Below are 72,089 nucleotides of genomic sequence, written 5' to 3'. Positions count from 1 at the left end.
GGGGAAGGAAAAGGGGAGGGAAGCAGGAGTGGAGACTCCTGGTCCCCCATACGGCCTGTAAGAGTCATTTCTGTTGTACTTTATCAAATGCTTTTTCAACATCTATTAATATGATCATGTGATTTTTGTCTTTCATTTTATGTGATGTATTACATTTATTGATCTGTGAATATTAAATTATCCTTGCATCCCTGGGATGAATCCCACTTGATCATGGTGTATGAGCTTTCTAATGTGTTGCTGGGTCCGGTTTGCCAATATTTTGTTGAGGATTTTAGCATCTATGTTCATCAGCAATATTGGCCTGTAGTTTTCTTTCCTTGTTGTGTTGACCTGATTTTGGAATTAGGGAATTACAACTATGTTTTAATCTGCAATTTACATTGGACTTTCCAGCCTCCAGTACTGTAAGAAATAAATGTTTGCTGTTTAAGCTGATTATAGTATCCTGAACAGACTAAGTTAGTGACTATACTGTATGTGAGGGCATGTTCAATGTCATCCATCTTAGGCTCTGACATGCATTTATTCTTTCACTTATCTCTTACTCATTCAAAATGCACTTATTAAGTGCCTGCTAGTTATAGGAACTACTTTCAGTACTAAAATGCAATAATAGCTAAGGAACTATCTCTGCATTTGGTAAGCTTAGAGACTTACAGAGATATTAGTCTGTAAATAAACAGGTGCAATAAAATAGTATTTAAGAGAGAAGATTGTGGGTGGCACCGCACTGTAGGAAATGGGTTGAGTTTGTGTTTGTTGAGTAAAAAATGAATAAAAGGCTGTTGCTAAATACTTGACATTCATTATCAGTTTATTTTCATAACAAAAACGTATCTTAATTTCTTAATTTTACATATGAAAATGTATTGAGTAGCTGCATGTTAATCTTTAGATTTACTAATTCTAATTTCTCTTCAAGTATAGCACTATCATTTGGATATCTGTTTAACTCAGCAATAAAATAAAAATTAATAATTTAACATTTTTTGTCTTATTCTGTGTCCATGTAGTTGTATTGTTTTCTCTGCAGCCCTTGTCTTCATTTTACTTGAAAAAATTTCAAACCATATTTTAACAGAAAAAGTTCTAAAATGACAGGTATATTTAAGATTTTTACTTAATTTCAATCTATACAATCATTTACAATTCAGAATACCTTTGTACTAGATGCTTATTAGTGCTCTTCCAAGTCTGATATTCTATGACTCTAAGATACACAAAGAAACTTTTAGACTAGCTTGATATAGTAAGAATTAGTGTACATATTTTGTTCAGTATTTTTCTATTTCTCGGTTTCATAGTTACTTTGCCCCCTTGATATTGACCATGTTATAGTTAAAAATAAAAACTGCCTAATCAACATGATTCTATCAAAGTGTACATGTTACATATTTCTTATGACCTTAGGTGACCCCCTTTATGGTGCATGTGCTGCCAGTGCACTATAAATGCTTTATGAACCAGGCTGTGGTCACCTCTTTTGGGCTATCTCTCAAGAAGGTTAACAGCATTATCCCTACCTGGATCCACAGGAGTGTTATTTTTGATGGTGATTGCACAGGACTTTTTGAGCCTACTTTTGAATGAGTGAGGATGAGGAGAAGGATGAGAGGACTGTATGACATTATGGGGATGAGACTGAAACTCTACTGGGAAGCACTGCTAAAAGTAGTGGTTCTTGATCATCAGAAGCCAGTGGGATACTGTTATATAGCTATCCATTACCCAGGCTCAGAGTATGGCAGTTGTTAACTCTGGTTTCAGCCTGAGCAGTTCCAGAGTTGTTCCTCTCTATCTGCTGTGACATAGGTTTGGGATTTTTATTAAATCACCTGAGGTAAAATGAAGATTAGTTATAAACCATTGGGACCATCAGTCATTTCACTTTTTTAAAAAATATTTTATTTGTTTATTTTTAGAGAGAGGGGAGAAGAGGGAAAAAGGAAGAGAAACATCAAAGTGTGGTTGCCTCTCATGCAACCCCAACTGGGGACCTGGCCTGCAACCCAGGCATGTACCCTGACTGGGAATCAAACCAGCGACTCTTTGGTTTGCAGTTCGTGCTAAATCCACTGAGCCACACAAGCCCTGGCTCTCTCTCTCTCTCTCTCTCTCTCTCTCTCTCTCTCTCTCTCTCTCTCTTTTTTTTTTTTTTTACCATATCTAATCATCATTTTATATTTGCTTCTAATAGCTAGCTTTATAAATCTTAATTAAAGGCTTTCTTAAACACTGAATTTAAGCTGTCACCCACAATAGCTTTGTTAAAATGTCCGTTTCCATTAATACATTATCAAAATGCAGCATTTATTACCTTTGCAGCTCATGTTGTATGTATTGCTACAAGAATTGTTAACGTGGGGAGGGTGGATGTATACTGGCAGCAGGACCTTTCCTGACAGGTGGTGGTAAGTAGCCATGGTTGACTTTTCTCTCTCCATAGCTTTAGTTGTATCTTATAAAATCCCATGATTTGCTAGGTACAGGATATCTAGAATAGGCTAAAAAGAGAGAGAGAAAAAAGTCAACATTTGATTCACATTTCAAGTCATGAAGGGATAAAATACTCAAGACATTTTAAAGAAGCAGCCTAAACTAAGTTCATTTGGTTGGCATGATTCAATAGAGTATTTTCAAATTTAAGAAAAAATGCATATCCAATTTCATGAACAGAAGGCATGTGTGTTGACTCTAAATTATACTTCTGGTATTTCATTGTAGAATCAGATGTAACTTAAGTCTAGGATGTTTGCCTTGGCTTTACTGAATAGTGTTTTAGACATTTGCTTTCTATAACTGGGTTGACTAGGACATAAATTTAAGGTGAGAATTTCAGAAGATCTAAAAGTACTACTAAGTGAGGGATTTAAGAGTAAAGAGCTGAAAATAATGTAACACAGACCTTTGGGTTACTGCAGCATCAAATATTATTACTGTAGTGACAGCAATCAAAAATATCATCCAGTTCTTTAGTCATGGGGAATAAAAGAATCGAATAGGCTACTCATATGTAAGTCAGTGAGATGTTTCAGCAGGAAGCAATTTAGATACTATTAGTTTCACTGTTGCTGCCAGACAGGTCACAAAAAGGGTTACAGCATTTACCAGTTGTGACATTTTGTCCTGATAACCTATACTAATCCTTCAGAGGCACTAGAGGAAATAGCCAACAACTGAGAGCAGGTTATAACTAACGCAGATGTGTTTCATCCTATTGTAATCCCGTCTCAATTATTCAAGGGGCTTTGTCAACTAAAACGTTTCAGATACTTTTGTGTATCATCTGTAAGAGTGTTGGCAGTATTTCTGCTGATTCCAAAGGGGCAGCTGGTCAATCTCAATTTCTCCCCTCATGTTCTGTCCAACCATAATTGAAATCCCTTCCAGGGAAGGACTTTCTTGTTCACTTGCTTTACTTACTTCCCTAGTATCAGGCACAGGGCTCTACATAAAGGGTTTGTAAATGTACCTGATTATGTCGATGAAAATATCTCCAAGATACATTTTGTGAGTGAGGAATAAGAAAACTTACTTTTTCCATTCTTTGGAAAGACTATGATCCTAAAGCTTAAATACGCATTACTTAATGTAATCTGTCTATCTCTTAGCAATGTTTTTAACAGGAAGCAAGCCACCATATTTCTTGGTAATCATGTTGTTGATGTATGTAGGAAAGAACTAAACTATATCTTTTTCTCTTAAATTTTAGGACAATTACTGTGTTAATAGATATTTCACTGTTTTTGAAACATTTTTCAAGATGTCTTTACATAATGCTTGTAGAGATGTTATACAGAGACAGTAAACACATACAACATATCATCTTTATGTAGTAAAGCTTCATGACATTTATTTAAAGAATAATTACTGCATAAACATCACTACTGCCTTCTTCATCTGTCCATCCATTCATTCGATAGCATTCATTTGAAACTCTGGGTGTAGCATGGAATAAAAGTTCTCCTTGCCCTCATAGAGCTAATACACTGGTGAGTAGGAAACATATAGCCAAAATAAATAAAATATATAGAATATAAATATGATAACTTGGGGGGATATAAAAGAGGTAAAGATAATAGGGAGCTTCAGGTAGAGGTATTGTAATTTTAAATAAGGTGGTCAAAGGAGGCTTCATTGAGAAGGTGACCTTTATTTCAAGACCTGAAGGAGGTGAGGAAGCTCACCAATTCAGCTTTCTTGGGGAAGAGCATCCTGGACAGTAAAACAGAAAGTTTTCAGAGGTAGGAGCTGTTTGATAAACAATCAAGAGGCCCATGTGGCTAGAGGTGAGCATGAAGGGGGAGAGTAGATACAGGTGAGGTCAGAGGGGTGAGGAGGGTAATTGTATAAGGCTGTGCTGGTCATTTTAGACACTTCTTCTTTTACTCAAAGTGAGATGGGAAGCCGCTGGAAGGTTTTGAATTTAGGTTACATAAGCCAAAAACACAGTAAGTTTTAAAATTTTAGAATAACTAAATCTAATAGCTTATTAAATAAATCAGGGTTATTAAAGAAGGGGGAATATTTAGAATTATATCCTGAATTCTTTGGAATGGTGCTTTAGTATAAACTTCCTCTGTTATTACTATCAGAAAGTATATGAAATGTTGTAATAAAGTTTTAAGGGATTGTTATATTCAGAAATCTGGTAATATCATTGTTCTTTTTATTTTAACTGATATAATGTAGATCAAAATATAAATGTCTAGCCACTATGCTGTACACCTGAAACTAATATAAAATAATACTGAAAAAAAGAATCATATATATAATTTTAAGTCTTCCCCAAAAGTAAGAAGAAATAAGTGAAATTAATTTTGATAATACATTGTATTCAACACATTATAACCAAAATGCAATTATTTCAACATATAATAAATATTTTTAACAATTTCTAAAAAGAGATGGAGGGTCCTATATGGTTTGAGGCAGACAATATCACTAAAGCAATTGAGTCTCACAGTCTCAAGTAGAAATGTTACAGAAGCTCAGCCTATGGTATTCTCGAATAGCTGTGAGGTCCAATTGACCACAGTCAAGAAGCATGACTCCCAGTACAAAAGTTTGGTGGAAAAGGAAAGGGGATGTATTTGAAAGTTTTATAGATTCAGAATAATGGCAGGTTTCTACCATTATGTCCCAGTCCCTTTAAAATACCCCGAAATGCTTAGTACCACCTTCCCCTGCCAAACCAGGCCAGTTTCAGAATATGTGAGTCAGAGGGACCATCTTTCAGAAAAGCAGAAGTCCACAGCTCTGTATTCCCAGTCCCAGTTCAGCATTTCAGGCATCTCCCACTAATCTGTGCTTGGTTAGGCAGGTCCCCACAATTCTATCCTCACCGGCTATGCCACTGTGTTCTCCAGGCAGGTTTCCCAGTGGGTCTCCTCTTTCTTACTCCAAATTTCATGGTAGACTCTCACAAAACCACGTGGCTTCCCCCTTACACACCAGACCTCCTAGCTGGCTCCCGCTGACCCCCTTTCAGACCAAGTGGCTTCTCTCTATATCCTCATGGCTTTCCAGAATGTAAAATGCTGACCCAGAGCACCATACATCATTGTTATGAAAAGTATATTAAGCCTATGGTTTGCCCTTTTACCTCAGGGCATCATAGCTATTATCTAGCTATCATCTTGCCATCAGCACCTTAAAAGCTGTATTATCTCCTTTCCCCATCCCCCAAACCATGGGCTATGGGGACTTTGTGGGCCCCCTCCCTCTGTTACAGGAGCGCACTTTCTTCTTGGGTGGCTGCTAGATAGCAGCACCAACAGCTCCCTGTAGAATGGAGGACTAATGATTTGATAAATGCAACTGAAAATTATGGGCAATATTCAAACCAGAAGTTTTCCCTTTCTAGAAAAGAACTTTGAAATCATAGAACTCTATATTTTTCTATTTACTAAACTTGTGACAATGAATGACTTCCTTAACTTCCTTGAACGCAGTTTTCTCCTCTCTGAAATGAAAAAAAAAAAAAAAAATCTCATTATGTTATGGAGATTCAATAAAAAATGTTAATGGAAGCTCCCTACACAGTGCTGTGTAAATTATAAAATAGATTTAGTTTATTTCCTCTTCTCATTCTGACCAACATTTTTTCTTTAATTTTGTGATGAAGGCAACATTATCCCCCATTTTTCCTTTTAGTTTTTTAAAGGTATAATTGACATAAAATTATGTAAGTTTAAGGTGCATACTGTAGTGGTTTTACATTTGTATGCATTTTAAAATTATTACAATAGGGTTAGTTAACATCCATCACTTATTATAGTAACAATTCTTTTTTTGTGGTGAGAACTTTTAAAAAATCCCTCAGAAATGTTCATACAGTATTCTTTATTATACTCACAAACCATACTGTTTATTAAATTCCTAGAACTTATTCATCTTGTAACTAGGAGTTTGTACCCTTTGATAATCTCCATCCATTTTGCCTACTCTCCCACCCCTCCTACTCTTGGCAACCACAAATTCATTCTGTTTCTATTAGTTTAGTCTTAAAATATTCCACATGTAAGTGAGATTACACAGTATTTGTTCTTCTCTGTGTGACTCATTTCACTTAGTATAATGCCCTCAAAGTCTATGAATGTTGTCGAAAGTGACAGGATTTTCTTTTTATTTTCCCACTGAATAATATTCCACCTATCTATCTACCTATCTATCATCTATCTGTCAATAGATTCCTTTATCGTTTCACCTGTCAATGGGCACTTAGATTGTTTCCTTAGCTTGGCTATTGTAAATAATGCTGCAGTGAACATAAGGATGGAGATATCTCTCCCAGATGAGTTTATTTTCTTTAGATATATACCCAGAAGTGGGATTACTACATCATAAGGCAGTTCTATTTTTAATTTTTTTGAGAAACCTCCATATTGTTTTCCACCGTGGCTGTACCATATACAGGGTGGGGCAAAGCTAGGTTTACAGTTGTGAGTATGTAAAACATAGAGTTTATTCTTGTATTATTATTAATTAATTGTGTTTTTTATATAAAATCTATAAACCTACTTTTTCCCCATCCTGTGCATTTCTACCAATAGTACACGAGTTCTTTTCTCCACATCCTTACCAACACTTACCTTTTACCTTTTAAAATATTTTGAATGTTATTTTATTATTTAAAAACATTTATTGACTATATTGGGGTGACAATTAATAAAACCATACAGGTTTCAAGTGTACAACTCTAACACACCCTCTGCATACTGCATCATGTATTCATCACCCAAAGTCAAGTCTCCTTCCTTGCCTCTTTGATAGTAGCCATTCTAACAGGTGAGAAAGTGATATCTAATTGTGGTTTTGATTTTTATTTCCCTGATAATTAGTGATGCACACTGTTTCACATACTTGTTGACTATTCAAATTATCTTCTTTGAAAAAAATATTCAGGTCCTTCATAATTTTTAAATTGGATTATTTGTTATTGAGTTGTATGAGCTCCTTACATATTTTGGATATTAACTCCTTAGCATATATTTTCTCCCATTTTATTTATCCTGACTCAGTTGATTCTTCCCCTTGCATATCCTGTCATGCATTGTGGCATTTCTGTCTGGAAGGAACCATAACAGTCTTCTACTCCACCAGTCTATCCGGAGTTCGGCTAAAGTTTTTGTTTGTTTGTTTGTTTTTTAACAACACCAGAGATTGAAAACATAGCTATTTTTATGATATTGTCCATTTCACTTTTGGGCAATTGAGACAGTCCACTGTGGTATTAACTTTGCATTTATTAGGCTTAAATCCATCTTTGGGGGTGAGCCAGGAAAAAAAATTCTAATATCTTTTAGACATGATAGCTTTACAAATTTTGAAGGCATCAACAATGTTTGCAGAATTTTATCTTTTGACAAACATCTTTACTCCAGCTATTCTTTGTACAACATGACTTTGATTCTCTTCATCTTCTTGATGACTCTTTTGAATGTACTGCAGTTTACTTCTCTTCTTGAAGTATGTGGCTCAGATGTGGTTTGATATAGAGACATAATAGAATGGGATTATTATTTCCCTTCATCTAGACAAAATATTCTATTAAAGCAGCCAGGAGTTGCATTAGCTATTTGGCACCTACTACTCACTGTTGATTTACGTCAAGCCCCTGTCAATCAATCTTACCGGTACATTTTTTAGATTTACATTTGTTAAGCTGTGCCTCTTATACCCACATTAGTTTAGTTGCTGTTTGAAATAAATAAAAATATTTCATATATATATATATATTTTTTTGTAAAATGTCAGAAGTTATCCATGTTTTATATACCTGTTGAATATTAGAAAGTCCTACTTTAAAAAAATATTTATTTATTTTTAGAGAGAAGAGACAGGAGGGAGAAAGAGAGGGAAACATCAATGTGTGATTGCCTCTCATGTACCCCTAAATGGGGACCTGGCCCGCAACCCAGGCATGTGCCCTGACTGGGAATTGAACCAGCAACCCTTTGATTCACAGGCCAGTGCTCAATCCACTGAGCCACTCCAGCCAGGGCTATTTCATATACTTTTTGTAATTACATTTTTTATTGTAAGTTCATTGTTCCACCTTTTGGGATTTTTTTTGGGAGGGGGGTTCTGATTCTATCACCTTTCAGGAACTAGGCTAGTTCAAATAGGCTAGCAATGTTTCTTTAGGCACTATTCTTTTAAAGACTGACTTATAAAAAATTCAAGGAACTCTTAGTGACAGCTCATCAGAGAGATTAAAAGAGCAGATCTAGGTAGATCCAGATTTTAAGCCCTTGCTCTACCACTTTCTAGCTGAATGTATTCACTTAATTAACAGATTGAGTTATGGGAGAACATAAGCAAATGTAACAGCGAAAATACTCATCCTTAAGGAGCTATAATCTAGCTGGAGAAGAAGCTTTGGAATATATACTCTACAAACCTAAGTATTCTCAAAGAAAATGGAAAGGAAATGAACTATTTCATAATGTGGTGTATACATCAGTTTTCCAATGAAACAGAACCAATAAGATGTATATATATATATATATATATATATATATATATATATATATATATATATAGCCTTTACAGATAGTATAATACACACACATACATACACACATTATTTATTATAAGAAATTAGTTAATGTGATTATGGAGACTGAAAATTCCCAAGATATACTGTTAGCAAGCTGGAGGCCCAAGAGAGCTGATAACATAGTTCCAGACCAAAGGCTAACAGGCTCAAAATCTAGGAAAAACCAGTGTTTCAATTCAAATCCAAAATCAAGAAGACACTAATGTCCCAATTTGAAGGCAGTCAGGCAGAAGAAATTGTTTCTCACTTGGGGAAGGCTCATTTTTTTGTTCCATTTAAACCTTCAGGTGATTGGTTTGGGCCCACCCACATTAGGGATGCAATCTGCTTTACTCATCTACCAAGTTAAATGTTCGTGTCCCCCAAACACATCTTTGTTTTTGTTTTTAATTTTTGTTCTATTATAGTTGTACCAATTCCCCCCCCCCCCCATTGTTCTCCACTGTCTCACTTACCCCACCCCACACCCGCAGTTAATCCCCACCCTGTTGTCCATGTCCATGGGTAATATATACTAGTTCCTTGACTAGTCCCTTCTCCTTCTTTTCTCCTTTCTTCTCCTCCGCTCTCCCCCCTCATCACTGTCAGTTTGTTCCTTGTTTCCATGTACCTGGTTCTATTTTGCTCATTTTTTTTTGTTTTCTTTATTATGTTCCTCTTATAGGTGAGATCATATGGTATTTGTCTTTCACCACCTGGCTTATTTCACTTAGAATAACACTTTGCAGTCCCATCCATGCTGTTGAGAAAGGTAGGAGTTCTTTCTTTCGCTGCATAGTACTCCATTGTGTAAATGTACCAGTTTTCTGATCCACTCATCTACTGATGGGTACTTCGGCTGTTTCTAGCACTTGGCTACTATAAATAACACTGCTATGAACATAGGGGTGTATAGATTCTTTTGAATTGGTATTTCAGGATTCTTTGGGTATAATCCCAGCAGTGGAATTGCTGGATCAAAAGGCATTTCCATTTTTAGTTTTTTGAGGAAATGCATAATGTTTTCCACAGTTGCTGCACCAGACTCCATTCCACACATCTTCATAGAAACATCTAAAATAATCTCTGATGGTGACTTCTGGCCGAGATGGAGGCTTAGATAGACATGCTGCATCTTCCTCCACAGCTAAGAGGAATACAACTACCTCAAAACTAGAGACAACCAGAAGTTCCAGAAAACTGAGCTGTATGGAAGTCCAACAAACAAAGATATAAAGAAGAAATACTCATCCAGACAGGTAGGAGGGGTGGAGTCAGGGCAGAGAGGATGCAGTGTGGTGGCAGCAGTGGCAGGTCAGCGGAAAGTGCGGTCACACATTTTAAAAACTAGGGAGGGACACCTGGGGAGCACTTCCAGCACCAGACCAGACCACACAGCTCACAGTTTCAGTGCCAGGGAAAATAAAGCCTCATTGCTTTTGACTGTGCAACCAGTGGGGGTTGGGACAGAGGCAGAAACTGCTGGTCTCTTAGCAGAGTCTGCTTGTTTAAAGGGCCCCCATGGTCCTAGAAGGTCTGCAGACCCACCAACCCACCCTGGGAATGATGGTCAGGGCAACAACTAGAGGGGCATCCGTCCTATAGGGAAGTGAGAGAAGTTCTTGGAAAAGAGGTGAGTGTTGAGCAAGTGGCATTGTTCCCTCAGACCCCTCCCTCACACACAGCACTACAATGTGGTGAAACAGGTCACCCATACTGACGAATACCCAAGGCTCCGCCCCTTACAACAGAACAGGTGTGACAGCTCTACCAAAGACACAGAGGCAAACAAACACAGGAGCCTGTCAAGATTATGAAACAGAGAAGTATGGCCCAAAAGAGGGAATGGGTCAAGGTTCCAGTGGGAGAACTAAGTGATAAGGAGATAGCCAACCTAACAGACAAGGAGATAGCCAACTTAACAGACATACAGTTCAAAACACTGGTGATGAAGATGCTCACAGGCTTGACAGATATGCTTAAATATGGCAAATGCATAAAGGAAGAAGTGAAGGCTATGCTAAATGAAACGAAGGGAAATCCACACAAAACCAATGGTGAAGGGAAGGAAACCAAGGTTCAAATAAACAATTTGGAACATAAGGAAGAAAAAGACAGTCAACCAGTACAGAATGAGGAAACAGGACTTGAAAAAAAAAATGAGAGGCTTAGGAACCTCTGGGACAGCTTTAAACATTCCAACATCTGAATCATAGGGGTGCCAGAAGGAGAAGAGGAAGAGCAAGAAATTGAAAGCTTAAGTGAAAAAATAATGAAGGAAAACTTCCCAAATTTGGCAAAGGAAGTAGATATACAAGTTCAGGAAGTACAGAGTCCTAAAAAAGCTAGATTCAAGGAGGGCCACACCAAGACACATCATAATTAAAATGCCAAAGGTTCAAGATAAAGGGAGAATCTTAAAAGCAGCAAGAGAAAAGCAGAGAGTTACCTACAAAGGGGTGTGTATAAAACTGTCAGCTGATTTCTCAGAAGAAACTTTGCAGGCAAAAAAGGACTGGTAAGAAGTATTCAATGTGATGAGAAGCAATGACCTACAACCAAGATTACTGTATCAGCAAAGCAATCATTTAGAATGGAAGGGCAGATGAAGTGCATCCCAGACAAGGTAAAGTTAAGGAGTTTATCATCATCAAGCCATCATTATATGAAATGTTAAAGGGACTTATTTAAGAAAAAGAAGATCAAAACTATGAACACTAAAATGACAACAAACTCACCGCTATCAACAACTGAATCTAAAAAAATAAAAACAAAATCCTATGAAGCAAACCAGAACAGGAATAGAATCATAGGTATGGGGATCGTTTGGAGGGTTATCAGCAGGGGAGGGGAAGGGAGAGATTTGGGGAGATGGTGCAGGGATTAAGAAGTGTAATTGGTTGCTACAGAATAGGGGGAAGTTAAGAATAATATAGGAAAGGGTGAAGCCAAGGAACTTATATGCATGACCCATGGACATGAACTAAGGGGGGTGGGATTGCTAGAGGGAAGGGGGGTACTGGGCAGAGGGGAGCAAAGGGGAAAATTTGGGACTACTGTAATGTAATCAATAAAATATACTTAAACAACAACAACACAACAACAACTATGACAACAACCAAGGAATCCTGCTTGGGACAATGGAGTTGATAACTGATAACCAAAAGGAACCCTGCAGAGGGAGGTAGAACTGAGGACTATGAAGGATGAATTGCCCTGGACACTGAGATGGTGGGACAGGGTAGAAAGCTGGTTGGCTGACAGGAGTATGGGGGCTGGGCAGAGGAAAGAGGAGAATGAGCATTGCTTGAATGCCTTCTGTGTACCAGCAGCTTTACAATATTCACTTACTTAGTCCTAAAATAATAATAATAATAATAATAATAATAATAATAATAATAATAATAGTATTGTACATAAAGAATTAGCACTTTGGGCTCTCAAGAAATGATAATTATTATTTACATGAAGTATTTTTTCAAACCACCTCTTCAATATTGAGTGGAATAATACCTCCCTAATGCTGACTGGCACAGTAGTTTTGGCATTCTACTGGAGTGAGACTCCATTTGCTGTTTGGTCTTGGGAAGAAATCAAGTTCACATAGTGTATGACTGGATAGCAGTTATTTCTTTTCTAGTGCCTCCTTAAAGGTTCTGTGAAAACTTCCTCTGTTCCGTGTGTGAGGTAAAGGAGTCAGCTGCAGACACCTTGCTGCTATCTGCACAAGCCTGCAGTGATGAAATAGTTATGAAGGTACCTGGTTCTTCAATATTTTTTTCAGTGCTTGTGTTTAAAAGAAAACGTAAGATTTGGAAAGACTTAAGTAAGACTGAAAGATAAGACTTTTATTTTTATGTCTTATTTGAACTTACTGCAGGAGTAGTTCACTTCGCTTATATAGCTAACTCAGTAGTGAACTATCATTTCAGGGTAAGACTGGCTCATAATGCTGCCAAATAATTCATACATGTAAAAATGTCAGTTGTCTCATTTACTTGTTATGTCAACATTTGTCAGCCTCAGCAACAACTCTGAGCTCTGTTAAATGTTGAAATGTGAGGGATGTAACGTGAAATTGAAGCACTCTGAATTTGATAATAAATCAAACATAAATTTCATATTTTACTCAAAGTCAGCATGGTAAGTCTTGAAAGTAAAAATGACAGATTTTATGCTTTGACTGCAGTGAGAGTTTGATTGGGATTCTGATTATCTTTTAATGGTTGAGATCTAATGATTTTTAAGGATTAGATCCGATGAAACCTATTTTGGAGTAAATTATTTTGCATTAATAAATAATGGAAATATTTCAAAAGAAAATTATTTCTAGAGGAAAAGAACAGATTATCAAATCATAACTTTATATTTTTTACTCTATTATGAAAAATTCAACTACAATAAGGACAGAAAGAAGAATGTATTACCCGTATTTTTATCACCTATATGAAAAATGTATTAATATTTTGCACCATTAGCCTCATCTACTTTTTTGAACTTCAGTTGTAAACTTGTCTGTATTTTAAGGCATATTTTAATTACATATAAAAGAAATCCTACCTTTCCCTAGCGGATTGCTATAGGTGTTGAATATTTAAAGGCAGAAAAGATTTTACCTTTTTTTTTTCCCTACAAAGAGGTAAAAGCTCATCCAAGTTAAGCAATATATGGAATTTGGTAGCCTTTACCATCATTTTTTAATGATTAGTGATGAAGTAGACTGCTTTTATAGTTTTATCTCTATGTTCTTTAATCACCTACACATAAATGTACATTCTTCCCAAAGAGATGAATGTGATAAGAATATCAGTGAGCAAAACCAACACATACTGCTATTCTAGGCAAGAATTTGGCAAAGGAACTCCAAGGCACCCTTGAGTACAAAAGGGAAGTGAGGGCTAGCTGACTGAAGTCCGGCAGATTATGGCCTCCGATGGAAGGCAATGTGGTGGAGTTAGGGCTATGTGGCTTAGATATGAATCCTGGATCTGATTCTTAGTAGTCATGTCGCTAAGCCCCAGGTGTCTCTATAGCTGTAATATAAATGTAATAATGTCTACTTTGCAGAATTGCGAGGATTAGCTTCAAAGGTAAACATTTGTTGAAAGTATCAGTAATGGCAGCTAGTTGATGTGTTTTGAAACAGTATATTCACAAGGTTTTGATGAGGTAGGGAGGTGATATCAAACTCCTCCAAGCTATTCACTTGCTGCATGGCCTTGGGCAAGTCCCTCAGTCTCAAAGAAGTCTCAGTGTCCTTGGCTGGAATTGGATCTAATAGGATTTACTCCCAGAGCATTGTTTGGGGTACTCCCTAGTAGTATACCAAAACTAAATTTAGTAATAATGCTGCCATAGACTCCTAACAATGTATACTTAAAATTTGTTTCTAGGATTGTTGTTTAATTGACCTGTGTCAAATTCTCAAGGTACATTTGCAGTTTAATTATATGGGGCTTAGTCTTCTTGATATTTTTGTTAGCATTTTGATAAAGATATAACAAATTTGAAAATAGCTAAATATAGACTAGATGTTCTCAGTATGTAGAACTATAGGTTAAGACCAACAACATAACATTTATAAAGGGAAAATAATCAACAGAGTAGTTTGAACTAACTCTAATTTTCTTATGAACCAACTTTATGTCCAGCTATTATAATATAATGTATTCTATTTTAGAAGCTAATTGATTCAGGTAAGAAGCATGAACAAAGAAATATAAAGGTTCTTCTGTACTCAAATTGGTCAGACCTTGTCTAGAATTTTCTTTGTCCTCTGTTCTACATTTTATGAAGGACATTAAAAAATAAGGTAGGGTTTTTCAACTTGAACACTATTGGCCTTTTGGATCAGATAATTGTTTGCTATTGCCCTGTGCATTGTAAATGCTTGATGGCATCCCTTATCTCTGTGCACTAGATGACAATAGACTCCCCACCACTCTCAACCAAGCATGACAACAAAAAATATCTGCAGGCATTGCCAAATGTCCCCTGGGTGCCAAAATTGCCCCTGGTTGAGAATACTATGCTGGAGAATACTGAAAAGAAGGTCCTAAGGAAATGGAAAGGTTGAGAAAATATTGTATAACCACGAGGAACAATAAGGGCAGGTGCTTTAATTTGTAGGACTGGTACCAATTCCATAATTTTATTTTGATATATATATATATTTTTTCTTTTAAAATTAGTCTTTCTGTTAAATCAATCTTTTGGCATCAGTAATTGTATTTTATTCTTTTATTTATGTTTTTAGCATGCAGACTACCTCCTGATACACTGTAGATTCTCAATATTTTACAAAGTAAAGTGAACTAAATGAGGAGAAATGACTTGATGTTAACTGTTACTAAAGAAACTTTTTTAGGTAGCTGAAGAGCTGCCAGAAGGAAGATCGTATTAGATTATTTTATGGAAAAGAAATGGGATGCTTCTCTAGAGCACAGAACTAATAGCAATGGATACAAATCATAGAGGCATAGTTTTTTCTTCATTTTAAGGCCAAACATTTAAATAATATCGTACTTATTAAGCACCAAGTATTTTTGAAATTACCTTTATTGTTGACATTGAAATGGAGAGTATTGCATAGGAGAAATATAGCTACAATACTATTAGGATTCTACAATATGTTATATTCACTTGTTAGATAGCAAAATATTGATCAAATATAAAATGTCTGTTTTTCCCTATTTAAAATTGTCTAAATTTATACTAGCAACTATTAAATACTTGAAAATAAAGCATGCAGATAGAGGCATAAGCAAGGAGCAAAATTAAGAGAACAGCAAAAGTGAAAGGAATATCTCCTTTTTATATATATTTAGTAAATTTTTTGATTATGAAGATGATCATGAGGGAAAACATTTATTGGGTACTTATTGTATCACAGTCATTATGTTATATCTTACATACATTCTCATCTAATCCCTACCATACCCCCAACAAAATAGGTACTTTTCCTTTTCCTATTTACATATGAAGAAAAATCATTTACAATTGGAAAAGATAAGCCTTTAAAAAATGTAGTATAATTTATAAATAAACTGTATAATTGCTTTCAAAGTCGTCACTGCTGTAAGTATGTAATGATTTTGTGTTTATTTCACTAATACTCTCAGTCTCATAATAATTTTAGAATTGTCCTTTATTGTTACTTTTTCAGTTAAATGTTCACATTCTATATATCTGAATATATATCCAGCCAGATTATTAGGCATGACTCATCCATGAAGAATTTAATTCTTAAGTTACTATACAGTTTATAAAACTACTCTCTCTCCCCCATTTATCTGACAAATGTTTTCATTTTCTGGTCCGTATGAAAAAAATTCAAATTGCACTTGCAGTTTTTCAAAACATCTTCCAAAATAACAGAGAAACTCAGATTTATAGGACTATTCTTCAAATTATATTTGATATTAACTCTAGGTCTTCCCTAGAATCTTACCTGCAGTCAGACTTCAAAACTAAAGTATCTTGAGATGTAGGGAAGGGGTTTTGTTTGTGGCCTAGAGTTAGATCTATCCAGGTGTTGGGAGATATTTCCTGGAGCAAACGCTAAAGAAATGGAGATTATTTTACTTGGACAAAAGTAGCCTGAGAAGAAGGACTTAATAGTATTCAAGTCTAGAAAGCCATATGTTAATGAGTAATTATTTCCCACTCAATTAAGGAAAGGACAGGAGGGTTAAATCTAAGTAGGAGGGTTTGGGTAACAAATTATGAAGGGCATCTTGACTGTAAAGGTTGTGAGAGTGTAGAATATATTACTCAGGTACTTTGAGTGTGACAAGGTTATTTTTCTTCAATGTGACAATCTGTTGGCATTTATTTCAACTCATCACAGTCTCTGCTACTAAAGTTATCTTTGAATGAGAAACATCCATTCATGCCATGTCTATTCCATATAGAATTTTTAAAATGGGGAGATTAATTTGAAATCCATACTATTTAACAAGAAATGAATGAAAACTCAATTTAAAAATATTTATTAATACAAGAATCATGGGATTAATTATCTAGGGAAGTGAGAGAAGGCCTAAGCAGGTTCACACATTTATTTATGGATTCATTTTGGGGCTTGGGCATATGGCTTTACTCTCCATTCTTTTAAGTTGAGTTGCTCAGCTCAGTAAATAAAAGTACAGGAAGCCCAGTGAAATTGAATTTCATATAAACAAAGAATAATTTGTAGTATAAATGTATCCCAAATACTGTACACATATAATGAAAGTTATTCATTTATCTGAAATACAAATTTGACTGGGTATTTTATATTTTATCTGGCAGCCCTGTTTATAAGGGGAGCACAGGTGGATTAATCCTGGAGTTAATCTAGGTTCAGTTTTCAGGGCCCCTCACTTGCAGGATATTTTTTTGCTGTTGCATTTGCAATTTGTAGTCTTTTCTTTAAAGAGCCTTCTCCCCAGTTATACAAAGCTAAGGCTCCATGAAACTTGGATCTGCCCCTGCAGGGGAGTAATACAAGGAGACAGAATAGACAAAGTGAAGGAAGAAGTACACTTAGCAGACTTGAGAACATTGTTGATGCCCTTGTCACATTCAGAAATTATTTTTCAGGAGATAATTAAATAATCACTGGGCCTTGAGGCATCTTTGTATTTGAAACTTCACTGTCATTTTGTAGTCAAAAGACAGAGGAATAAGTTTTACACTGTGTGATATAGCCTCAGAGTAAGTAATATAAATGCCCTAAGAAATTCAGTGAAACTTGTTTTTCCATGGATACAGTCAGAAGAATCAACAGTTTCTTTTCCACTCACCAAACTAATTCAGTTCTTCATATATTACAGACTTGATTGCCTAAAGGAAACTTTAAAATAAAAATTAAAGAGCAAAAGAGAATATCCCCTAGAGAAGCATATCAGGCTTGGTGTTAAGGTCCATCCACAGAAAAGACAGGCTAAATTTTTGTCTCTTCTTTATGTCATGCACAGCCTTTTATAATAAACCACAGAAGAAGTGGCTAAATTCTGATGCATTTAATAGAGACTATGAGTGTGATGGTCCTCTTTTTAATCACTCCATACACTACCTGGTTCTCAGAGCCAGCCATTTTTGGACATTGAAGTGCCATTAACTCCGCTTTCAGGTTAGATCCTATGTGGCTTTAGGATGGATACAGACTGTGTGGAGAAGTTCCCACTCAGTGTCTAATATGCATTAAGGGATCATATAAGGTTGTTTGAACTCCTCTCCATTGAAGAAAATAATTCAGCAATATTGGTTAGGTGCCTGCATGCTGGACAGTGCTAGAAATGGGGTTGCTTTGAGTTTCTAGTGTTCAACTGTGAATTGACTGAGTAAGCATATGCTTTAAAAGCACTTACTTAGGCTTTTAGACTATATACATGAACAACACATATTTGGTAAAATAGAGTTTGCCTTATAGTGTGCATAATATAGTAATGGATAATTGTTCCCAATTTTTTTACTCTTTCTGCACTGTGCCATTGTCATGCTTCTCACTACTATATGTGAAATACACACAACTCCTCCATTGACTAGGCTTGACCTTGTGACACACTTTGTCCATTGGAATGTTAGTAGGCATAAAGCAGCAAAGGCTTCAAAAGCATTTGCATGGTTTGTCTTACCTTCTTGTACTTCAGTGATCCACCATAAGAAAAGCATCTACCTGATAGCCACTGCTCATAGGACAATGATGAAAGCACAAAGTGTACCAGATAAACCTTATAACTGGAATTGAGAGTCTGGAAGCAGGGGTCTTTTATAGATAGTCTAGAAGGTTAATAATGATAGTTGAAACTACACAGCCTTCCTATTATTATACTAATCAACAAAACTACTGAAAGTCCATTTCATTTTGTTCACAATTGTTTTTATTCTTATTTATTTTTTTAAATTATGATTTACATTCAATATTATTTTTATTAATTTTAAGTGTACAGCATAGTAGTTAGACAAGTGTATACTTTACAAAGTGTTCCCCCCATTATTTCTAGTACCCACCTGGCATCATAGATAGTTATTACAGTATTATTGACTATATTTCCTATGCTGTACTTTACATCTCTGTGTCTCTTTTGTAATTACCCATCTATATTTCTCAATCCCTTCACCTTTTCCCCTAGCCCCCCAATTCCTTTCCCTCTGTAATCAGTGGTCTGTTATCTGTATCTATGATTCTGTTCCTGTTTTGTTTGTTCATATATATTGCTCTTTTGATCCCACATATAAGTGAAGTCATATGGTATTTGTCTTTCTCTGACTGACTTATTTCACTAAGCCGAATACCCTTCAGGTCCATCCATGCTGTCACAAATGGTAAGATTTCAATCTTTTTTATGGCCAAGTAATATTCTACTGTATAATGTACCACTTCCTTTTTTATTCACTTGTCCAATAATTGGTATCTGGGTTGATTCTATAGTTTGGCTATTGTAAATAATGCTGCAATGAACATAGGAGTGCATATATTCTTTTGAATTAGTGTTTTGGGTTTCTTCAGATGTATAAGGCCTATCCAGAAGGTATCCATCCAGCCATGTAATGTGAAAAATAAAGACATTTATTGAAGAAGATACAAAATGCAAGAAATATTGTACATAGGACAATGACACTTCAGTCCCCTTTGAAGTAGGCACCTCGGGACCTCACACAATTCTCTCAATTGCCATCTGCTGCCCCATCATATTTTTCTGGACCTCATTGATAATCTCAAATATCTTCCCTTTCAAAGATTATTTTAGTTTTAGGAAAAGCCAGAAGTTACAGAGTGCCAAATCTGGGCTGTAGTGGGGTTGAGTCACCTGAGTAAATTAATATTTTTCCCCAAAACTGCACGAGACGTGATGTATGAGTGGGCATGTTGTCATGATGAAGCTGCCAATCACCAGTTTCCAATAGCTGTGGCCTTCTGAATCATCTGAATAGTTTTGATGGAGGAATATTTAAGCTTAATGCAAATTTGTTGCTCTACTTGCTTAGTCATTTTGAGTGCAGTGGCCACACAGTACACATATCACCCCCACTGACTAGTACAGTGAAGTCATCATTGTTCATGCATGCACATTCCAGTTCACTCTCCTTGGCTGCCAGGTTACATTGCTGTTGTGGAAACTGTTCTTATTATATTAATAATGGCTGGACTTTTTCTGGACAGACCTTATACCCAGAATGGAATCATTGGGTCATAAGACAGTTTCATTTTTTAATTTTTGAGGTGTCTCCATACTACTTTCCACAGTGACTGAACCAATTTGCATTCCCACTAACAGTGCACAAGGATTCCCTTTTCTTCACATCTTTACCAATACTTGTTTGTTGATTTATTGATGATAGCCATTCTGACAGGTGTGAGGTGATATCTCATTGTGGTTTTAATTTGCATTTCTCTGATGATTAGTGACATTGCGCATCTTTTCATATGCTTATTGGCCATCTGTATGTCCTCTTTGGAGAATTGTCTATTTAGGTTCTCTGTCCATTTTTAACTGGATTATTTGTTTTCTTGGTGTTAACTTGTATGAGTTCTTCATAAATTTTAGATATTAACTCATTATCAGATGTATCATTGGCAAATATGTTCTCCCATATGGTGGGTTGTCTTTTCATATGTTGATAGTTTCCTTTGCTGTGTAAAAACTTTTTAGTTTGATACAGTCCCACTTGTTTATCTTTTTCTTTTGTTTCCCTTGTCCAAGGAGATATATCAGAAAAATATTACTAAAATGAATGTCAGAGAGTTTCTTGGCTATGTTTTCTTCTAGGATTTTTATGGTTTCTAGTCTTACACTTAAGCCTTTAATTCATTTTGAGTTTATTTTTGCATGTGATGTGAAAAGGTGATCTAGTTTTATTTTTGTGCATGTATTTGTTCAATTTTTCCAACACTTTATCGAGTAGACTGTGTTTACCTCATTGTATGTCCTTGCCTACTTTGTTAATATTAATTGACCATATAGATATTGGTTTATTTCTGGGCTATTACTTCAGGTTCATTTTAAAAACGAACCCTCTTCTCCATTAAAAAAAAAAAAAAACCCTCAATTTTACCACTCAAATTAGTCATCTTGAGGATGAATCATAATAAATTCTCATTTGAAGATTAATGATTAATATATAGCTATTATTGTCTTCTTAAAGTTCTTTTTCTTTATAGATAAGTTATAGCCACTTACAAATTGGCAGCTTTTTAGTTAAAGTGTCTTGGGTGCCCCAGGCTTGCATTTAATGTTAGAGAAACAACAGGCAATATTCAAAGGCAATAGAATTGAATATCTCCGGTTCAACAATGTTGAACTGATGGTTATTAACAGATTGAAAAATTACAAAATAAAGTTTATAAAGATAGTTGGAACATTGAGCATTCTGCATAATAATCCATAATAGGACTAGTCAGTGTTCCATAGAATATCTGCTTTGAAATTAACCAGTGGAACTTTATTTTTAGGACCTGATTCAGTGTGGTTTGGGACAGGCCAGATGTTAGTCCAATTTCTAGTTCTCTATCATTAAAGTTATAGATGCAATAAAAAGAGAATGTCTTAGCCTGAAAATATGAACTCATTAAAATGGTCCTATATACATTATAAGAAATAAGGAAAGCTGCTGAGGTAAATAAACTTCACTAGAAGCCACTGCTCTAATGCTACTAGCTCAACTTTGTGGTATTTTAGATGACCAGGAGAGATCCCAGAACTTGTACTTGTTATTACTATATGGCTAAACTCAGGTCTGAAATTACTCTTTTTTTTTGTTTCTGGAATATGGCTGTTATAGAAACTTAAATATAAGTACTTAAATGTAAAAAATAACAATTATATGCCTTCATCTCCACCTGAATGATTGGAGAAGCAGAAGAAGCTAGTTTGCAGGAAGAGAAGGGGAAGAAGTCAGCTGATGAGAAAATGGAACAAAGTCAAGAGATGGGGACCTACTTGAAGTCTTTGGTTCTATTTTTTCTTGGGATCCAGATGTGTTCTATCCTTAGGTTATTTAATAAAATCCTGTACCATTACACCAAATTTTCACTTTTGCTTTTAAGCTAGCTTGAGTGAGGTTCTAATCAAAGAGCGTTGGGGAAGACATAGAGTCGAGTCGACAAGTTAGAGTACTGGAGATTGAAGCAGTTCACTCACTCTGGGCCCTGACCTGGTGAAGAGGGGAAATTTAACAAGCACAGAAGTGACCCTACTCTATAAAGCCCATAGTCAATAATTTTAGTTCTTCAGTTCTGTAAGTAAAGAATTGGTTATACCTTGACTTCACATATATAAGATATTTTGAATTTCTCTTCTAAAAGGGGAGATTCAGTTTGATAAAAGGTTTTCTGGAAGCAGAATCATCTGAACATAATTTTAATTGTCATAATGGCTCTTTTGAGTCTCCTCTGGAAAAACCTTAAGATGTTCTTGCTTATTATAGCACTAGCTGCCTTGTAAGTGGCCTTCCTCCCCATTTCCACCTGGCAGTGGTTGTTTTAGGGATACAACTCAACAGACTCACACAGCTTTTTTATTAGTCCTAATTTATTTGATTAGATTCAGAGGTAGAATAAACATTTTATATAATTACTATTTGAGTTGATTCTCAGGCTTTTTCATTTCCAGCCCAAAGCCTCCCTTTCGAGGCAAGAGATGAGCAGAAATGGCAGTGGTCACAATGGTCAGGCTTCTTCTGTTCCCACTCTGCCCACCACTGCAGGTAGATGGTCCATGGTGGGTATTCTGGCCAAAGGCAGCTTCCAGACTACTCCCGAAGCCCCATCTGTTGTCCTCTGCACTGAGAGAAAACAGTGTCAGTGGCACCTTCGCTGCCTAGCAGACATAGAGAAGAAGTCACCTGATATCTTGCCTAGATGCCCCTGTCCCCTCACATTTTCCCTGGCCCAGCACTAGCATAGGAACCTTAACCTTTCAGATGAGTGAGATCAGCCTTGAACAGCTCCATTAGAGAATAAGAGGAAAAAGTAAACTCACGGCAAAACTGAAAGGGTTTTTAAGGACAGAACAATCAGTTTTCCCGGCTAAGCCATTTTCAGCACATTTCAGAAAGACAGCTTAAATGTTCTTACTTACATGACAAGAAAGAGAAGGAGAAATAAGGGGAATTTCATGCTATTTTATGATGAAGACTGAGCCCCCATCTTGGTGCAAGGTCTTACTCTAAATTACCTGCCGTAGTTCTCTCAGAAAAAATTGTCACTTTTAGATGGTTATGTGTCAGGGGTCATAGTTTTAGTTTTTGGTTTTATGATTTCTTCTGAGCCTTGGAAATATTTTGGAATTAAGATAACAGCCTTTGAGCTACTTTAGGGACATATATATATATATATATATATATATATATATATATATATATATATATATTGTCTTGAGGATTCACTTTTAAAAATTCATTTATTAAGTGTTTATCAGGAAAGCATGCATATTTTGGCGTGGGTATGCGAGGTCACCTGTCTCACAGATCTCTCGGTGCAGGTGAAAAAACTGACTCAGAAACGAATTGTCTGAGGAAAGAGAAGGGTGAGTATCTCTCATAGGAGATCACTGATCACTCCTTTCTCAGTCAGGGTTTTTAGTGAGTTTGCTACGTGCAGAAATGCAACAGGGTAAGCATGCAGATCTTCACCAAATGGTTGTGGGTAATAACAAAGGGAAGCATAAACCAGCATAGGGAGATAGGTAGCAAGATTGTGAGGCGCCAAGGCATATCATAAAACTCTAGATGTGTATTTTTATTTAAACATTTTGTTTTCACATTATACCGATAAGAATTTGGGCTACACAGAGCAAGCAGGCTTCATTAGCTTCAAAGAGTACACTGCATTCCTATTCTACTTCTAAAACTCCCCGGAGTGTGGGACCAGCAGTATGGTATGTGGGACACATTTGCCAGCCAGTTAAGGCTTATGGGCCCGTGTTTTGGTTCCAGCTCCTCACAGTGGCTACAACCCTCTGTACCATACATACTGGTCTCCCACATGGGTATAGTTAGGAGAAGAACAAAGATAATTTCTGGACTCTGAGCCCGAGCAATTGGGAGACTGGTGGCACTACTTAAAAAATAGTGGAAGAAACAGGCTTAGTGGAGGCAGGTGGTAAGAAATCACACTCTTCATTGGAGACATGACTATTACATGTCTAATAATAATTTTTAAATGAAAATGGAATTAAAAGAGAAAAATGGGACTCAACAGGATAGAGATGATATTACACACCATGAGACTAGAAAAGGTAACTTAAGGACAAAAGCCAACCAACAGATAAACAAATAAAGGGTCCAGGAAAGAGCAGTTGTGCACTCTGGCATCTGGAACTCAAGCAGAGGTGAACTGAGTCAGCAAAGTAGATGGAGAAGACATGGTTTAGTGAGCAGAACACTAGGAGAGATGGGCATCAGAGCATAAAAAAAGTGAATCTAAAAAGGGAGCCAAATATGGCCCAAACTATGAGGTCCAAAAAACAAAAAGAGAAATTAATATTGGATAACGATGGATGATATCACTGTAGACCTTGACATAAAAAAGAAAAAAAGAAGTCTTCAAGGAATGTTGGAATGAATACACTTCCCCTCTTCCTTGTTTTTCTTGTAGGATGTAGTTAAAGCCAAGCTTAGATAGAATTTGTAGACTTAAAAGCATATATTAGAAAAAGAGAAGTAGCTAACAGTAATTAACTAAGAGTTCATTTAAAGAATTTTTAAAAAATAACAAAACAAGTCCAAAGAAAGCAGAGCAAGGGAATGATAGAAAAGCAGAAATCAAATCAAAAGTCAATCTGGAGAAACAAGATGGCAGAAGAGTAACTGGAAGCTACACTAACCTCCTCCCAGAACTAGTCTGGATTTACAACTTAATTTTAGAGAAATCATCTGGAATAATCAACCGAACAAGCTGGAGAGAAGTCTTATAACCACAGAGAGACAAAAAAGGCTGCTACATCACAACGTGACTGGTAGGGAGTGCGGAGATGCGGAAGGACTGGCTGGGCTCACACGGGTAGAAGCTGAAGGGACTGAGAAACAGCTCAGCAGCCAGGGATCCCCCCTGAGAAGGGCAGGGTCTAAACCCCCAGCTGAGCTTCCCAACCTACAGCAACAGAGTGGAAAGTAAAATAGTATCCAGCTGAGAAAAGCGAAAAGCCACAGGGTTTCTTGCTAGCCAGAGAGAAACAGCAGGAGAAAAAGAGCTATTAAGTCGATCACATACGAAAATATTTTGGCCCCCACTTACCCTGGGCTCAAGCAGAGGGAAGGCAGAGAGGACTAGAGACGCTTGGGGAGAGTTTGGTGTGGTGGCTTTGAGGGGAGAACTGGGGAAGCAGCCGACCGGGTCTCAGTGCTGACTCATCCCCAGTACTGCAGGTAGACCATTCCCTTCCAAGTGGCGTCAGCCTGAGGGGAAGCAAAAAACCTGCCTACAGGAATTAAGCTGCCACACTCATGGTCCTTAAACCTGACTGCTAATCACAGATTGAATAGATTAACAACTAGAGAAGTCAGACAAAGGCAGCAGATCCCTGGAAGTCTCCAACAGGCTGCCTAGACCCAGACTGGTACAGGATCTGATGCCACCAGGGGCAGATCCATGAAGTGCAGATCATTCTAAAAGCACCAACAAACAATAGGAGTCACAAAAATGGGGAGACAGAGAAACAACCCCCCATCGAAAGGAAAGGTAGAATCCCCAGAAAGAGTGCTAAATGAAATAGAGGGGAGTCAACTATCAGATACGGAATTGAAAGCATGGATTATGGAAAAGCTCAATGAGCTCAGCGGAAACTACAAATAAATCCAGGGAAACTACAAGGAACTCCAGAAAAACTACAAGGAACTTACTGAGAATTACACCAGCATGAAAAAGGACATAGGAACTATCAATAAGAGCCAGGAGGAAATGAAGAATACGATCTCTGAATTGAACACAATAGAAGGAATTAAAAGCAGGCTAGTGGAAGCAGAAGATTGGATCAGTGAGCTGGAAGACAATGTAGACAAAAACTCCCAGACAATGCAACAAAATGAAAAAAGACTGAACAAGACTGAAGGGACTCTAAGACAGCTGCAGGACAACATGAAATGTAATAATATCCATATCATAGGAATTCCAGAAGGAGAAGAAGAAGAGCAAGGGATAGAAAACCTCTTTGAAAAACTAATGACAGAAAACTTCCCTCACATGAGGAGAGAAAGAGTCACACAAGTCCAGGAAGCACAAAGGGTCCAAAAGAAGATGAACCCCAACAAGCCCACTTCAAGACACATCATAATTAAAATGGAAACATTGAAAGACAAAGACAGAATCCTAAAAGCAGCAAGAGAGAAACAACTAATAACATACAAGGGAGCTCCAATAAGGCTATCACCAGATTTCTCAGCAGAAACACTACAAGCCAGAAGGGAATGGCAAAAAATATTCCAAGCAATGAAAAACAAAGGACTACAACCAAGAATACTCTACCCAGCAAGCCTCTCATTCAAAATGGAAGGTGAAGTAAGGAGTTTCCAAGACAAAAGAAGGCTAAAAGAATACATCTCCACCACACCAGCATTGCAAGAGATGCTAAAGGGTCTGCTTTAAGAAGATGAAGAAACAGACAGAAACAGAGAGGAACACAAGTACAAAAGAGAAAAATGACAATGAATAAGTACTGAAAGAAAGAAGGAACTTCTACCATTTGCAACAACATGGACGGAACTAGAGAGAATTATGCTTAGCAAAATAAGCCAGGCAACAAAAGAAAAATACCTTATGCTATCACCTATTACAGGAGACTAATGAACAACACAAACAAATGAGCAAAATAGAACCAGAGGTGTGTAAACAAGGAATAAACTAACAGTAACAAAGGGGGAGATGGGAGGGAGAGAAGGGGGTAAGAAGGGGAAAGGTCTAGTCAAAGAACATGTATAAGTGACCCATGGACATGGACAACTGGGTGGGGACTGAATGTGGGAGAAGGGGGGCAGGGTGCAGGGAAGCAAGAGGGGGAAAAAGGTGGGACAACTGTAATGGAAAAACAAACAAAAAATTTTTTACTGGGTGAAAAATGAAAATATAAAGAATGGAAATGCCAGTTCAGTGAATATTAGAAGGACAAGGATTTTCCTTCACACTGTATATTTTTCTCCCTATCTGATCCCTCCAGAATTTGGCATTCTAAAGAAGTAAGTAATGACATAAGTTTCTTTGCATAAAACTAATAAGACCAGTTGTTAATAGAGGTTTTTTTGACTAAGACTTTGACTGGAATGTCATGCCTAAAGGAGACATACTTGGGCTCTGGTTGTTACCAAAAAGCACTGAGGAACTGGGATTGACTTTCGAAGGTAATAAAAGCCAACGAGATAAAAGGTTTGGTACCGTGGTTGGTTTTGCAGTCCACAGCAATCTTTCCAGGAAAGGAATGAAGGTTGTTTTCCTGAAAGATGGCTAGAAAGGACCTTAAGAAATATTACAAAACCAGAAGGACTTGGAAAAGACAGGTGTGTACAGGCAAGGCTGAATGCCAGGTATGTGGTTCTGCTTCTGTGCCCTGAAGGGCAGACTGAAGGTCACCCTAAATGTTCCTTGTGTAAGTTCCAGCAAAGCATAACTAAAGATCATAAGTGATCATTTGCTGCTCTTGTTGTGTGTATGCAAATGAACAGGATAAATTAAAAATGGACTTAATGCAGTCCCTTTAATGACAAGGAGGGTAATCTTAGGGAGAAAAATCACGATTCAAGGAAAATCACAATGTTCAGTGGTAGACTATAAAGTAGTGCAACTAACCATCTTTAAAGTTTCTTTTCATTTAAAATTTGTTTTCATTTGAAAGTTAAACTATGTCTGTGGTATTATCAAAGATGTTTAATTTACAGGCAAGAAGAATGTCAAATGCCTTGCAACTGGGTGTCTTTCCGATAAGACAGTCCTACAGATTTAGAGACTCATATGTGGGTTATGTTACATAAATTAACATGTGTTTTCTGTTTTCAAAGGGCATAAGCCTATGGTCTCATTATGTGAATGATTGTCTGTACGTATAGGCCTCACTTAATCCTGTCTGCATTGCTTCTTCCTGAGACTCAATGGTTTGGCTGAACTAAGTGGCTGGGTTGGTGAAGAATGGGGTGGTCTGTGGGCTTCACTTTAAAACTGGTTTCTTGGGACTTCCAGCCAAGGTGGAGGCTTAGATGGACACGCTCTGTCTCCCTCTACAACTAGAGAGGAATACAACTACTTCAAAACAAAAGATAACTAGAAATTCCAGAAAATAAAACTACATGTAAGCCCAACATACAAAGTTACAAACCAGTGGCACTCTTTTGGCAATTGGGCGGTGCTGTTTGCCGTAGCACCAGTTTACGGTAGCACTAGGGACACCAGCAGGGAGCGCAATCCTGGCTGCAGTCGAACCCTGGCAGCTCGCAACCCCAACACTGGGGAAAGCAGCCACCACATCACCCCAAATGGTGAGGCCCAGGGGGCAGGAGGATGGGTCCCAGTCTCCTAGCGGAATAACTGCAGGAATCCATCTTGGAACCCCGTCCCCACACAAAGCACCACAGCGTGGCGAAAAAGGTTGCGGATCGCCGCCGGTCGCTGGGTTGTGATGAGTACACAGGCACTGCCCCCTATAGCCGGCCCAAGAAAGCAAAACGCATCTGTCAAAATGAGGCAGACAACTATAGAAATCCCGGTGGTGCAGCTCACCAGGCAACAGATGAAGAATCTGACAGATGAACAAATAAGAAACCTGTCAGAGGCTCAGTTCAGGGCCATTGTTATCAGGTGGCTTACAGAATGAACAAAAGATCTGGAAAAAGATGAGAAAGAATTTAAAAAACACTCATACTGAAAGGAACAAAACCACATACGAGACAGATGGTGAGGAAATAAAATCCAGAGTTCAAATCAACAAACCAGAACATAGAGAAGGAATGAACAGTCAACCAGTGCAGAGAGAGGAAACAGTAAGCAAGGAAAATGAGGAGAGGATCAGAAACATCTGGGACAGCTATAAAAGACCCAACATAAGAATAATTGGTTTGCCAGAGGGCCAAGAAGATGAAGTAGAAATTGAAAAATTAAGTGAAAATATAATAAAGCAGAACTTCCCAAATTTAGGGAAGGAAAAAGATGTACAGGTCCAGGAAGCATAGAGAGTTCCAGAAAAACTGGACCCAGGGAGAACCACTCCAAGACACATTACAATCAAAATGTCAAAAGTTAAAGATAAAGAGAGAATCTTAAAAGCAGCAAGAGAGAAGAAAAGAATCATGTACAAAGAGGTCTCAATTAGACTATCAGCTGACTTCTCAAGGGATACCCAGCAGGCAGAAGGGACTGGCAAGAAATATTCAAAGTAATGAAAAGCAAAAACCTACAACCACGAATACTCTATTTAGCGAAATTGTCATTCAGAATAGAAGGGCAGAGAAGGTGTTTCCAGGACAAAATAAAACCAAAGGAGTTCATTAGATCCAAACCACTATTATATGAGATGTTAAAGGGACTGGTTTAGAAAAAGGAGGATCAAAGCTATGAATACTAAAATGAAAACTGTATCACAAGAAACAACAACAGAAGCTAGGGAATTGAAACAAAGGCAAACTAAATAGGCAACGAGAGTGGAAAAAGAACTATAGGTGTTACAGAAACAGAGGAGTCCAAAAATCCCTGGAGTTTGAGGCTGTGGGATGGGGAGAAGGAAGGAGCTTTCAGAATGCCTCCACATGCCTGAGGCTGGTGGCTGGTGTCTGTCATTATGTAAAATTGCTTGGATGCTTCCAAGGCCTCAGGTGGATGGGAGGAGTCTTGAACCAGGTGATGGTATGGAAAGCACACAGAGCCTATGTGGGGTTCTGTTAATGGTCAGAACTATTGGCAACACCCACTGCGTCAGAGGACGCAGTCAGGGATATATAGGCAGCTGCAAACACTTTAGGGGGGGCACGCTCTGGGGCTGTCTCCCTTGCTGGTGGGTGTTCGCAGAGGTGCTCTGGAGAAGGAGAGGAGATCCACATGGTTTACAGAAAGAAGACAGTTTGCAAGGAGGCTGAGAATCCAGGTGGTCCTGCATTGAGAGCTGAGGAGCACCACAGCACAGAAAGGACCTCCCTAATCAGATTGAGTGATTGGCAGCTGCTGGTGAAGCTGAACTGTGCCTAGGAAGTAGGGAAACAGTGTTTCTGACCTCCCTAAAACTGGCTAGGTTTGGTAGAGGGGAGGCAAGGATATGTATAACTTAAATAAACAATTTTCTTTTCACTCAACTATAAAATTCAGAGTTATAATTTTGGCGGCGGGCATCGGACCCCTAACTAAAGAGCCTGTGGGTTTGTTTTCAATTGGAGCAGCCCAGGGGTTCTGTAACGTAGGTATGGGGAGCATATTGGGGGGAGGTCAGCAGGGAGGGGGAAGGAGGAGAGGGAGGGAGATGGTATAGGAATTAAGAAGCATAGTAGGAGGGAATGGAATAGACAGAGAGGTTGAGAAGAACTATATGCACAACCAATGGACATGGACTAAAAGGGGGGGACAACTGGAGGGAGGGCGGCCACCGGGTGGAGGGGAGCAGGGGGAAGGGAAATTGGGACGAATGTAACACTATAATCAATAAAACACATTAAAAAAAATTAAACTGGTTTCTCTTTTCTGTCCTAATGGCTTGGACAGAAAGAGCCCAGAGGTCTGAGAGGGGGGGAAACCTAAACTATTTCCCTCAGCCCAAACTAAATATAATGGGCGAAAGGGTTTTGGACAGGTGAGATGTGTCTGGCACACCTTCCTCCAAAGAAGCCCTTCTTTTCCCTAATGTGGGACATTAAAAAATTAATACCTGTCTTTAGTCATCTAGTGGTTATGGATTGAATGATGTCTTTTAACCCTGTTGCCAAATCTGTTGCCTCCAAAATACAACAAGGATGCCAGCCTCTTGAATCAAGCATGTCGTTGTCCGGAGACAGCCAACTGACCTGGAGTCTGCACAATCATTCCCCTTGTGGGAAGGCCACCCTCCCCTCCACACCCCCACTCTTATTAGGGATTTCTGGACCGAAGGGTAGATAGGACGATGACCATATCCAGCCTGAAGCAACTAGAAGAGCTCGAGAACTTTGCCCACTGTTCTTTATAAGATTATAAAGGGTCTTAAGTCTGAGAGGGAGGGATTGTTCTTTTTTATTGTTAAAATAATTAATTAATTATTTAAAGAAAGAAGAAGAATATATGAAAGGGTGAGTCAGGAGAGCTTGTATGTACGACACATGGGCATGGACTTGAGGGGGGATTGTTGGGGAAGGGGGATGCTGGGCAGAGGGGAGCAAAGGGGAAAAATTGGAACTATTCTAACAATATAATCAATAAAATATACTTAAAAAAAAAGTCAACCTGTACCAGAAAGATTAAACAAGTTAAAGCTTTTTTCTTGAAAAGACTAAAACAAATTGACAAACTTACAGAGAAAATGGAAAAAAGGAATACATTTTCAACATTAGGAATCAAAAGAGTGATATTGCTACAGATACTATAGACACTAAGAAGCTAATGAGGAGACTTTGGATATCTTTATGCCATAAACTAGAAAATTTAAATGAAATAAATAAATTTGTAGACACAGTAAATATAGAAAACTGTTTCAGTAACTATTAAAGAAATCAAATAATTGAAAACTACATACAAATACAACTTTAGAGGTGATAAAGTAATAAAAACTGTCTCTGAATTTAGGAACAAGGCAGTGTTAACCATTTTCACTACTTTTAATCATAATTGAGCTTAGTCTTATTTAGTATAGTTATGAAAGAAGCTTCTTTACATTTGGAGGCCAGCTCTCTTATATCACTTCAACTCAGCAGTATCCTTAGTATTTTTGCACATGGCATTATAATCTGGGCCTTTAAAGAGCATTGTAGCATTTCTTGAAAGCACTTTGAATTTTTCTTCCAAGTTATTAACTTACAACTTTTGGAGCTGATGTTTTGTATTTGTCAAATTTATAGCTTTATTTTATCTTCACTGAGTCATGCATCACTAGATGTTAAATAGGTTCTGTTCAATATCAGTATTAAGTTTCTGACAAACCAATATTTTCTGTTGTAGTGATAGTTATATATGATTGATATATATATCAGTCATACTAGCCCCTTGTTGTTTTGAAATGTCTTTTATTAATTTTGAGGAATTTGGCACTTTGTCTTGCCTTCAGTTGTATGCCTGGTGTACAGTGCCAACAGCACACAGTTCATTGAACGCATAACAATATATGCTGCTATAAGCAAGTTTGTATATGCATGGACAGTAGCAGTTTGTAATGCCAACATAATTACAGACTCCACTGTTTTCAGGAATGTTAAAATGTAAAATAACTGCATCTTTCAATCAGTATTACATGTATTTGCTGCTCTTTGTCTCACTTTATGTGGGTAAAATTCCACATGAAACAACATATTTATTGCAGTATAATGGCATTATTGCAATGTTAAAGCACCATATGTTGGCTAATTTTTGCTACAGAAACACACATAAGGTGAGCTAACTTTCTTATTTGTTTTATAGCTAGGGAGTGGCCACATGACAGTTCTGTCCAATGAGATATAAATGGATTTCTGCTAGGATTTTCTGGGGAAGTTTTTGTATTCCAAAGTGATAGATGAAGCTCACACAACTCTTACCTGATTTATTTGGCTTTGAATGTAGACATGTTGTCTGAAGTTGCAGTGCAACAATTGGGCAACATGTATGTAAATGAGAGTCAACATAAGATGGTAGAACAGAATAACTCCTCACTGGAATAAAGGCAGTTTCAATGAATAGACAAAGTAATTCCAGCAACTGTTCATCTCTAGACTTTTATGTGAGGGAAAAAAAGATTTTATTTATTTAAGCTTCTGTTATTTGAACTATATGTTATCTGCAGCTAAAAATTTTGCTAATACAACTTGTCAAGTTAGCATGTTCAAAGGGCCAGGTTTCTGACTTGGTTTCTCCTCTTAATATAACTATGTGTTGTACCTTGTTTCTCCTTCTTCCTGGGATCTGTTCTCTTATCAATCCTCTTATTTGGGAGGTTTTCCCATATCAACTTACTGTTCTTAGATTCCCTAGGTCTTGCCTGACACCATTTCCCACTTCCTGAGAATTGACTGCCAGTTCAATTTCTTGTCACCCTGATCCATTCGCCTGATTGGAAGCATTAGGATTAACAATTTCTAGAGATGTTCTATGCCTTTTAAATTCATTTCCCATTGTTCGCTTACTTGCAAGGAATAATTTCTCATGAAATTTATCTCAACTGATCAATATAAATAATTCAAGAATCTTAAATCAATCCTTTTTTGTCTTTGCTTGTATACTGAGAGACTAAAATGTCCTCAAACAAGATTTTAATGGGGAGTCTGAGATTCAATACAGAAAGGAATTTCTTCAGGCAGGGTTGAGAAGAAGGTCTCCAAGCGAGCACTTAGGTGGCTATTCCCAGGGGAAGAACCAGAAAGCAGAGGAGATTGAGATTATGGTGCAGGCAAAATAAATGTCAAAGTCTTTAGGTCAGAGCAGATCAATATTCATAGTGGCCTTTATCTGACCTTCAGACAGATTCTTGGTGTATATCTCTTCCAATCAAAGCTCTCAAGCAATAGGTAAAGGCACAATAACTGCTTAAGTTTGCTGATTGAAATTGGAATTTTGGAGGTTTAAATTTAATTTCACACAGCTTTTGCTGAAATATTTAACCAAGTTTCTTTAAAAAAATCAAAATTTCTTTGACGTTTTTCTAATTTTTTTCTATTTTTAAGTATATTTTATTGAGCACATTGTTACAATAGTTCCAATTTTTTCCCCTTTGCTCCCCTCCGCCCAGCACACACCCTCCCCAACAATCCTCTCTCCAAGACCATGCCCATGGGTCGTACATACAAGCTCTCCCGCCTCACCCTTTCATATATTCTTCTTCTTTTTTAAAAAATAATTAATTAATTAGTTAAATATTTTAACAATAAAAAATAACAATCCCTCCCTCTCAGACTTAAGACACTTTACAATCTTATAAAGGACAATGGACGAAGGTCTCGAGCTCCTCTAGCTGCTTCAAGCTGGACATGGTCGTTGTCCTACCTACCTGTGGGTCAAGAAATCCCTAATAAGAGTAGGGGTGTGGAAGGGAGGGTGGCCTTCCCACAAGGAGAAGGATCGTGCAGACTCCAGGTTGGTTGGCTGTCTCTGGACAATGGCATGCTTGGTTTAACAGGCTGGCATCCTTGTTGTATTCTGGGGGCAACAGGGTTAAAGGACATCATTCGATCCGTAACCACTAGATGACAAAAGACCGGTATTAAGTTTTCAATGTCCCACATTAGGGAAAAGAAGGGCTTCTTTGGAGGAAGGTATGCCAGGTACATCTCACCTGTCCAAAACCCTTTTGCCCATTATACTTAGTTTGGACTGAGGGAAATATTTTAGGTTTCCCCCCTCTCAGGCCTCTGGGCTCTTTCTGTCCAAGACATTAGGATAGAAAAGAGAAACCAGTTTTAAAGTGAAGCCCACAGACCACCCCATTCTTCACCAACCCAGCCACTTAGTTCAGCCAAACCATTGAGTCTCAGGAGGCAGCAATGCAGACAGGATTAAATGAGGCCTATACGTACAGACAATCACTCAGGTAATGAGATCGAAGGCTTATGCCCTTTGAAAACAGAAAACACATGTTAATTTATGTAACATAACCCACATACAAGTCTCTAAATCTGTAGGACTGTCTTATCGGAAAGATATCCAGTTGCAAGGCATTTGACATTCTTCTTGCCTGTAAATTAAACATCTTTGATAATACCACAGACATAGTTTAACTTTCAAATGAAAACAAATTTTAAATGAAAAGAAACTTTAAAGATGGTTAGTTGCACTACTTTATAGTCTACCACTGGGCATTGTGATCTTCCTTGAATCGTGATTTTTCTCCCTAAGATTACCCTCCTTGTCATTAAAGGGACTGCATTAAGTCCATTTTTAATTTATCTTGTTCATTTGCATAAACACAACAAGAGCAGCAAATGATCACCTATGATCTTTAGTTCTGCTTTGCTGGAACTTACGCAAGGAACATTTAGGGTGACCTTCAGTCTCCCCTTCAAGGCACAGAAGCAGATCCACATACCTGGCATTCAGCCTTGCCTATAAACACCTGTCTTTTCCAGGTCCTCCTGGTTTTCCATTGTGCCTTAAGGTCCCTTCTAGCCATCTTTCAGGAAAACAACCTTCATTCCTTCCCTGGAAAGATTGCTATGGACCGCTCATCCATCCAAGGTACCAGGCCTTTTATATTGTGGACTTTTGTTACCTTTGAAAGTCAGTCCCAGTTGCTCAGGGCTTTTTGGTAACAACCAAAGCCCAAGCATGTCTCCTTTAGGCATGACATTCCAGTCAAAGTCTTAGTTAAAAAAGAAAAAAAAAAAAACAAAACCTCTATTAACAACTGGTCTTATTAGTTTTATGCAAAGAAAGTTAGGTCATTACTTACTTCTTTAGAATGCCAAATTCTGGAGGGATCAGATAGGGAGAAAAATATACAGCGTGAAGGAAAATCCTTGTCCTTCTAATATTCACTGAACTGGCATTTCTATTCTATATATTTTTATTTTTCCCCCCACTAAAAAATTTTCTGTTTGTTTGTTTTTCCATTACAGTTGTCTCACTTTTTTCCCCCTCTTGCTTCCCTGAACCCTGCCCCCCCTTCTTCCACATTCAGTCTCCACCCAGTTGTCCATGTCCATGGGTCATTTATACATGTTCTTTGACTAGACCCTTCCCCTTCTTACCACTTCTCTCCCTCCCATCTCCCCCTTTGTTACTGTTAGTTTATTCCTTGTTTACATACCTCTGGTTCAATTTTGCTCATTTGTTTGTGTTGTTCATTAGTTTCCTGTAACAGGTGATAGCATAAGGTAATTTTCTTTTGTTGTTTGGCTTATTTCGCTAAGCATAATTCTCTCTAGTTCCAATCATGTTGCAAATGGTAGAAGTTCCTTCTTTCTTTCAGTACTTATTCATTGTCCTTTCCCCCCTTGGTACTCGTGTTCCTCTCTGTCTCTCTTTGTTTCTTCATTTTCTTAAAGCAGACCCTTTAGCATCTCTTGCAATGCTGGTTTGGTGGAATGCTGGTTTGGTGGAGATGTATTCTTTCAGCCTTCTTTCGTCTTGGAAACTCCTTATTTCACCTTCCATTTTGAATGAGAGCCTTGCTGGGTAGAGTATTCTTGGTTGTAGTCCTTTGTTTTTCATTGCTTGGAATATTTTTTGCCATTCCCTTCTGGCTTGTAGTGTTTCTGCTGAGAAATCTGATGATAGCCTTATTGGAGCTCCCTTGTATGTTATTAGTTGTTTCTGTCTTGCTTCTTTTAGGATTCTCTCTTTGTCTTTGAATGTTGGCATTTTAATTATGATGTGTCTTGAAGTGGGCCGGTTGGGGTTCATCTTCATTGGGACCCTCTGTGCTTCCTGGACTTGCATGATTCTTTCTCTCTTCATGTTAGGGAAGTTTTCTGCCATTAGTTTTTCAAAGAGGTTTTCTATCCCTTGCTCTTCTTCTCCTTCTGGAATTCCTATGATATGGATATTATTACGTTTCATGTTGTTCTGCAGCTGTCTTAGAGCCTCTTCAGTCTTGTTCAGTCTTTTTTCATTTTGTTGCACTGTCTGTGAGTTTCTGTCTACATTGTCCTCCAGCTCGCTGATCCGATCTTCTGCTTCCACTAGCCTGTTTTTAATTCCTTCTACTGTGTTCTTCAATTCAGAGATCGTTTTCTTCATTTCCTCCTGGCTCTTATTGATAGCTTCCATGTCCTTTTTGATGCTGGTATAATTCTCAGTAAGTTCCTTATAGTTCTTCTGGAGTTCACTGTAGTTTTTCTGGAGTTCTTTGTAGTTTCCGCTGAGCTCATTGAGCTTCTCCATAATCCATGCTTTCAATTCCATATCTGATAGTTGGCTCCCCTCTATTTCATTTAGCACTCTGTCTGGGGACTCTACCTTTCCTTTCGATGGGGGGTTGTTTCTCTGTCTACCCATTTTTGTGTCTCCTATTGTTTGTTGGTGCTTCTTAGAATGATCTGCACTTTCTGGATCTGCCCCTGGTGGCATCAGATCCTGCACCAGTCTGGGCCTAGGCAGCCTGTTGGAGATTTCCAGGGATCTGCTGCCTTTGTCTGTCTTCTTTAGTTGTTAATCTATTCCATCTGTCATTAGCTGTCAGGCTTAAGGACCGTGGGTGTGGCAGCTTAATTCCTGTAGGCAGGGCCTTTGCTTCCCCTCAGGCTGACGCCATTTGGCCGGGAATGGTCTGCCTGCAGTGTGGGGATGTGTCAGCACTGGGACCAGGCCGGCCGCTTCCCCAGCTCTCCCCTCAAAGCCACCACACCAAACTCTCCCCAAGCATTTCCAGTCCTCTCTGTCTTCCCTCTGCTTGTGCCCAGGGTAAGTGGGGCAGAATATTTTCATATGTGATCCACTTAAGAGCTCTTTTTCTCCAGCTGTTTCTCTCTGGCTAGCAAGAAACCCTGTGGCTTTTCGCTTTTCTCAGCTGGATACTATTTTACTTTCCACCCTGTTGCTGTAGGTTGGGAAGCTCGGCTGGGGGTTTAGACCCTGCCTTTCTCAAGGGGAATCCCCAGCTGCTGAGCTGTTTCTCAGTCCCTTTAGCTGCCACCCGTGTGAGCCCAGCCAGCCCTTCCACGTCTCCGCACTCCCTACCGGTCACGTTGTGATGTAGCGGCCTTTTCTGTCTCTCCGTGGTTATAAGACTTCTCTCCAGCTGGTGTTCGGTTGGTTATTCCAGATGATTTCTCCAAAATTACATTGTAAATCCAGACTAGTTCTGGGAGGAAGTTAGTGTAGCTTCCACTTACTCCTCCGCCATCTTGTTTCTACTAATTTTTTTCTATTAAGAGGAAAATTTGAGAAAAGTCTTACCTGAGAATTATTTTATTATTTGCATTTATATCTAAATAGATCTAGATGATAGTAGTAATAATGATAATATTCTAATAAATTCCTCTACAAATTTTTAAAGGCCAGAAGTACAATGGAGAAATAGTGCTAAATCTGAACATTAGCTAAACTTGCCAGTTTCAAAAAGCTCTGACTCCTTGAATACATGAGAAATGCATATATATTTAAGATATTAAAAGTCCTGGGGTTTCTTCAGTTTCATGACTACTGGGAAAATTCTGGAATTTTGGAAGAACCAGTGGGATTCATCTTTGATCAGAGATACCTGAGGGACAAGAGACAGAAGAAAACTTTGGGTTTCTTCAGTGGGTTTCGGGACACAGGAATTAAAATACTTCAGTCCCAAGGAGGAATTATGGCTGTCTGACACTGCAGAGAGAAGGCCTCACTGTGCCTGTCCTGAGTTGAAATATCTAGGCTCCATTCAGATAACCAAGTTTCTAATGAGCAGAGTGGGCCACTGAGAAGATCCAGTCAGTTCTTCTCTAACCCAGCTCCAGGCAATCTGTGATGAATTATTTAACGTAAGTGGCGGTAAAACAACTGGAAGAGGAAGACTATTAGGGAATGAACTCTTTTCAATCTTAGTAGAAAGAAGTCAGTGTTAGCAATGACGAAAGGAGCAGGTGAAAAAGTTGCCAAGAGTACAGTATAAAGCTGATAGGCCTCCTCCCAGAGAAAGGAAGTGCACATGTGAAGCTTGAAAGAATTCATTTGGATTGGAATAATAAATTAAACATAATTGAAATTAAGGACATTCTGGTTTCTCCTCCACATTGCCTGGGAAATAATAAATAGCTTATAACTCTTGACTACAGTGAACTGTATTTATAAAAGAATGTTTATCACTTTAAAAAAATCTTTTGCTTATGTTATATATAATATATATATTATGTTGCTATTTTAGTGAATAACTATTTTAATAATGTTGGCTAATAATTTATTAACTTTTCTTTTTAAAGAGAAAAACAATTCCCAGGTTAGGGGAGGCAGTCCAAGTTGGAACCTGCTTTCAAAGGCAACTTTTGCCCCAGAAGTCAGACCCTTTTAGCGTCTGAAGCACATTACCTGCATTAGTATTAGATTTCCCCAATAGAAAAACCAAAGGGGGGGGGGGGTTCTTTTGAGGATCAAGCACAAAAATCTTCCAACTCAATTTCATTCTTAGAATTACTGACATTTGAATGAAAGGAGTTGAGATTTAAGAAAAAATGCCCCATTTTCTAGAGCGCTACATGCTTTTTTATTCAGTTTTTTTTTTTTTTTTTTTTTTTTTTTTTTTTTACTGTGTGGTTGCCTCTCACTTGCGCCCCCAACTGGGGACCTGACTGACGTGCAACCTAGTCATGTGCCCTGACTAGGAATCGAACCAGCGACACTTGGCTCGCAGGCTGACGCTCCATCCACTGAGCCACAGTTATTCAGTTTTCTAGTAAAGCAATTTTGATAATGACAAATGTAGTAACCTCATTAATATCAATATCAAAGGATCAACTTCTGATCTACTTTATATGCATAATGAAAATGTATGTCTGTTAATACTTGGCTTCTCAACAATGTAAATTAGGTATCATATATTTATGTACATATATACTTTTTTTTAACATACATATATATCTTATAAAAGGTAATTTTGGTCCTTCAAGCCAATAGCACCAATTTGAAAATATTGAGCAGTTTTTGTTTTATCTGAGTAAGAGTTGACTTAATAATTTAGGGGATTTCAATATTTATAGTACACTTCTTACAAAGTTTATTCATAGAAAATGTAGGCCTAAATTCTTTCCACCTGCATTTTTTCTCTGGAACACTATCTGAACTAAAGAAAAAATCCCTACTCTTTTACTTTATCATAACAGCATAATAATGTTAAATAAAAAGATGGGTAAAAACTTATGGAAATTATACCAAAATAACCAAGTATGAACTCAAAAGATAAATAGCTTTGACTAAGTGTAAAGGTCTGTTCCACTCTTCCATTTTATTTGCTCCTGAATATGAATTTGCCATGGTTTGATTATGCATCTAAGTAAAAAAAATGAAATTTTATTAATATTAAGTTAAAATAGAGGGCATATCTCTTCAATTCTGTAAGTAGCTTTTATTATATGTACATTTTATTGTACTCCAATTACCACATTTTTTCCTGGAAAATGTTACAGTAGAACATTAACTGTTTAGTAACCTGGCTTTACCTTCTCTCTACCTAAGGAGACTAAACAGCTTACTATTCCCTCTCTTGATCATGTTTTCATAAATATGATCAGAAAAGTAAAGCAATGGCAAATTATTAAGACAGTATAAAAGCAGGAATTCTAATGAATCCATTGAGAGGTTGGAGAGGTAGTGATCATACTCAATGGTGAATAGAGGTGTGGAGACATTTTTCTTTGTACAAAAGACATTTGGTTTGTACAAAAGACATCAAATTAATCTATACTGATGACTGAAAAGGTGCTTACACATCTTTGTAAGTCTTTTAAAGATTTCTATACTTTGCTATCAAAGTTTTCTTTCCCTAGTTTTTAAATGCTGTGATGCTATTTTTAAGCACTTGAAAAATTATGCCTGACTTAAAAATGCTATAAAATTTTCTTAATATTGATTTGAATTGTGAGCATAAATACTTATAAACTCTCATAGTTAATTCCACAGAGTTTCTGTGAATACACTCTAACAACTGAATATCCCATATTTAAAAAAGAAAATCAGTCTCTCCAAATTTCATCCTACCACTTTTTGGGCCAATGATTCTCAATTTTCTTTGTGCATCTCTTTTAAGAATTTTGAGAATATTCTATATATTCACCGACATGATACTGTCACTTAAGAGGTAATTTTCAGCATATTACAAATGTTGACATTTTAAAACAAATCTGTTACATTACCTTTTTAAAAGTATCTAATGGGAAATAAATATGATAGCAATTTGATGATTGTGTTTAAAAAATAAGTATGAGTAACTCTTTAAGTCAGAAATTTTTATTTATCTTTTCCTGTGGTCTTATTTTTATTTTTCTTATAAAACTTTACCTTAATGTAAAATATTTGTTTATAGCTCACATTAATATATTTTATGCTGTAACACTATGTATTTAAGTTAAAATTTTATTTGTTATGATCAGTAAGGTTCTAAGTGGTTAATATTTTGAATAAATTATTATAATTATTACTAGTTCAAAATAGTAAAAAAACGTAAATTTTTAAAAATTTGGTAATCAAAATAAATTTAAGTTGGACATTTTTCAATTAATTTATGTATCCATAGGTATTAATTTATTGTTAGAATAAGGTAGTTTAGCCCCAGTTCTCTTCTGTTTATCTTATTTATTAATGTAAATGCTGAAACACCATATAGAAATTGAAGTGAGTAATAAAGCTATTTTGAACTCTTCCTTCCTTAGCTGCTAAATATCACAGTGACCTGTCATCAAAAATTAGTTTTAATGATCTACCAGTTGATTGCTTTAGGCCTTTTTTCCCCATATGTTTTTAAAGAAAATAATAAGTAACTACCTGTCTTAGATATAAATTTGTATCTGTTAATACCTTTTACTTTCTCTGCATCATTTTTGGAACTGTCCTTTGTTTTGGTACTTCTTAGAAGTACCATTCCACATAGCAGGGTTCTGGATGCATGAAATGTATTTTTTTCTTTTATAAAGTGGGAGAAGGGCAATTGGGAAAGGAAAATTGACATGATAAAATCTTAGGCTTATCAAATGTTCAAAAAAAATCAAAGAAAAGTTGAAATTCTCAAAATTGATATAATTTTTCATTATTACAGGCCCCTTCAAAGGCCTTCCAATATAGGCTGAAGATCACCATTTAATAATCACTACTTTGGAAACACTCTTAAAGCTCTAAGCCATCACTTTTAAAATGAACATATTAAACTATATTAACATGTTAATTACATTATATTATATTATAATAATTGATATGACCATATATTAATATGATGTAATTATTAATGTAATTATATATGAACATATATTAATGGGCACTAAGGTTGCTTCCATGTCTTGACTACTATAAATAACACTGCAATGAACATAGAAGTGCATATAGTCTTTTGAATTAGTGATTTGGGTTTCTTTGGATAAAGAAGTTTGATATTTTCTCATAAGTAGATTTAGATACTTATTTTTTAGCCAAAATATCAGTAAAAAGATATTGTTATTCTTATTGTGTATCAGGAGGTGCATGGTGTTGTTTTTTTCTGGTATTAGTGATGTTTACTTTGGTCACATAATTAAGGTGGAGTTAGCCAGGTTCTCCACTGCAAAGCTAGTAATTTTCTCTTTCTAATTTAGGAAAATACTTTGAGACCTTCTAAATATGCTCTTCCTTAACTACCTTTTACCTATTAGTGTTGACTACCATAGAAGACTTTCTAACTTCATCCATTTTTTTACATTTATTAGTTAGCATTTTACTGTAAAAAAGCACTTTTCCATGAATGAATGAATGAATGAATGAATGAATATCTCTATGGACTACTCAATCCTTATTTTTCCATAAATTGGAATTCTGATAGTTATTATTTATCTTGATGGTCAAATTTATCTAATTTGTCCTATATGTAAAAATAACAAAAGGAGTGAATAGTTGCTTTTCCCAGGGATGAGATAAAGACAAATGAAAAAAAAAAAAAGAAAAGGAATTACCATTAAAGAAGTAGGCTTCCTTACTACCATAGAACTTCTAATTTTCTTAAGGCCATTAGCAACCCATTAAGACATTTTAGCATGTAAGGCAAATTTCATGCAGATTTATCCTTATTTAGAGCTCAGTAATTTGCATATTCATAGTCATTAGTCTTACTTAAGGCAGAACTTAAGATGTTTTCTTTTACATTTTTTCTTCATTAAAATATTCTAAGTTTCTTTATATTAGATCTTTTTTTTTTTTTAATGGATTATAGGAGACATAATCCTGCAGGAGTTGCAGGTCCTTAGTAAAATCCTCATGGATGATTTTGTGCATAAAGGCTGACACTCATATTGATAAATATAATATTAGGAGATTTACACAATTATTTTCACAACTGTACTTGAGTGTATTTTAAAATACAAGCAAGTTATTAATATCCCCTCCTACACTGTGTATGTAGAGAGATCATATTTGTTTTATGATTGCAGATGCTTTTAGTGGAAGAATCAACCTTTGATAGATAAGTTTTTAAAAAAAAGATAGTTTCACTAGCTAATATTGCAATGGCTCTGAAATGTAAAAAAAAAAAAAAAAATTCATCCTCCACCAATGGAAGGAGATTTCACTTGGAGTGGAGAACATACACCACAATATATATAGATGATGTATGGTAAAATTGTACACCTGAAACCTATATAAGTTTATCGCCTGTATAAGTTTACTAACCAATGTCACCCCAATAAATTAAAAAATAAAATAAAAATAAAATAAAAGACACATCATTCTGAGTGAAATAATTTTTAATTTCCCCCAGCTATTAGTATTTTAGATGGAATATAATATAAAACTGCTTGATAGGTAGATCATTAAAATTAAATAATTTAAGGGGTTAGGAGATATTTCTGATGGGAGTTAGGAGATAATTTTGATATACCTTAAATTTTCCAGGTAGAAAACTTGAAGTAGAATGAGGGTGAGTTGTACCTGGGGATATTAGAGAAAACCAGATGCACATTTTAGGATTGATTGTCTAGGACATAAATAAGGTTGGGGCAAAACATCAGGAGAAACAAGTGAGATATAGAAGGATGAAACTGTTGAAAATTTTATCTACTCTAAACTTCTGCAGAGTATGGATCTTACCCCTTTTATATTTGCTCCTTGACTTCATAATCTGTTTAGAGCCTTTACTCCGATAGAGAAACTCTGATTGCTGTTTCCAAGAGCTATTGCTTCTGCTTTGTTGGCTGGAGCTATTGTTTCTGATTTGTCTACTGCCTTGATAAATTGCCCAAGTTGTGTTTAACTGGGTCCTTAAATCATTCCTTTACCAGTTGTTCCACGACAGATACTGGTGTATCCCTTACTGAATCATGCATTCATGATGCATGTCCTGTGTAAAGAAAATGTATTGTTAAAAATACTCTATTTTATATTTGAAAATTGCTGAGAGTAGGTCTTAAAAGTTCCCATCAAAAGAAAAAAAAAATTGTAACTGTATAGTGATGGATGTTAAGTAAAATTAGTGTGATCATCATGCACATATACAAATATCAAATCATTATGTTGTACACCTAAAACTAATAGAATATCAATTATATCTCAATTGAAAATGTATTATCAGGGACATTAGGTTGGTTATCTTTTATGGCCTCCATCATCATCTTCAATTTAAAAAGAAATTTAACATGACTTACCAATATAGTAAGAATGGGTGAATTAATAACTATCCAAGCTGAAAAATCCATTAAAGAGAATTACAAGTAGATTATTATTTGATCTTTATCAATTATGATGTGATATTATCTTAACTAATGTAATAAATTTGGGGGAAGGTAGATGTTTACAATCAGAAGATGGCTTGCAATCTAAAATTATTGTTTAATAAATATGATCCTTTGGTGACCTTATTTTGTAACCACTTTCTTAGGTCATTGCTTAGTACTCACCAATTTTTTTTGATGAGGAGAAAAATAAAAGAATTAATACAAGAGTTGAGCAGTTTCCAGCTTTAGTTACTATAAAGAAAAATGATTGCTATTTTAAAAACATGCTGAACTTCCAAAAGCACAATTAAGGAATATAAGTTAAGTAGAAATCAAAATGCTAGCATTTTAATAAAAGAAAGTGATAAAACTTTTGTTTGAAATGAATAATGCTTTGCGATAACTACAAAAGTAGTTATTTTTCAATTATGTACATTAAAATATTTTTATTTTTTTATGAATTCAGAAGGGAACATTGAATAATATGCAATTAGATTTTAGTCTATGGAGATATCAATTTTTTGCTTAAAAGATAAATAAGTAATCAAAGAACTTTTTAGAGGTTAGACAAACTATCACACAGTTATTAGGATTTTAATATTTCTTAGAACAAGGCTATGTTCATATTTTTCTCTCTTTTAATGCTTACCATAAATAAAATTAAGTAAGCCAGCTATTCCTTTCACTTATATATCCAATTGACATTTTGGCAAATTTACTTGAACTTAATTAGACCAAAATATTATGTTTTTTGTGTAAATCATACAGCATTAATAAAGATGACATTTATAATATGCTATTGTAGTACAAGATATTATTATTTTTATTGGGTTGTATATGACTGAATTATTAAATTTGGATTTCTGAGCTATTTGCATAATGTAACTTAGAGATAAAATATGCGATCTATAGAGAACAAAATTTCCTTCAACTCTATCTTATTTCTCTCATTTATATATAGCTAGAATCACAGGACTTTAAAAAACAATTTTAAAGCATTTATTCAATTATAAACATTTGTTGAAAGCCTCTCAAACGCCAGGCATCTTAGTTTTATTTAACTGTGTTGATCTCGTTTATACCTCAGGTGAACCACAGGGTATTACAATTTTTAATCTGAGTGTTGTAGTTCTCTAACCCCACCTCAGGGGTGCAATATTGAGTCAGGAAAGTTAGCAGAGAGAACAGAGGCCCCAGGCTCTCCCTCTTTCTTCCCTCCCGTTCTAAGTTAGAACACTGTGGATGTGACTTGGTGACTTGTGGCTAGACACCTGCTCCCCAGCCCATTGCCCCTGCCTCCCAATTTCCTAGGGTAAGAAATAGTTCAGACAAATGAAAACCAGTGTCAACCAGAGTTGGCAGCCATGTTGACTTACAGCGCAGTTTTGAAGCTGCTCCGTCTGCGAGATAATCATGCCACCCTCCGGAGAGGAGGGACTGAGATGAGCTGTGCTGCTGTCCACCCCCTCCCCCAGCTTTAGAGACCACGAACCACCCTCATTCCCTCCCCTTGCACCGTGGCTGATAGAAACCTCCATGAGACATGCTCTCTGAGTTTGCCAGCACCCCCTCCCTTCTTGAGTGCTACTATCACTTCAATAAGTTGGCTGTACTTTGCTGAATCTTTCTGTCCCAAACTCAAATAGTTTCTTGTGTGGTGACAAGAACCTTGACACTGTCGCTAGTTTGAGGTCTCCCTTTGCCTTCCCATGAGCCTCCAGTATCAGTATGATTTTGGTGGTCAGAATATTCCAGTCTTGATGGTGGATAGACTATCCACAATGTATAGGACTATGTATTTGAGTCCTATATCCTTTGTGTCGTAATATATCAAATTCTGGGTTCACATGGGTAATTTAGACAAAACTTTTTCTTCCTGTGCTTAATCCTCCTCTGCATGTATGTATGCCCTGCTTCTCCCTCCTTTCAGAGCCTGTAGCAATGATGAATGAAGCATAAGCATTCACTAATTGGCCACTGCATTCAGATCTATGAATAATTCCAAAGGATGCACTGACTAAAGAGGCGGAATAAACACAAGTGATGGACAGACAAACACATCTCTGTATACTGAATGCATGCATGTAACAATTGCAGCAGTTACAGACATGATATTCCTGAATTCCAAGTGATTTTTGGAGTGATTAGTATGAGTAACCATGAGGTTTATTGGGGTATGCTAAGAAAACTTTCAAAAAGAGAATAGTATTTTAATAGAGTTGTGAATTCAAGGGACTGAGAATAATAATGGATGGACTCAGCATATAAGTGAACACATATTGTTAAATCAATTAATGATGCAGATTTGCTTGACAGTAGTGGAGACTGCAAAATCCACATAAATGCACTTAAGAGCAGAACAATTTGAGGAAAGCATAATTTAAGGGTAAACGAAAATTAAAAACTGATCTGAATTTCTGCTGTGGGAAATTATCATACCAAGAGCACTTAGAGACTATTTTTATAGGTTTATGCTTGGAAAAGAGAGTCTGGGAACATAGGGCAGTTGATTTGCGTAGATCAGAGGCGATGGAATGGGACAGACCTTGTTCCAAATCCTAGTGAGGCCACTTAATTAGCTAAAGGCTTTGTAACTGTAGTGGGGAGGGGAGGGGCAACAATCTTAATCAATGGAGGATAAGGTTACTTTTTTAGGATTAGGTTTGAAACTTGACACATTTCATGCTCATTGAATGGCAGCAATTTCTGATTTAAAAAGGCCAACTCATGATTTATATTTTGGCTTTGGAAATGATAGGAAGGTAAAGATTTGAGAATGTTATGAACAATGAAAGAAATGGTAAAAAAATATGTAGATATGACACTAGTATTCTCTTGTGTGGATCGAGTAACCTTGAAGCAGTAAGCATATCAGGCAAGTCAGAACAAATGGTTTCATTATAAAACAATGGTTTATGTTCCATAGACTATGACCTACATAAATCAGGAAACCGAACCTACAAATTTAGAAACCATTTAACTGATATGTAAGACCGAAACATAATTGCTCCTAGAAGCTTCTAGTGGAAAGAATGTGTGTGGTGGAATCCTTGAGCGATTGGGAATTCACCATCATCTTCAAACACCTGCAAATCTTTTTCTTATGTTTAGAGTCTCTATATAAATTTCTGTGTTAATTCTTTTCATTTTGCATTTATTTGATATTAAAAATATATGAGATCTGTGAGTTAAAAACAGTTTGTATAATGAACTTGGGGTTTATTTAATGCGTGCCTGATTATTGTATTTTCTTGAAGTCCTTTGCCAAAATAATTTTTGTTTAGGTTACAAGTGCACTGCACTCTTTGCTATTTAGCTAATTCAATGGATTGACTTATCTCTTCTGCTCAGACTAAAAATTAGTACCCATAGATATCATTCTTGAAATATTCTTACATAAAGCAGAAAACTATGGACATGCTTAATGAACAGAAATGTCTAATAGGATTAGATAAATAATTCACCACCACTAATGGATCCTTAATTCCAAAACTGGCAGAAATAATAAATGTTCTAGGGTACACATCAACATTGTGGAATTTTAAAAATTAAAATATGGTAAAGGCATAATTAGTTAAAAATTAAAAAACTTGTTTAGAAACATATGTGAGAAATATAGCCAAAACTTTTTAAAGGAAGAATGACTAATAGGGGTTTATTTTACCTTGTTTTAAAATAAAATTTTAAGAGGTAAAATAAATACATAATGCAATATTGGCATAAGAATAAATAGATTAATAAAACATAATAAAAATGAGAAACATTCCAATAAGTAATTATTATTTTTTTCTCACTATAAGATGCACCTGACCATAAGACGCACCTAGGTTTAGAGGAGGAAAACAAGAAAAAAAATTCTGAACCCAATGGTGTACTAAAATATTTAATAAAATGTAACAGAATAATATTTCAATCATGTAAAGTGAACAGCAGTCAACAGCGGTATTAACAACCATCAGCACCGCCATTAATAAATGAGGAGAGACTTTAAGTTTCAAGTAGTCTTCTAGTTTTCTGGGAACCCTAAGAACACATCATCACTAGTGTCAGAACTTATGAAGCTCAGTTGCTCACAAACACTGATATCACTTTCTTCACTATCTTCATACTGACCAGATGCCCTGAGATTCAGCAGTAAAGTGGGACATTTAAGCATCCCCAGGGGTTTTGCGTGGGCCCACCTCTTCTAACTGCTGTCACAACCACTGACAGGTCAAGTAATACACATCACAGTCTGTGACATAATATTTGCTCTATAAGATGCACAGACATTTCCCCCCCACTTTTGGGGGAAAAAAACTGCATCTTATGGAGCAAAAAATATGGTACTAGTAATGAGTATATTTTCATATGTTAATTAGATATTTGAATTTTCCTATGTATTACTTATATTTTATTAGATTGTTTTTATCTTTCTGATTTTCTTCTTCCCTTTTCTCCCCCTCTTTTTCTATCTCTCTTCCACATGTTTAAAAATGTTAATGGAAATAAATAATTCAAGTAAGAGGGAGAGAGAAAATTATTAATAATGTAATGTTTTGTGTCTTAGACTATGGGTAGACATTGGTCATCATTAAATTGTATGAATTTACTATAGACCTTGGTTACTGACACATACAGGGAATTTACATAATACCTCTTTTGTGAGAAACATGATCAACAGGATAACCTCTGACAAATAAGGTTACTCTTTCAGATATTATATGTTACCATATGGTCATCGAAGTAAACACAGAAAAAATAGATTTGATGAAATCTAACATCTACTTTGATGAAAAACTCTGAGCAAATGAGGAATAGAACATAGTTCTAATGTGATAATGGCATCTAAAAGAAAAAAAAAACCGTAAGTTAATATCACAGGTAATGACAAAAGACTGAATACTTTCCCCATAATATCAGGAACAAAATAAGGATATCCATTTATTTATCACTGCACTCAGTATTATAATGGAGATTCTAGCCAGTGCAGTAAGAAAAAGAAATAAAAACATTTAGATAGGAAAGGAAGAACTGTTTTTCCTTTAAATTAAATTTATTGGGGTCATATTGGTTAATACAATTATATAGGTTTCAAGTGCACAATTCTATGATACATCATCTACATATCATATAGTACCCACCACCAAAAGTCAGATCTCCTTCTGTCACCATATATTTGACCCCCTTTACCCTTTACTATCATTCAACCCCCCTTCCCCCTGGTAACCACCATACTGTTGTCTGTGTCTATAGCTTTTTGTTTGTTTGTTTATTTTGTTTCTTCATTTTTATATCCCACATATGAGTGAAATCATGTAGTTGTTGACTTTCTGTGTGAGGAAAGAAAGAATTCATATGGTCTTTATTTGCTGCTGACATGGTCATCTATGTAGAAAATCTGATAGATTTAAAAAGCTACTAGAACTAATAAATAATTTTAGTATGATTTCAGGTATGAAATCAATGTGTAGAAGTTAATTATGTTTCTGTATACAACTAATGAACAACTGGAAATTGTAATTAGACAAATAATAACCTTCTAATACCACCAAAATTATGAAACACATTGAGGTAAATCTGACAGGAGATGTGAAAGACAGGTATACTGAAACTACAGAACATTGCTGACAGAACATTGCTTGACAGGGGGACAGGCTGTGTTTCAGAGAGGGATGTGAGGTATCTTCTGGGGGTGACAGATATATTCACTGCTTAATTATGGTAATGGTTCATGGGTTTATACATATGTCAAAATATCAAATTGTGTATTTTAAATATGTGTAGTTTATAGGATGCCAGTGATACTTTAATAATGTTATTTCATTTTTTTCTATTTCTGATTGAATCTATTTCTTGAAAGACTTGCCTTTCATCATTGGAACCAGACTTCAAAACTATAAATACACACTCTTCACATCTACTTCTGACACCACTAAGACTCTTTCAAAATAGTATTTTTCTTTGGTGCTGTAAGTTGTAAGTTCAGTTTTGCATAGTTAAAAGCTTATTCTGATGATTATTCTGTACATGAGAAATATTTACTTCAAGAACACGGGTTGGCAAATATTTTAGGACTTGTGGGCTCTATGGGCTTGGTCACAGTACTCAGGTCTGCCCATGTGGTAGGAAATTAGCCATAGACAATAGGTAAATTATTGGGTGTGATTGTGTTTCAATAAAACTTTATTTATAAAAACTGGCAGCCAATACATAAGCTGTTTGCCAACCTGTCCTAGAATATTTTGTGTGTTTTAATTTTTTATGGTGCATTTTATTATACAGTTGTTTAAAATATAGTCAAATATATTTATTCTTGGTTATTCCTAGGTTTTGAATATTTCTTTAAGATTATACAAATTTTTTTTCTATAATTTTTTCTGCTATTTTATTTTTTACACTTAAAATTTTAATCTGGCTATAATTTACTTGAGTATATAATATAGATAGATAGAGCTCTAAATTAAATTTTTGCACATGATCTAACATTGTTTACTAACAACATAACTCCACATTGATTTGAAATTTTACTTTTTATATATTCTTTGATATATGGCAATTTATTTTTGGAATTACTATTTTATTTCCTTATCAATTTACTTATCCTTAATAAAATACTTTTTTATTTATGTCTTATGAAACATTTTGCTTCCAGTAGAAAAAGACTATTACTATTTTCCCTCTTCTTCACAGGATTACTTTTCATTATTTGTGGGTTTTCATTACTTTTTTTTTTTTTTTTTTTGCAAAAGAAAAATAATTTATTTGCAACAATGACCTTGTTCTAGAAACTAAAATTCAGGGCATGGCAGGTCTGCAGGCTGGAGGTCCAGCACTCTGGGCCTATTCCACTAGACCTCTGTGCCTATTTATTTATTTATTTATTTATTTTTAAATATGTTTTATTGATTACACTGTTACAGTTGTCCCAATTTCCCTTCCCTCTGCTCCCTTCCACCCGGTGGCCCCCCTCCCTCCAGTTCTCCCCCTCTTTTTAGTCCATGTCCATTGGTTGTGCATATAGTTCTTCTCAACCTCTTCCTGTCTACTCCATTCCCTCCTACTATACTTCTTAATTCCTGTACAATCTCCCTCCCTTACCCCTTTACCCCTCCCTGCTGACCTCCCCAATATGTTCCCCATATCTATAGTTCTTTTTCCACTCTCGTTGCCTATTTAGTTTGCCTTTGTTTCAATTCCCTAGCTTCTGTTGTTGTTTCTTGTGATACAGTTTTCATCTTAGTGTTCATAGTTTTGATCCTCCTTTTTCTAAACCAGTCCCTTTAGCATCTCATATAATAGTGGTTTGAATCTAATGAGCTCTTTCAGTTTTATTTTGTCCTGGAAGCACTTTCTCTGCCCTTCTATTCTGAATGACAATTTTGCTAAATAGAGTATTCATGGTTGTAGGTTTTAGATTTTCATTACTTTGAATATTTCTTGCCAGTCCCTTCTTGCCTGCAGGGTGTCCCTTGAGAAGTCAGCTTATAGTCTAATCCCCTTTATACATGATTCTTTTCTTCTCTCTTGCTGCTTTTAAGATTCTCTCTTTATCTTTAACTTTTGACATTTTGATTATAATGTGTCTTGGAGTGGTTCTCTCTGGGTCCAGTTTTTCTGGAACTCTCTGTGCTTCCTGGACCTGAACTCTCTGTGCTTCCTGGACCTGTAAGTCTATTTCCTTCCCCAAGTTTGGGAAGTTCTGCTTTATTGTATTTTCATTTAATTTTTCAATTTCTAGTTCTTCTTCTTCGCCCTCTGGCAATCCTATAATTCTTATGTTTGGTCCCTTATAGCTGTCCCAGAGGTTTCTGATCCTCTTCTCACTTTCCTTGCTTCTCGTTTCCTCTCTCTGCACTCACTGGTTGACTGTTTGTTCCTTCTCTATGTTCTGGTTTGTTGATTTGAACTCTGGATTTTATTTCCTCACCATTTGTCTCATATATGTATTTGTTTTTCCAGTATGAGTGGTTTTCAATCCTTTCTCATCTTTTTCCAGATCTTTTGTTAATTCTGTAAGCCACCTGATAACAATGGCCCAGAACTGAGCCTCTGACAGGTTTCTTATTTGTTCATCTGTCAGATTCTTCATCTGTGGCCTGGTGAGCTGCGCCACCGGGATTTCTATAGTTGTCTGCCTCATTTTGACAGATGTGTTTTGTTTTCTTGGGCCGGCTATAGGGGGCAGTGCCTGTGTACTTGTCACAACCCCGTGACTGGCGGCGATCCGCAACCTTTTTTGCCGCATTGTGGCGCTTTGTCGTCACTACCCAGTGACCGGTGGCTATCCGCAACCAATTTTGCGGTGCTGTGGCGCTTTGTGTGGGGGCGGGGGTCCAAGATGGATTCCTGCTGTTATTCTCCACTAGGAGACCCGGATTCATCCTACCACCCTCTGGGCCTCACTGTCTGAGGCAATGTGGTGGCTGCTTTTCCCAGCGTTGGGGTCGGGAGCTGCTGGGGCTCAACTGCAGCCGGGATTGCTCTCCCTGCCGCTGTCCCTGGTGCTACCGCAAACAGCACCGCCCACCTTCGCTCCTCTTACCTGCCCGACAAGCGCCACTGGTTTATAACTTCATATGTTGGGCTTCCGTGTAGTTTTATTTTCTGGAATTTCTAGTTATCTTTTGTTTTGAGGTAGTTGTATTCCTTTCTAGTTGTAGAGGGAGACCGAGCGTGTCCGTCTAAGCCTCCATCTTGGCCGGAAGTCCGGTTTTCATTACTCTTGAGTGTTTCTCTCTCTCTCTTTATATATATATATATGTATATACATAAATACTGGTTTAAATGAATTTTTTTTCTTTAATCTGGTGCTCCATTTTGTATTCTTTAATAATTATTCTTTTGTGTACAGGAAACATTTTTTTAAATCAATTTTGTGTCTTACTAATGTACTGGACTATCTTACTAGTTATAATTGTTTTCCAGATGATTCTCTTGGATTTTATAGCTTAATAATCTTAACATATGCAAATAGTGAGCTATTTTACTCTATTTCCCATGTTTATTTCTAATTATCTTTTATCTTTCTGCTTTGGCTATAGGGAAAAAAGTTGGATAGTGGTAATGTTAGTATTATTTTTTTGTTCAGGTTTTTAACAATTTGAAACATAGAAGCCAAACATGAGGTTTCTGTTTTAAAAATATTTTGGTTATTCTACCTTCTATTTCTCATAAGCTTTAGTTTTCCTTAAAGAAGTACCTCTTAAATTTTCTATAAATTATTTTGATGAGAATTACAATCTTAAAATATTTAATGCTTCTGTAAAGAAATACTATGTATTTCTTTATTATTTGTCTTTATGTTTCTAAGTAAATTTTTCTTTTACATTTTTAAGGTTACTGCAAGCAATTTTATATGTAAAGTTATGATGATGCTATTATTATTTTTCTATCACTGGCTTTCTCATATATTCTAATAGGCTGTTTGAGGTTATAGAAGAGGTACTAATTTTTTCTTTTAAAAATTAAACACAGTAAAGTCTCATAAGTTCCATCACTTATTCAATCATTTAATTTTTTTTTTTTAGGTTGACATTATTATCTTCTACAAATAATGAGAGGCTTGTCTTCTTTTGGGGTATTTACAGATTTCATCACATCCCCCCCTTATTATATATTGCTTTCACTAGAATATTTTCAATAATAATGGTGATAGGAACCTTATTTGTTTGATTTCTTCCTTTAATATTTCCTTTCATTAAGACTACTATTGGATATTAACCAGACATATATCATGATAATTTTAAGGACTTTTTTTCTCTTTATATTCTATTAAGGATTGAAAAATAGAGTTTATAGTAAGACTTAAGAAATTTTTGAAATATTTATTTTATAAAATTTTTGAGATTATTGTTTTTTAAAATGTTTGATCCATTGATAACATGTGTTTCCTGAATTGAATTCTTAATTTAGAGGCATTTATTCATCATTTTAAATATTTTATGAGGCTGGCAAAACTAGGTTTACAGTTCTTCTTATTAATATTATTGTTAATATTTCTTATCCTTGATCATAACCTGCATGTCTTTTTCCATACAAACAACCATAAACCTACTTTCGCCCACCCTTGTATTTGGTTACAATATGTTATCTACTCAATAAATTATTCAATTTTATTTCTGTGATATTTTATTAGGCACCTGTGTTTCAATTTTTTAATGAAATTGCTCCACTCTTCTCTTTCTTGCACCTTATTTGCCAAGTTTGGTTATTAAAGGTAGGTTAATTTTATAATAGGACTTGGGAAGTTTTCTGCATTTTATTATTGAGCAAGATAACTTTAGTGTATTAGTTGTAGATTCTGTTTCTAAGTAATATGTATACATCAGAGGCAACCTGTTTTGTTGTTTTTTTCCCTAAGGCTAAAGATAAATTATTTAGACAAATAAATTTAAAGTATATCAAACTTAAAGAATTCTCAAAAAATTAACATTTTGCCTGGAATTTTTTTTTCTATTATATTTTAGGCCTTGAGGTAACTGCAATTTTGTTTGAAAGTGAGGATAAGATTGTTATTTAAGTCATGTAAAATATTGACTATTAATTGAAATATTCACTAGTCCATGGAAATCCTTAGTTGAACTAAATGCTTACATATGAGCTGGTTAAGGTTGAATCTGTCCTTTTGAGACAGGCTAGTGAGGCAGGACACATGGAATGGGGAAACTGAGATAGTTAAATGGCCAAGCAGTTTACCACCATCTAGTAAATTGCAAAATTCTTTTTTCCCTAACCAAGGACACTTAAGAGTAAATGATGAACACTTCTTTCCCCAAATAGAGGTTAAATAGCTTAACTCACCTGACTCAGGGAAATATATAACAAAAACATATTTAGTGCCATTTGTGCCAACCACATCCTAGGGTGGTTGAAGTCAGGAATAAATCTCATTTTGGCACATCTACATACAGCTGATGAATATTCTATTGAGATCCTCCCCTTGAACCTTCCATAAATTCTCAGAACTTAAAACCCTCAGGACAAAAGACCCAGCAGTGCTCCCACCCAACCTCACCAAGGACTGTTGTCTTTATCTTAAGCTCCCAGGGGCTCTTCTTCTGCCTCTGTAACTTGTTTCCTGAGCCCATGCAGCCTAGCTGGCTCACTCTTACTAACTTTGTAACTTTTAAAATAAACTTTCTCTTATAATTTGACTTCTTGAGTCTGAATTCTTTCTTTGCCCAATTCTAGAACTGAGGTCCAAGTTTGTCCATAACAACTGGTGCAGTTTCACCGCCAATATCGCTGGTAACAATTTTACTTAGACCACTTTAAAGTGTTGCTATTAAGACTCAGTTTAGTGGTAGAGAGTCTCATACCCTGTTTGGAATTGATATTACCTATTTTCCTCTAAGGTCCGAATGTATCTGTACAAGTTATGCTTAAATATTATTTGATTCTTTGACTCTTGGGGCTAAGCTGTGTTTTGGAAATTACATTTTAGATCTGCAAACATTCTAAATTACCTAAGGAGAAAAACATCAAGGTGTTCACTATGAGATATTGTGCAATATAAGATTTGAGAATTACATTTATAAAATTAAAGTTTAACTATATTTGCATAAAACAATTAAAGAAATATTAGATGAAAATAATGTTAAGGAACCTACACCCATTTTACTCTGTTATAAATTTTATAAATATAAGATAATGAGACCTCTTTAATGAAGGATGAACTTCAGATACTATCACACTTTCAAACGTTATTCATAACTTTAAAGGTTCATGTATGAATATTTGCAAAATAAATGTATTGCTTGAAACCTGAAATTGTTTAAAAATTAAACATCTTAGGTTACCTCTTTATTCTTTTACTTTGTTGTGGTTCTGGAAAAGAAATCAACAGGAGTTCATCCATAGCTTAGATTTTTAGAAATAAATTTTGTCAAATTTATTGATCTTTAATATTTATTGTTGAATTTTCACTACTCAGTGAAAAATATTTAAGAATAAAATAGCTTTTTCCTGAAGGAGCTAAGAGTCTCTGTCTCAGTGCCAATTTCCAGTCTTTTACCCAATATTTGTCAAGGTATAAATAGCTGCCAAAAAAAAAAAAAAATAGCAGTGGGTGGTAAATACTTTGCTACAAAATACAAGAACTCTATCATCACTTTGCAATAGCAACTGACAAATGAAACATTATTGTTGGAGGGAAGGGTTAAAAATCATTCCTGAACTACATTTATAGAGAATTTTGAAGATAATCAGTGGAGATATTTTTTTGTGTGTGTGTTTATTCTTTGATCTAATACAATCTTTAGGGACGTGCCAATTATAATGTATCAACTACCTGTTGTGAAACCTGGATAATACAATAATACAAGTAATAAACAAGGTTTGCCTGCTACAGAAACACCTTATATTTCCTGACATGTTTGGACTAATAGAGTGAAGTTATACTGATAATATTCTATTTCTGTTTCATCCCTGAGGACAATAAGTATTCCTTTCTAATCTTATCAAGTTCAGGATGAAGTTCACATGATTATTCCAAGCATTTATATACACAGATGAAATAGAGCTTAGTTTGAGTTAGCTCTTTAAAGATCAACAGTTTAGGTTTTCATGTAGAGAAGAGCTTTGTGGGAAGAACATCTTCATCTGTCTACCAAATCTATTTCTTATCTTCCCATTTTTTTACTATAATTGCTTTTTTGTTTATTTATTCAACCAGAATAGAATTAATAAGGTTTTACTTTATATTATCCAGTATTTGTACTAACATAAGATTGAATTTGTACTTTCTAGACCCTATATAACCATAAGTGGATTTTTCTATTTTCTCTTTTTCATGAATCTGAATCTAGAATAGATTTTTTTGTTTATCTTAAGGAATAACTGATTTTTAAAAATGAAGAGAAACAATATCCTAAATTTTTGAATAAACACAACTTAGGCAGTTAAAGTAGTCTTAAAGATAATTCTGCACTTCAGTATAACTATAGAGAGGATAATGTTCAGAATAAATTGTGGTATGGAGGAAACTTGAGAGATGTGCAGCCATCTAGGCCAGTGGGCAGGTCAATATTTTCTCTTCTGGTGTAGGTTTAATGTCCTTTCCCTCTGAGCCTAATACAGTAGCAATTGTCAATTTGTTTTCTCTCTTACATGACTGGAATAAAATAAGCAAAACTGTGAAAGACAACTTGCTAATGAGCTTTTTATTCTTACTTTACTAAGGAGATTCTGATTCTTGCAAATAAATGGTGCCCAATAGTACATTTGTCCCCACACCAGTGTGTCCTCAAATAGTGATGGGGGAAAAAGAGTATTTTTAAAAATTATAAAATAAGCTATCCATACTCAGCTCTTAAAATGAAGCTAATTTACATCTTCACCACTTTTGAATTATTATATATATTTCATTTTGGCATTTTCTTCACTAAACTTTCTTGTTTGATATTTTATGGAGGTCTTGACTTTGCTTCACTACATTTTGTACTTAAGTGATACAGGTTTCCCTCCATTCGTATATTTAACAGGGCTTATAAGGTCAATATCTTAACCTTGGTAACTACATCTTCTTTTTGACTATTTTAAAGTCATTGTGGCTGCCTTTTTATTATTGGGCAAAGAAAATTAGTGATATTTAGACTTTCTGGCAATATGTTACTTGAGTGAGAACTCCACCTGAGCTTTCAAGAAAAAAGTCATATTGTGAAAAGTTATTTTTCTATAAATAGAATCAATGTTAATTTCTAGGGTTTTCAAAAGCCTCTTTATTTATATTCACAGCTGGCTTGATTTTCAATTGCTGTTTGTTTACAAACTTTATGTGATGGCTTCTATATGATTGGACACAAATCAAGAGAGATTTAGTTGAGATTTACAAATGCATGCTGTATGTATTTCTGTTCTATTTATTATCAGTGTAGGGCAGGGAGAGTAATTTTCTTTCTAACTTTCTAAAGGTTCTTGGCTGAGGTCCCCTACCCCTCATAATAAAAAGACTATCAGGATAGAAACAAACTGAGGTTTAATAACATTGTGCCTCTGTATACATGGAAGATACTCAGAAAAGCTGAATAACTCCCTGAAATGGCCTAGGCCACCACCTTAAATATCATCTGCAGCTAAAGGCCAGTTAAGGGAGGTTATCAGGAAAAGTACAGTAAACAAGGACAAGATTGTTAGATTTGTCATTTCCTTCTCCACTGATAAAGGTTTCTAGATATTTAGTCATCTTTGTCTTCCAGGTACAGAGAAGACTCCCTTACAAATAGAGATTTCCTTTATAAATGTAAATGTCTGTTACAAAAAAGAATAACTTCTACTTGACTTTCTGAGCTTCTTCCATATCTACTGCTAAAAAATATTTTAAAAATTAAAAAATAATAGCTCAGCCCTGGGTAGATGGCTCAGTTAGTTGGAACATCATCCTGTACACCAAAAGGTTAGGAGTTTGATCCCTTCAGGGCACATACCTAGGCTGTGGGTTCTATCCCAGTAGGGGTGCACAAGGGAGGCCATTGATCCATGTTTCTCTCTCACATTGCTGTCTCTTCCTTCCCTCCCCTCCCTTCCCCTCCCTACCCCTCCCCTCTCTTCCCATCCCTTACCCTCCCCTTCCTTTTTCTTTTCTCTCTCTCCCCCTGCCTGTCTCTCTGAAATAATCAATAAATATATCCTTGGGTGAGAATTTTAAAAATAATCAGCTTAAAATAATCCTTGTGCCAAAATGACATATTTTGGGGTGGCAAATTCAGCTTCCTTTCAACAGCATATTTGACAGAGCTGATAAATCTGAACAGAGGCCCTAGTTTTATTGATTTGAACTTTAAAAAATTTCTTAAATGAGAATTAGAGGCACAGATATATCTGTTTGGTAAACACAAGCTCATTTAAAAATTTTTGATTCATGATGTAATAAATGCTAACTAGATGTCAAAAGGATAAACTGTCAAGAAGAAGCCCTGGCTGGTGTGGCTCAGTTGTTTGGAATATTGTCTCAAACACTGAAAGGTTTTGGATTTGATTCCCAGTCAGGGCATATACCTGGGCTGTGGTTTCAATGCCTGGTCAGGGCCTGTGGGGGAGGCAGCCAATCAGTGTTTCTCTCTCTTTATCTTTGTGTTAAAGTCAGTGAAAGTATCCTTGGATGAGGATTTTAAAAAAGGAAAGAAAACATCACTACTGTTAACTTCTATTTAGGAACATTTTTTTTCTTCAAAAGGCAAATTGTTTATATACATACATACATACACACAAACACAGGCATTTGTTATATTATTATTCATTATATTATTATTATTACTGTATAAGTCAGTAGTAACCTTACATTTTAGTCAGTTGCTATTCTTGCAAATTCCTCTGTGAGGAGGACTTTGAGGAGAATCAACATTTAAATGGAACTAAAATTGTGAAATCTCAATATGGTAAGACAAGTTGAAGTAGAGGATAAATAACAAGGACAAAGAAGGATTTGATAGGGTCAATATTTTTATTTCAGTGTAGTCAGTGGGTGTGGGCAGGTAGTTAAGGGATGATCATAGCAACTGACCAAAAGCGCCTTAGCGTTCCCCTCAGCTTGACTAAACTTTAGAGAGGTCCTTGGTGTCCCTTTTCTTAAAACACTCACTTTAGAAAACTTGTAATTTATTGTTGGCCTTTTTTGATATATGTAAATCTTCTTTAAAAAACCTGTTGTTAATTTTACAACCCAGGAGAGTAAGCAAGCTATCTGATGTCTCCTCTTATGAAAGCGCTGATCCCATCATTAGGGTCCCACCTTCATGACCTCATCTTAACCCAATTACCTCCCCAATGACCCATCTCCAAATACAGTAGTCCCTCTCTATATTGTGGTTCACTTATCACGGCCTCACTGTATCGCGGGATTTTAAAAAAATATTATATTTAATTATTTATCACGGATTTTTTGCTATATCACTGGATTTTGTGGTACTGTATACATATGTTGTTAAAGTTACGTAGGTTTAAGAGTATAGAATATGTTTAAGAACATAAGTAGTATTTATAAAAGTGTGGAAAAGGTTAATAAGGGAGTGGGAAAGGTTAATAAGGGACTGGGAATGGTTTATAAGTGTGTGGGAGGGTTTATAAAGCCTTAAAATATATATAAATACTAAAATAAATGTAAGGATCCTACTTTGTGGATTTTCACCTATCATGGTGGTGGTGGGGTCTAGAACATAATACCCACGATAAGTGAGGGAATACTGTATCATCTGTGGTCAAGAGGTCTGAGGCTTTGTTCTTAAGACAGGTTGTTACTGACCAGAATCTGATGTCCTAAAGGCATCATGATTAAGGAAGAGAGTGGATAGCCAGAAAGGAGGAAGGGTCATGTTCAGGAAATGGAGTGTCTTTGCAATTACACACTGTGTACCAGTCTCTGTTCTAAACACTTACTGTAGATTAATTCATTTAATCATCATAGCAACCCTATGAGGTAGATACTATAATTATACTCAGTTTACAAATAAGGAAATTAAGGTACAGCAAAGGTAACAAATTTGCTTAGTGTATAAAGCTAATAAATGATAGAGCTGAAATTTAAATCCAGGCATTATTGCCTCAGCACCTATGTCTTTAATGTTAGAACAGCACTGTCACTAATATGTGTCATCTCTCTAGAGATATACATATTTTGACCAGGTAATGGCCTCTGATGGTGGAACTGAGTTCAAGTTAATAAGGAAAGGTTGTTTTTGGCAGGAGTGGGGGTTGAATCAGTCTTTCAAAAACACTTCTCAAATTATAGAATATTGTAATTACCTCTTAATTTTGAAGGAAATATCAGTACTGATAACAAAGTACATAATAAAATACACACCATTTATATAGTGCTTTAACCTTTATATTTTTCTTAAGCCTTTATAAATATCTGTAAAGTAAGATTCAGGAAGTTACTGTGACTTTCAAAGACATTGTGTAACTTCTCAAAGATATGGCAGCTAATCAGGATGTGATTCAAGATTTTGAACATAGACTGCCTGATGATTCCTTAAACTTTTCACTAACTAATTTCAACAGAAATTAGATAAAAATATGGTTTAAAAAGATGAGATTTGAAGGTTAGAAGAAAGTAATTAAAGATACACAAATATGTATATACCTAATATTTAAAAAAACACATATTGCTATTCAGTATAAGACCTGTAATTGTGAGTAACTGAAGTATTTTTTTGAAAGTTCCAGTCAACAAATTTATATTGGCAATTTAGAGAAAACACAAGTGTAATTGCTGATCAAAGGATACTCTGGGGAAAGACCCAGCCACTTGTATTTTAATTAGGGACAGTCAGCATGAGATCAGAGAGAAGAGATCATATCGAACATTTGAAGAGAACACATTTTCAAAGTACAAAAATAATCATGAATTGCCTCCTGTATTTTCAAAACTACATAGCGACTGCTGGCTGAACTGATACCCCTTGATATTAATGAAGTCTTTTCTAGTTAAAACTCTTTTCCTTCTTTGAAATTTAGAGATTAGAAATACCTAAATTTAAACATTCAAGTATAGGAAGTACATTATTGTGAGTGGACTTTTTGATTGTTATAACTGGCAATATGAGACTAGAGGGTAGAATTAAACATCTAGCCACAGTGAGGATTTCATAGCTGAGAAACGTGAGGCAGCAGAAACTTTATTCCTCCACTTTGCATATTAAAGACCTCCAGGAAACAATGTGCTGTTTATTGATAAAGTATTTAGGGCAAAGTAGTTAAAATCTCAATAGGTAGCCCAAAGTAGTTTTGAAAAATACAAGGCTGAGGACATTTTGAAATTTGAAAAGATATGCAAATTGATAATTTAAGGATTAATGACAGGAAGAGAAGGATCTGTAGACTTCATGAGATCACATTTGGGGGAAGGTAAATACATAAATATTTAAGAGAAAGCAAACCAAAGTCACCAACGTTTTGCCACCCCCAAAATGTGCCTTTTGGAATATTGATTTTTAGCTGCAAATACCATATGATCTCACTTATAAGAGGAATCTGATGAACAGAATAAACTAATGAGCAAAATAGAACCTGAGACATGGAAACATGGGACAGACTGGGGAAGGGGGAGAGGGATAATGGTGGAAAGAAGGGAGGGGACTAGACAAAGGACATGTATGAATGACTCAAGGACATTGACAACAGTGTAGAAATTGACTGTGGAAGTAGGGGATGGGATGGGCAGAGGAGGGCAAAGGGGGAGAAATTGGGACAACTGTAAAAGAATAATAAAAATGATTAAAAATAAAAAATAAACTGCTTATTAAGAAACAGAAGACTGAGAAATAACCTTTGACCCCTCTCCTCCTTTCTGCCTAAGATATCCAGATGGAAAAGCCTGCTTCTGAAAGGGAATCTTAGCATATTCACCTTAGCCTAATTTGATTTAAGTATAGTAGATAGGAAGGATCGAAGCAGGGGACTGTTAACTACAGCCCTCCAAGTCCCATTTTTTTTCTGGGTTGCTCAGCAAGAATTTGCCTGCCACTTTCGTTCAGTTCTTTTTACATATCCATAAATTGCCTATTTTTTCCTCTCAAAATCCTATCGCTTCTTCCTTTTTCCTTTGTACTGTGGCATATAAACCTCAATTACCAATGCTTCTTTGGGTCTCATTATGGTGCCTCTCAACGTGCATTTGTAAAATAAATTTTGGGCATTTTCTCCTGTTAATCTGTCTCTGTCAATTTGATTATTAGTCCTCTAGAACTTTGAAGGTAGGAGGAAAATTTATTTTTAGCCTCTTTGTAGTTTCTGACCGATTCTCATCCTGTTAGACTACAGACTATGAAAATAAGAGAATACACATAAAATATATAGCAACACAATATCTCAACCCCTCTCTCTTTGTTTTTCTCTCTCATGATCTCCCTTACTTTCCCACTTGATTCTCCCGAGTCTCTAAGAGTGGTAATCTTTCCTAGACCAGCAATAAAGAGGGCTTTGTTGTGTTCATTGCCAGGGAGGGATGAGGGCCTTTGAGAGTATAATGTAGCTCATTGAAATCATAGTGTGTGTGTGTGTGTGTGTGTGTGTGTGTGTGTGTGTGCGCGCGCGCACGCGCAGGAAAAGTCTCTCTCTCTGGCTCTTTCTCTCCCCCCTTCCTTATAGAGCATGCTTCTCGTCTGTGGTTGTAATATTAAGAATCATCAAGGGGACTTTAAATATTCCCAACCTGTGTTCCAGGCCAGTTCTGTCAGAATCTCTGGGGATAGGAATCAGTCATCCCATGATCCTGATAAGTAAGCTAAGATTGAAAAATGATACCGCAAAGTAGCCAAATGCAGCAATCCTCACCCTTCACCCCTTTAAGAATTTACCTGGAAGAACATGAAAGGAACAGTAGTTAATCCAGTTCCCATCTTAATAGGATTTAGCATTTTGATAAATATCAGCAAAGACCTTTGCATTTATTCTTCTGAGTGGCTACTGAGAACCTATATCTCACCTTTAGAAAAGTTTTTGTAACAAAATAACAACTGTGTATTGACTTTAACTTCTAATTACACCAATTTTCTGCTTTAAAAACTCTTGTTATGCTTACTTGGTATCATGCTGTAAACTGGCCATATTATTAGTGTAGGTAGCTAGATAGTAATAAAAGAGAAGGGAGCAAGGCTGGCTAAGCTAATTAGGTTGGAAGCTACAGCTTCACTCACTCCAGGGATAGCAGCATTGCTCCACCAAGGAGATTAACACCCCTCTGTCCCAGGTGAGGAAGAAAAGATATCCTTAGGGAAGAGCCAGCCCTCTGGTACCAATTATCAGGGGGAGAAGGAGGAATTCATCTGCTGGGTGAATGCTCAGTAGGAGCCAAGATGATGACCATAAAGGGTAGGTGTCTAATCTGGGAAAAAGACAGCATTGGTTAAGAGGAAGGCTCAGCATAAACCTGCGATGGACTGGGAAAGAAATTGATTAGTTTAAAAGCTCACGATAATATAATCAAAGTTCAGCAAAGGTCACTTGGTAACATGCATTCATTTGCCCAAACTTTTTTTTTAGTTTAGCTGAGTATATAATGTGGAAGCAAAAACACATTTTATTCTTTGGCCCTTCTAAATTATTCTGGCAGGACTAACAATCAAGTTAACATGAGACAGAATAACAGGAGAAAATGACCAAATTTATTACATATGTACATATGGGGGTTCCATAAGAATATGAGACCCGGGAACACATCAGGCTGTTGAGGCTTATGTGTCATTCTGGACTGAAGAGACAGAGGCAGGGGTCTGGGGTTTCAAACAGAAAGTAGTCAATTCACAGGTAGATGAGAAAGAGCAAATATGTGATAAATTCTTGATTACCTACCAGAAAAAAAATGGGACACAGAACAAAATCTTAACAAACAGACTTAGATGGATCCTCCCTGTCTGCTATACAGTATTCCCTCACTTATCATGGGTATAATGTTCTAGAACCTCCCTGCCGCCCCCCCTCCCCCGCAATAGGTGAAAATCCACAAAGTAGGAACCTTACATTTATTTTAGTATTTATGTATATTTTAAGGCTTTATAAACCCTTCCCACACACTTATAAACAATTCCCAGACCCTTATTAACCTTTCCTACTCCCTTATTAGCCTTTTCCACACTTTTATAAGCACTACTTATGTTCTTAAACATATTCTACACTCTTAAACCTAAGTAACTTTAACAACATATGTATACAGTACCACAAAATCCTGCGATATAGCAAAAAAACATGATAAATAATTAAATATAATATTTTAAAAAATCCCACGATACAGTGTGGCCGCGATAAGTGAACCACAATATAGAGAGGGACTACTGTACTTAATTCACATATGCTAAGGTTAAAGCTAGTGTTCACTTCTTGAAATAGGGTTCTCTAGCTGAATACGTTTAGGCAAGTAATGGGAGGGAGAGAGGGAAGGAGAGACAGCGAGAGAAAGAGAGAGAGAGAGAGAGAGAGTTTCCTTGAGTTTATTAGGCTTTAACTGTTTTCAGATCAAAATAATCTACATGCCAGTGTGGCACATTCTGGAGAGGCTTATTCTGGACCCCTGGAATGTTTATGTCATTAGTTTGGCTAATAATCACAGAAGACTATAATGAGTAGGTAAAACCATGCTTAATTTCGAAATATTGACAAAGCTAGTGGATAGGTATTACAATACTTATACACATTTTTGAAAATTTACTAATCTTTGTGAAACTAAAATTGGGCTATTATTAGCTTGACATGTTCACATGTGCCATTTCTTGTAATGTTACTATAGAGTATAAAAACATTTATAAGTAAAATGTACATTTCCTGGTATTTATTTTCTCAAATAATTTAATGTGTTTTTGAATATTTACTTTTCTAGCAAAAGTTTGATAATATTATGAAGTATAAAAATTACTGAGCCAGGTATAAAAATTTTGAGAAATCACCAAAGAATATACAAGCAAAACTGAGAAGAGAGATCAAATGAATATTACACCATAATGGAACAAATTGATAGCCAAACTATCGTTGAAAAGAGAAGAATGGTTAGAAATGAAAAGCAGAATGAAATGCCTTAATACTAATCAAGTAGAAGTGTAGTATATTAACAATCAACAAGCTGCAGTAAACTTGGGAATGCATGTTCTAAGAAATATATATTATAATTGTTACCACTGCATATAGAATACTTTCTTAATGAAAGCTATTATATGGTAGAATGAAGTATGCCTAATCGGGTATACAGGTTTTTGTTTTATGAATTTGTTGCCCTCTATTTCTTATATTTTATATAAGAGCAATTGACTTTGTGATGTGAGGTTGTTGCTATTCTTTTTGTTCTAAAGGAACATTATCTTCCTTTTTGGTTGTTCTTTTAATGCTTATTTTCTTTCTTTGTGACCCATCCTAGCTACTCTGTTCTTTATTCTTTGTTGTCCTTATCCTCCTCTTTGGGCAAACTTTATAATTTTATTAGTTTGTTTCAAATTGTGATATTTTTCTGGAGTTCTAAATTCTCAAACTGTTCCTGGAGAGAAAGAAGTGTCCAACCAGAGAAAGAATTATTTTCTCCTCTTCATGAGAAAACCTCTTGCTATTTTAGATACCTTTTTTTTGGTTACAGAATGATACCAACTTTGTGAAAAAATAAAATTGGCATTCTCTTATTGGATATCACTATATGCTAAACAGAGTTATGCCTATATATGGGCTTAAGGAAGAAGGTTATGGGTAGAGGGTACAGATATGGTTGTAACCTACCACTAGATCATAAGGCATTTAATGATGTTCACACAATACTTTCTCCACTAGTAAAGTTTGTAATATCAAGCGGAGTAATTTAGAAGGAAGTCACTATTATTTTTAGAAACAATTAACAAACTAGGGTTTACTACCTGCTTCTGGTAGGGTGAGAGTATCTCAGAGAAAATAAAGACAACTTTATTTGTTATGAACAGAATGATATGAATATAAGATTTTAAAAGGGTAGGTATTAGTGGATGTAATTTGTAATTTATTTTTAAAGGATTAATGTATTCAAAGTTATTAAAAGCAACAATAGTGCTTGAATGTTATTAATATGAATACTATTGTTATATTCCTTTAAGTTGTGAAACAGAACATTTTTAAAAACTTGATTTTTAGGGACTTCTGGCAAAGATGGAGGCAGAGACAGACACGCTGCATCTCCCTCCACAACTAAGAAGGAATACAACTACCTCAAAACTAGAAACAACCAAAAGTTCCAGAAAATCAAACTGCATGGAAGTCCAGCAAACAAAGATATAAAGAAGAAATACTCATCCAGACAGGTAGGAGGGGCGGAGCTGGGGTGGAGAGGATGCAGTGTGGTGGCAGCAGCAGCAGCGGCAGCAGCAGGCTGGCAGAAAGTGCAGTCACATGTTTAAAAAATTCGGGAAGGGACACTTGGAGAGCATTCCCAGCTCCTCACTGGATATCACAGCTCATGGTCCCAGCACTGGGGAAAAACAAGCATCATTGCTTCTGACTGTGTAGACCAGTGGGGGTTTGGGTGGAGGCATAAACTGCCAGTCTCAGCAGAGTCTGCTTGTATAAAGGGCTCCTATGGTACTAGAATGTCCGCACACCCACCTACTCTGGGAACGACTGCCAGGACAGCAGCTAGAGGGGCACCAGTCCGGTGCAGAAGTGGGGGAGGTGCCTGGCAAAGGGGCGAGTACTGGGTAGGTGGCATTGTTCCCTCTTGGAATCCTCCCCCACATACAGCACCACAACAGATCGCCCAGTACTGATGAATCCCTAAGGCTCCGCCCCTTACAACGTAACAGGAGCGACAGCTCTACCTGGGACATGGAGGCAAACAAACACAGGAGCCTGTCAGAATGAGGAGACAGAGAAGTATGACCCAAAAGGGGGAATGGATCAAGGTTCCAGTGGGAGAACTAAGCTATGAGGAGATAGACAACCTAACAGATGAGGAGATAGACAACCTAACAGATGCAGAATTCAAAACACTGGTAATAAAGATTCTCACAGTCTTGATATGCTTGAGTACAGCAAATAAGTAAGAGAAGAAGTGAAGGCTATGCTAAGTAAAATGAAGGAAAATCCACACAAAATCAATGGTGAAGGGAAGGAAACCGGGGGTCAAATCAATGATTTGGAACATAAGAAAGAAAAAAAACAGTCAACCAGTGCAGAACAACGGAGAAAGAATTGCAAAAATGAGGAAAACTTCCCAAATTTTGAGAAGGAAATGGACATACAGGTCTGGGAAGCAAGGAGGGTCCCGGGTGAGCTGGACCCATAGGGGAGCACACCAGGACGCATCATGGTTGAGATGCCAAAGGTGAAAAATAAAGAGAGTCCTGGGGGCAGCAAGAGAGAGGTGGAGAGTTGCCTACAGGGGGTTGCCTGTAGGACTATCAGCTGATTTCTCAGAGGACACTTTGGAGGCAGGAAGGGACTGGCAAGCAGTATTCAATGTGATGAAAAGCAACCAACAACCAAGATTACTCTATCCAGCAAAGCCGTTCGCTTAGAATGGAAGGGCAGATGAAGTGCTTCCCAGACAAGGTGAAGCTAAAGGAGATCATCATCACCAAACCATTATTATATGAAATGTCAAAGGGACTTACTTAAGAAAAAGAAGATCAAAATTAGGAACGCTAAAATGACAACAAACTCACAACTATCAACTGAATCTAAAATATATAAAAACAAAATCCAACTAAGCTAACCAGAATAGGAACAGAATCATAGGTATTCGGATCATTTGGAGGGTTATCAGCTGGGAGGGGGGAGGGAAAGAAATGGGGAAATGGTGTAGGGACTAAGAAGCATAATCAGTTGGTTCAAAATAGGCAAAGGGATATTAAGAATAATATAGGAAAGAGTGAAGCCAAAAAACTTATATGCACGATCCATGGACATGAACTGAGGGGGCTGGGATTGCTGAAGGAAAGGGGGGTACTGGGCAGAGGGGAGCAAAGGGGAAAAAATTAGAACTACTGTAACAACTCAATTAATAAAATATACTTAAAAACAACTTGATTTTTTAAAAATTCTCAACTAAGGTCAGTTTTTTATTGGAGAGGGGGAGGGCAGACATCCATGAGAGAGAGAGAGAGAGAGAGAAGGAAAGAGAGAGAGAGAGAGAGAGGGAGAAAGAGGCAGACATTTATGCGAGGAAACATTGAGTGTTTGCTTTCTTGTATGTAAGCTGACCAGGGATTGAACCTGCAACTTGATCAAGAATCAAACCCAGGACCTTTCAGTCTATGAAACAACACTCCAACCAATTGAGCCACACCAGCCAGGACTAAAACTGGATTTTTGTTTATGTAAGTTTTCACCTCACTATGGTAACTCAGGTCATAGATCAAGTCTCATTACATTTAAAAGGATTGGAATCATATAAAATATTTTCTTCAACTATAATGGAGTAAAGTTAGAAATCAATATTAGAAGGATATTTGTTAAATTCAGAAATTTGCAGAAACTAAACAGCATACTCTTAACATAATCAGTGAGTCAAAAAGGAAATCACCAGGAATATTAGAAAATACCTGGAGATAAACAGAAACAAAAACACAATATAGTACAACTTATGTAGTAAAAACAGTGCCCTAGTAAAAGCAGTGCTTTAAACACCTATGTTAAAAAAATCTCAAATCAATAACCTCACCTTCCACATTAAGAAATGTAGAATGAAAAAAAGAGCAAACTAAACCCAACCAAATAGAAGGAAAAAATATTAAAGATTAGAGGGGAAATAAATGAATTAGAGAGTATAAAATAATAGAGGAAATCGATAAAATTAAAAGTTGGTTCATTGTAAAGATTAACAGTATTGACAAACTTTTGGCTAGATTGACCAAGGAGATAAAAGAAAATACTCAGATGACCAAAATCAGAATGACAGAACATCACTACTGGTTTTATAGAAATACAATGGTTTTTGAGAGAATATTATATAATAAATTAGCTAGGTTAGATAAAATGGAAACATTTCTAGAAAAACACAAATTACCAAAACTGAGTCAAGAAGTTGAATAATAGGGAACCATTCCATCTCATTTATGAGGTCAGTATTTCCCTGACACCAGAACCAGGCAAAGTCATCACAAGAAAAGAAAACTAAAGACCAATATCCTTTTTGAATATAAACACAAAATATTCAAGAAAATACTAGCAAACATAATTCAGAACATATAAAAATGATAGTACACTATGAACAGATGAGATTTATCCCAGGAATGTAATAGTGGCTTAACATATCATAATCAATCAATGTAATACACCATATTAATAATGAAAAAGGACAGAAAACAAAACAAAATTCAACATTTTTTCTTGAAAAAAATACTCAATAATCTGGAAATGGCAGGAAATTCCCTCAATATTATAAACATATCTATTAAAAGCCCCCACAGTAACATTATACTTACTGGTGAAAGACTGGAACATTTTTCTTTGAGATCAAATGTTAGACAAGAATGTCCTGTCTAGCCACTTATACTCATATTCAACATTTTTTGGAGGTTCTAGCTAGGGTTAGGTAAGAACAGAGGTAAAAGGCATACAGATAATGATGGAGGAACTAAAATTATATCTATTTACAAATGATATAATCTTGTATATAAAAAATCATAAAGAATTCACTAAAACCAGTTAGAACTAATAAAGGAGGCCAGCATGTTGCATGATAAAAGATTAATATAAAAAAATCTATTGTTTCTACATACCACTAATGAACAATTTGAAATGAAATTAAGAATATAAATTTAGACTGCTGGCCAAGATGAAGGCCTAGACTGACACATACCATCTCTCTCCACAACTAAGAAGAAATACAACTACTGCAAAACCAGAAATAACCAGAAGTTCCTGAAAATAAAGCATATGGAAGTCCAACGTATGAAGTTATAAACAAATGATGCTCATCCAGACAGGTAGGAGGGCTGAAGCCGGGGCAGAGAGGTCAAGCTGTGCTGGTGGCAGCAGCTGCAGCGATGGGTGGCAGGACTGTGGTAAACACAGACACCTGTATTTAAGGGGAAGTGAGAAGCACCTGGGAGCACCCCTAGCTGTAGACCAGACCTGTCAGCATGCGATTCCAATGCCGGGGAAGGCAGACCCCCATTGCCTCAGACTGTGAGGCCCAGAGGGCATGGGGATGGAGTAGGCAGCTCCCAGCACTCGCCTGGTAGTGATCAGTGCACAGGGCTCTGCCACCAATAGCATAGGAGGTGTGACAGCCTCGCCCAGGAAGCAAAGGTAAACAAACCTATCAGGATGGCAGGGATCATGATAGAGATCCCAATCACGCAGCTGACCAGACAGCAAATACATGATTTACTGAACCAGCAGATAGATAATCTTTCTGAGGCTCAGTTCGGAGCTATAGTTATAAGACAGCTTACAGAACTAAGCCGATCTTAATGAGGACAGGGAAGGAATGAAGGCTAGTCCTGTTGAAATGAACAACATGTATGAAACAAGTGGTGAGAGAAGGAAAACCAAGGACCAAATCAACAAATTGGAACATAGGGAAGGAACAAACAGTCAACCAGTGGAGAAGAGGAAATGAAAAGTGAGGAAAATGAAGAAAGGCTCAGAAACCTCTGGGACAGCTATAAGCAAGCCAACATTCAAATAATAGGGTTGCCAGAACATAAAGAAGAACTAGAAACTGAAAAATTATGTGAAAAAATAATGAAGCAGAACTTCCCTAACTTAGGGAAGGAAATAGACTTACAGGTCCTGGAAGCACAGAGTTCCAAATAAACTGGACCCAGGGAGAACCACACAAAGATACATTATAATCAAAATGTCAAAAATTAAGGATAAAGAGAATCTTAAAAGCAGCAAGAGAGTAGAAGAGAATTATGTACAAAGGGGTGCCAATTAAACTATCAGCTGATTGCTTAAAGGAGACTCTGCAGTCAAAAAGAGACTGGCAAGAAGGAACTGGCAAGAAATATTCAAAGTAATGAAAATCAAAAAACCTACAGCCATCATTATTCTATCCAGAGAAGCTGTCATTCAGAATAGAAGGACAGAGAAAGTGCTTCCAGGACAAAGTAAAACTGAAGGAGTTCATCAGATCCAAACCACTGTTATATGAAATGGTAAAGGGACTTGTTTAGGATAAGGAGGATCAAAACTATGAACATTAAAATGAAAACTGTATCACAACAACCAACAACAGAAGCTAGGGAATCAAAACAAAGGCAAACTAAGTAGGCAA

This window comes from Furipterus horrens, unplaced genomic scaffold (assembly GCF_987537825.1).
Source record: "Furipterus horrens unplaced genomic scaffold, mFurHor1.1.pri manual_scaffold_12, whole genome shotgun sequence".
Taxonomy (NCBI): Eukaryota; Metazoa; Chordata; class Mammalia; order Chiroptera; family Furipteridae; genus Furipterus; species Furipterus horrens.
This window is presented reverse-complemented; position numbering follows the sequence as displayed.